This window comes from Ailuropoda melanoleuca, chromosome 9 (genome assembly GCF_002007445.2).
Source record: "Ailuropoda melanoleuca isolate Jingjing chromosome 9, ASM200744v2, whole genome shotgun sequence".
Lineage (NCBI taxonomy): Eukaryota > Metazoa > Chordata > Mammalia > Carnivora > Ursidae > Ailuropoda > Ailuropoda melanoleuca.
Genome location: NC_048226.1, coordinates 9221813 through 9292584, shown reverse-complemented (window position 1 = coordinate 9292584; position 70772 = coordinate 9221813). Strand labels below are relative to the sequence as shown.

Genomic DNA, 70772 nt, shown 5'->3' with positions numbered 1-70772 from the left:
CCTCCGGTCTGCACTTCCATGGGCTGGCCCCTCCCCCCAGCTTGCCAGCCTAGAATGTAAGGCTGAGCCCTGTCCCCTGCTCCCAAGGCTGGGCTGAAGGTCACCTTGTTGACACCCTCATTCCAAGGCTGGGGTGCTGGGAATAAGGACAGGCAGTGTGTCCTGGGGCCTAAACAGGTAGGGGCCACCCCTTGTCTGCCAACAGAGTGGAGTCTGGAGGGCAGCCCTCAGTGCCAGTGGTTTCGGGGGCAGCTCTCCCTGCTGGGAGACCCCAGTTAGATCATCCAGAGTCCTGCTCCCAGGTCCTGGGGTGGCCACTCAGCCCCCTCCCCTACAAAGCAGCTGAGCCCCAACCCCACTAGGCCCTGTAGCCCAAAGTAGGCCAGACCACTCCCCCCACCCCCACCCCAGGACCAGGGAGCCCAGGGGGCTCTCACCATCTCCCACTGGGAGTGAGAGCAGCTCCTGGGAAGGCAGGCTGGGCGGCCAAAGGCTGGGGTCTGGAAACAGACGGAAGTTCCCACCCTGGTGCCCCAGTCCTGCGTCCTGGGGCAACACGCTATCCTCTCTGAGCTACGGTGTCCATCTGGAAAATGGGGATGATGGCACCTACCCCTTCGTAAGAGACGTAATTGTCCTCTCTTCCTGCTTGGCCAAAGGGACCGAACGATGAAGGCGTGGGTCTTGAGAAACGCTGCTAGGTGCACCCTTAAGGACCCCCAGCCAGGGGTGAGCTTTTACTGCAATTTCAGGGTTCCGGAATGGTTTCAGACCATCCGGGTCAAAGAAAGCTCGTCACTGTTCCGTCTCCTCGGGATGAGCTCCCCACAGGGGGCCCGGCAGAGCAGGGTGCACTCACTGGCTAAACCCGCAGATCTCCATGATCCCACCGAACCTGGCACCCTGAAGGGGGCCTGAGTCTCCCCACTTGCGGTTGATTACTCCAAGGCTCAGGGAATCAGGAAAATAGCTCAGCGACAGCCGGCGTCAAACCCACACCTGGTGACCTGTAAACCCATGGTTTGCCCTTAGACCAGCGTTCGAAGTAGTCTTGGGGGGGTGGGGGGCGCCTGGTTGGCTCAGTCGGTTGAGCACCGACTCTTGGTTTCGGCTCATTTCACCACCTCAGGGTTGTGGGACCAACCCTCGCACAGGGCTCCTCACGTAGTGGGCAGTCTGCGTTAAAAATTCTCTCCATGGGCCGCCTGGGTGGCTCAGGGGGTTAAGCGTCTGCCTTCAGTTCAGGCTCTGATCCCAGGGGTCCTGGGAGCGAGCCCCATATCGGCCCCCTGCTCAGCGGGGAGTCTGCTTCTCCCTCTCCCCCTGCTTGTGTGCGCTCAAATAAATAAAATTTAAAAAAAATTCTCTCCCTCTGCCCCTCCCCCTGCTCACTCTCTCTAAAAATGAATAAACAAATCTTTTTTAAAAAAAAACCCAAAAGCGCAAAGTACAGTCTTTGAATCTCCTGCATTCAAATGATCTGGGCTGCTTGTTAAAACACATCTCCCTGAGCCAAACCCAGATTTAATGAGGCAGAGTCTCAAACGCATACTAAGTTCCAGGACCCCCTGCCCCCGCCCCGGGGCACCCTGCCTCCCCTGCACCTCAGAGCAGGCGGAGGGGGGGGGGCAGGAAAACCGAAGGACAAGGGCCGGAAGGAGCTCCCATATCCCACCCCCTTGGAGCAGCGAGGTCCCGTCCACTCTGCAAAGCGGGTCCCTCTCCTTCTGCAAGTAACTCTCTATGGCACTTGGGCTGTGTACCGGGAGCCTTACGAACCGTGTCGAGAGCTGCGTGGGCTCCTCCTGCGTAGCTCTGCTTTCTTCCCCCTGCGAGATGAGGGATGGGAAGCACGCCACCTTCCAGGGCTGCTGGGACCAGCCGCCCACCCCGTCCGGGAAGGGGAAGGCCAGCGCACGGGCGGGCGGGCCTGCGGCACCTGAGATCACCTGGGGAGGGGGGCGGGCGCCAGGGCCACACGTGCGGCCGAGCCCACGGGGGCCTTCGGGGCGGGCGGGTCACGGGACCGCTCAGGGCTTGCAGGTGATGCCTGTGCGCAGCTGAGGCCGAGGAGGCGCGGGCTGGACGACCCCCACGCTGGATCCGCAAGCAGCTCCGTTGTGCACGTACTGCCCCCTCCCCCGGGGTTTCCAAGCAGCCCCTGCTGCGGAGCTGCACCGAGCTGGAGCCGGTCTGCGCCCCAAGGAAGCCCCAGCGTCGCCTGGGCCTGCACCACAGCTGTCTGCTGGGGGCCCGAGGCCGCCAGGCTGTGGGGGAAACGTGAGGGCGACTGAGAGCAAGCGTGCCCACGGGAAGGAACAATCCAGGTGCTTCTAGAAGCAACGAGCGGTGGTGGGCGGAGAACGCAGGGCTCCCCCGCACACCCCGCTTGTCCCGAGCCCCACTGTGGATCCCAGGTGCTGGTGCCAGCCTGTAGCTGACTTGCCCTCAAGCTTCCCGGCCATCGTGGTCCCTGCCGTAGCTCCCCCTGCCCTCGCGCGGCCACCTCCCCCCTCCCCTCCCCCAGGCTGACGTTAGCCTCTGAGACTCAGCTTCCCTAACCCGTCCGTGGTGTCTGTTGTGTAATACTGTAATATTATTACAATTCGCACTCCCTAAGAATATATGAGGTGTTTTTTTTTTTTTTTTAAAGAGAGGGAGAGAGAGGGGCCTCCGGGTGGCTCAGTTGTTAAGTGTCTTCAGGGTCCTGGAATCTAGCCCTGCATGGGGCTCGCTGCTCAGTGGGAGGCCTGCTTCTCCCTCTCCCACTCCCCCTGCTTGTGTTCCCTCTCTTGCTGTCCCTCTGTCAGATAAATAAATAAAATATATATAAAAAAAAGTTATGCAATTTTAAAAAAGAGGCGGGGGGAGAGAATCTCAAGCAGACTCCCAGCTGAGCCTGGAGCCCTACACGGGGGCTCAATCGTGGGACCCTGGGATCATGACCTAAGCCAAAATCAACAGTCGAATCGTTAACTGACTGAGCCACCCAGGTGCCTGGGGAAGTACTGAGATTTATTTTTAAAAACTTTTTGAAACACCTATAACCCCATCACCCAGAATAAACCATCCTTTAACACTTCATTAAGATCCCCAGTGCTGGGGTGCCTGCACGGCTCAGTGGGTGAATTGTCTGCCTTCAGCTCAGGTCATGATCCCGGGTTCCTGGGATCAAGTCCCAGGTTGGGCTCCCTGCTTCTCCCTCTGCCTGCCGCTCCCTCTGCTTATGCTCTCTCTCTCTGTCATATTCATATATATATATATATGATATATAGATAGAGATATATAGAGATATATCTATATATATATCTTCAAAAAAAAAAGATCCCAAGTGTTTTCTGTGTATGTGGGGGGTTTTGTTGCTTTTGGTAAAATTAGGTCATGTTCTATATAGACACTTGTGTCCCACTTACCTCATTTCAGATTTTGGTATGAACACTGCTATGAACATTGCTTAATATTTTGTGTTACAGAGACATCATTTCAGGAACTTAGGTATTTCCAACTTTTCCCTTTTATGAGTAACACAGGGCTCTTTAATAACATCCACCTTTTCTCCTATCTCAAAGTCACTTAAGTTTATGACAGAAAAATGTTAATCAACCCAAAGTTTTCAACAGCATCTGCAAGCAAGGGGAAGCAGAGCCAGCAAGCCTGATAAGGCTTCGGGCGGTTTCTCTCTGTTTGGCAACAATAAGGTTTGACAGGTTTTTCAGGTGCCCACATGAAAGGATCCCCTTCCCCGCCGTGTTTGCCATGAGCTGGGGAGCAGCACGTTGTGCGGGGGATTATCTGGGCATCATGACGGCAGCCCCACGGGCCTTGCACCCCAAACACAGCAGCGGCTTCATTGGTGTGTTCCGCTCGCATTTATGGGGGATGGCAGTCCCCCTTCTCAGGGTAAAGCCGCTCTACCGAGGCTTTGATCCAGTCTGCCAGGCTGGCTGTTCCCTCGGGAACACTGTCCTGAGTGCCCATATTGCTCACAGCCCTGTGTGCTTGCGCCCCAGGGAGCCGTGGCTCCTGGATCAGCCCAGGCCTGCTCTCCACCCCGCAGCCTTCCCCACCGGACACTGCTCGCACGGGCTACTTCCTGCTTCAGGACGGGCTCCCAGGAGGCCAAGGAGACCAGTCCTCCCATGACACCCTCGGGTTCACCCCCTTCTCTATGACTCAGGGTCTAAGAGGTATTTTCTGTTGGCCCATGCACTTTCCCCTTGGGGGTGACTTTGCGGCCGTGGCTGAAGCTCGGACTCACTGAAGTCCCGGCTTGCTCCCGCATCTGGGCCTGACCCAGCATCCTCCCCCTTTAGGGGCAGCTGTTCCAGGTAACAAGAACCAACGGGAACGATACCTTTTCTTCTTCCAGTGCCTGAGGCATCCAGTGCCCGCCCCCCAAGATTGGATTCACCTACCAATTCCATTGGTAACTTGTCTCTAGCAGCTGGGGGCCACACGGCTGCTGCTGCTGCTGCTGCTGCATTCTAGGGGTGACCACACGGCCACCCAGGAATCCCTCCTTTCTTTCTCTTCCCAAACCACATGCTTCTGGGAGCGGGGACCCATTTAGCAAATCCCGCTTCTGAGACACCCACTAAATAAATGTTCTGAGACCAATTCCAAAGGGCCCATGTGTTTGGGAGCTTGCTTGAGAGAGAGAGAGGGAGGGAGAGGGACAGCTTGCTGCGGGGAGGGGCAGAGGGAGAGAGAGTGTGTCCCCCAACAGACTCCCCACTGAGTGCAGAGCCAACACGGGGCTCCATCTCCTGACTCTGAGATCAGGACCTGAGCTGAAACTGGGCGCCGGATGCTTAACCCACGGAGTCACCCAGGCGCCCACAGACAGATCACCAAATTTTATTTTATTTTATTTTTTTAAAAGATTTTATTTTTTTATTTGAGAGGGAGAGAGAGAGACTGAGAGAGAGAGAGAGCGCGCATACATGAGCAGGGGGAGGGAGAAGCAGACTCCCCACTGAGCAGGAAGCCAGATGTGGGGCTCGATCCCAGGACCCCGAGATCATGACCCAAGCTGAAGGCAGACACTCAACCGACTGAGCCGCCCAGGCACCCCAATCACCAAATTTTAAAGTGGGCAAAGCATCTGAAGACATTTCTCCAAAGAAAGGATATAAATGGCCCATTAACATGTGAAAAAATGCTTACATCTTTAACTCAGAGAAGGTAAATCAAAACCCCGAAAATGAGATACCAGTCATACTCACTAGGGGCTGTCACTTTAGAAAAGAAGATGACGACACACATTGGTGAAGATATAGAGAAGTTAGAACGCTCGCACACGGCTCATGGGACGTGCAAGGACGCAGCCGCTTTGGAAAACATTCTGACAGTTGCTCAGACGGTTAGACCTCAGTACCGACACGGCAGGGATGAAGCTTGGAAACCCTGCGCCAAGTCAGAGGCCGGCCACAAAGGAAGCCCATGTTATTTATGCCACAGGTACGAACTGCCAGCATCGGCAAATGCAGACAGACAGAAAGTAGATTGGTCACTGGGGAGCTGGGGTGCAGGGGTGCACAAGCACAGGGCTCCAGGGCTCCCAGGCTCCCAAACAGACCAGGTGTGGCCACTCGCCGTGGACAGAATCCAAAGGCAGAGGGACAAGTGGCGGTGACACAGGAAAGGAGTTTATCTCAGGGAGGCCAGGACGGGGAAGACTGTCCCCCAAGGGCTGAAGATACTTCCAGGTTTGTATCAGGAGGATGTGGGACAAGGGTGGCGGGTACGTGTCGGTGGGCAGTGAAGGTCAGGTCGATTGCTATCTGGGGGTCAATCACACAGGGTCTTGCTGGTGTCAGGACAGTCCTTACTCCTTGAGGGGGAGTTTCGGTCCCTATCATGGGATGCTTTGTCTACAGGGCCTTTTGCCCAAGTTAAGGGAGAAGGTAGAAAGAGCTTCATCAGAAAGTACTGGTGGATTTGGAGTCCTCTGCCATGTGCCCAGGACGGGGGCACTTGTAGGGGGTGGGGAATGACTATTAATGGGTATGGGGTTTCTTCTGGGAATGAAAAGATTCTGAAATTGATTGTGGTCCTGGTCTCATTAGCTGTGAGCACACTAAAAACCAGTGAATCGTACCCTTCCATGGGTGAATTGCATGGTACGTGAGTTCTATATCAATATATATATATAGACATATATTGACAATGTGGCATGAGGCACCTTTCCCGGGTGATGGCTATATCACCACGGTGATTGGGACCATTTCCTGGGTGCATCCGTACATCAAAATGTTTAAAACGGTATGGTCAACTAATCTTCGACAAAGCAGGAAAGAATATCCAATGGGCAAAAGACAGTCTCTTCCATAAATGGTGTTGGGGAAAAGGGACAGCAACACGCAAAAGAACGAAACTGGACCACTCTCTTAGACCACCCACACACCTCAACTCAAAATGGATTAACCACCTATACGTGAGGTCTGAAACCATAAAAATCCTAGAAGGGAGCACAGGCAGTAATCTCTCCAACGTTGGCTGTAGCAAATGTTTCTAGATAGGTCCCCTCAGGTGAGGGAAACAAAAGCAAAAATAAACTCTTGGGACTACATCAAGACGAAAAGCTTCCGCACAGCAAAGGAAACAATCAACAAAACTAAAAGGCAACATCCGAAATGGGAGAAGAGATTTGCACATGACATCCGATAAAGGGTTAGCATCCCAAATATATAAAGAACGGCTACAGCTCAACCCAAAAAACGAATAATCCAATTTAAAAAATGGGCAGAAGACCTGAATCAACATTTCTCCAAAGAAGACGAGCAGATGGCCCACAGACACATGAAAAGATGCTCAATGTCACTCATCATCAGGGAATCGCAAATCGAAACCACAGGGAGAGATCGCCTCGCACCTGTCAGAATGGCGAGAATCAAAAAGCCTAAAAATAACAAGTATTGGCAAAGATGGAGAAAAAGAAACCTTCATACACTGTTGGTGGGAAGGTAAATCAGTTCAACCACCATAGAAAACAGTATGAAGTTTCCTCAAAAAGTTAAAAATACAGGGGCGCCTGGGTGGCACAGTGGTCAGGCGTCTCCCTTTGGCTCAGGGCATGATCCCGGCTTTATGGGATCGAGCCCCACATCAGGCTCCTCTGCTATGAGCCTGCTTCTTACTCTCCCACTCCCCCTGCTTGTGTTTTCTCTCTCGCTGGCTGTCTCTATCTGTCAAATAAATAAATAAAATCTTTAAAAAAAAAAAAAAAACTACCCTATGACCCAGGAATCGCACTACTGGGTATTTACCCACAAAATACAAAAACACTAATTCAAAGGGATACCTGCACCCCTGTTTATAGCAGCAGTATCTACAGCAGCCAAATTACGGCAGCCCAAGTGTCTACCCATAGATGAATGGATAGGGAAAATGTGGTGTGTGTGTGTGTGTGTGAGTGTGCATTCCATTGCATGTGCTTGTATGTATGCATTGCCTATACAATAGAATATTATTCCACCATAAAAAAGAATGAAATCTTGGTGTTTGCAACAACATTGATGGAGTATTATGCTAAGCAAAATAAGCCAGTCCAAGAAAGAGAAATACCATATGATTTCACTCATATGCAAAATGTAAGAAACAAGAGACACGAGCAAAGGAAAAAGAGGTTGGGGGCGGGGTGCCTGGCTGGCCCAGTCAGTAGAGCGTGCGTTGATCTGGGATTGTGAGTTTGAGCCCCACATTAGGGATAGAGTCTGCATAAATAGAATAAAAGAAAGTAAAATCAAATATAAAATCAAATAAATCAAATAAAAAAGAGATAAACCAAGAAACAGACTCTTCACTATAGAGAACAAGCTGATGGTCACCAGAGGGGAGGTGAAAGAGGGATGGGGGAAGTAAGAAGTGCACTTAAAAGGTGGGGAAAAAAGAAAAAAAAACATAAAACTGTACATTCTAAATGTGTGCAGTTTAGGCCCCTGGGTGGCTCAGTCGGTTAAGTGTCTGACTCTTGGTTTCGGCTCAGGTCATGATCTCGGGGATGTGGGATCGAGTCCCGTGTCGGGCTCCAGGCTCAGCAGGGAGTCTGCTTGAGATTCTCTCTCTTCTTCCCCTGCCCCTCTCGCTCTCTCTCTCGCTCTGTCTCATAAATAAATAAATAAATAAATAAATATTTTAAATAATAAAAACAAGTATGTGCAGTTTATTATGTATTAGACCCCAATAAAGCTGTTTCTAAAACTCACCTATGGGCATCTAGAAGGGCACACCACTCACATTCTATGTCCTTCCAATCTCTTCTCTATGGACACACACACTTTATTTACAAAATGGGACAATCCTTCCTTTTTTCCACGTGGTGATAGGTTGTGAACAACTTCCCAAGTCATTAAACAGCGATGATGCTTCACGGCCACACAGAGTTTTATGCTCAGTAATGTCATTAACGTGGTCCAGACAGGGACATCTGAAGTGAGACAGCTGAGCCTTCGGGGTGCAGGGTCCCCCTTTCTACCAGAAGTGGTACAGACTTCCAGGCCTGGCCCTCCCTGGCCTGGCCTCCTCTGGAAGGAACCATCGGAAGGCCAGGCTTCTGCCTGGCAGGGAGCCCGTGGGAACCAGCCCCTGGCCAGCGCTCATTCCTGGCATTCCTGCCTCCTCTCATTGGCCCGGTTGGCACCCAGGGCCAAGGTCTTGGGGGGTGGTGTCCCCCCACCCCACCCCTCACACAGGCCCAAAGGGACATCCTAGTCCCAGCCCAGTGTCAGCCAGGCCTTGGTAGTGGTCATCAAACTTCTTGGTCATGTGTCCCCCTAAAATAAACTTCACATGCTCCGCTGTTTGGTTTTGGTTTTTAAGTAAGCTGTTCACCCAACACAGGGCTTGAACTCATGACCCCAAGATCAAGAGTCTCAGACTCCACTGACTGAGCCAGCCAGGGGTTCCCCCCCGGCCCCCCCAGAATAATTCTGAACACTCATCTCCATCTTGCATTTTTTAAAAAAGATTTTATATATTTATATCAGAGACAGAGAGAACAAGCAGGAGGGAGGGGCAGAGGGAGAGGGAGAAGCAGACTCCCCGCTAAGCAGGGAGCCCGATGTGGGGCTCGATCCCAGGACCCTGAGATCATGACCTGAGCCTAAGTCTTAATGACTGAGCCACCCACGCGCCCCTTCCTCTCACGTTTTAAGAAAGACCTTATTTTTAAGTCATCTCTGCACCAACGTGGGACTCGAATTCACAACCCTGAGATCAAGCGTCATGTGCTCCTCCAACTGCGTTTTTTTTTTTTTTGAGATTTTATTTATTTATCTGATAGAGAGAGAAACAGCCAGCCAGAGAGGGAACACAAGCAAGGGGAGTGGGAGAGGGAGAAGCAGGCTTCCTGCTGAGCAGGGAGCCCGATGCGGGGCTCCATCCCAGGACCCTGGGATCACGCCCTGAGCCAAAGGCAGATGCCCAATGACTGAGCCCCCCAGGCGCCTCTCCAACTGCATTTTTAAACTGATCTCTAAAATGGTATCACAAACTTAATACGTACAAAGTATATGATTTGGGACATATTATTTACATGCCTCGAAGAGATTTAGGGATGAGGACTTAAGTTGTTTAGTGTATAGAAAACGTCTACTGTGGAACCCAATTAGCCAAGCCAGTCCTTCCTCCATCGCCACCAAGCTGTGGAGAGAAAAACCCCTCCTCAGTGGCCTGCCCTGACCCCTGCCCAGACAGGCCAGGAGAGCCTGGCTCACACCAAGGGACAGCCTCAGTGTCCTGGGGGAAGACCTACCCCCACCCCCACCCCCCAGCGACCGGCCGGCCCCTCGATACTTGGAGTGCACTGTGCAAAGCGGTGTCAGACCAGAACACTCCTGTTCCAGCCACAGACACAGGCCTGGACCTGGAGGGGCCATCCCTGCCAACAGCTCAGGGAATCGCTCTTCCTGGATGCAGTCAGCTGCCCAGGAAGGAAAGTCTCAACATCAAGAAGGCCAAGCAACTCTCTCAAGGCTCTGTGCACTTGCCGACTGGAAGCCGAGGTCCTGTGATCGCGCTAATGATTCCCACAGCGGGCTCGTGAGCTGGACACCCCAGGGGAAGGAGGAGGAAGAGTGGGTGCCCCGAGGGGAGAGATCGTGGCCTCAGTGCTGAAATGGGCAGCGGGCCCTGGGTTTCCCGGCAGCCAGGGCTAAAAGGGAAATGTGTCTTTCTAATGGACTTTCCCGTGACTCCCCCAGGGAATCTGGCGTGCTTTGTCTTTCTCGCTAATTTTTCTTCTGACATGACACGTTACTCAGTTGCCACCTTATAGGAGCAAAGGAAATGACCGTTGTGGGAAGAAGCAATGTCTTCATCTACCGGCCTTAGTTTAAGCCCTGCAACAGCCCATGTTATCTGCCCCGCCCCCTTTGTTGCCAAGGAAGCAAAGCGACCTTCCCCAGGGAGGCTCCCCAGGTTCGGGTCCCAGGAGGGCTGGAATCTGGGCCCCAGCCGGCCTGACTCCCAGTGCATCCGCACCCCCTGCCCTGTGCACCCCGCAGGCTCAGCTAGAGGGGACCGGCGTGCTGTCCAAGGCCCTGAGCACGGCTCAGACTCACAGGCAGGGCCGGCGCTGGCCCACAGCGAGCCGCAGCGCGGGTCAGAAAAAGCCGCAGCCAGCACGCGGCCGCCCAGCTTGGTGAGCAGAAGGGAGCTGGAGCCCCGTGCCGTCCCTGCGTCAGCGCACAACCTCATAGCCCAACTCAGCAGCGTGGCCTCGGGGTATCGTCTCACCTCTCATGTCACCATCTCATTTCTTGGACAGCTGGGTGGCTCTGTCGGTGAAGCGTCTGCCTTCAGCTCAGATCATGATCCCAGGGTCATGGGATCGAGCCCTGCGTCCAGCTCCTTGCTCGGAGGGGAGTCTGCTTCTCCCTCTCCCTCTGCCGCTCCCCCTGCTTGTGCTCGCTCTCAAATAAATAAAATCTTAAAATCTCATTTCTTGGGGCACCTGGGTGGCTAGGTGAGCTGAGCACCCAACTCTTGGTTTTGGCTCAGGTCATGATCTCGGGGTTGTGGAATTAAGCCCCTCACTGGGCTCCATGCTCAGCACAGTCTCTCTCCCTCTGCTCCTCCCCCCTGCTCACTCTCTTTCTCAAATTAAAACAAACAAAACCCCCAAAAACAAACAAACAAAAAAAACCTCACTTCTTTCCCTGAGAAGCAGGGAGGTGGAGAGCAAGGGAGACCAAACCTAGTGTCCCTAGTCTGTGACAAGGCCTAGCAGGAGCTCAGGGGTGTGACACAGAGCACCAGGGTCCACTACAAAGGGGACAGAAGGCAGAGTTATCTTTTAAAGTTCTTACGCACTTGAACTGAGCTGGCCCACGGCACGAAGTCAGAGCCTGCTTTGCTCCCGGAGCTGCTGCTCTGTTGTCCCAGCAGAGCTGACCCCAGGGAACAGGGGTGACAGAGTGCCTCCTGCTGCCCCCTCCCCCTCCTCCCGGTTCCCTGCCCTGGCTCGGGGGCGGGGGGGGGGCCTGGGAGGCCGCCTCAGGTGTTCACGGGGCAGCAGGGAGGGGAAGAGAGCACGTGGGGCCCCGGCACCCACCGGGGGGATGGCAGCCACCAACGAAATCGGTGCCCCAGAAATTAGATGAAGTAACTGGCCGGGAACAGTGCAGTCCGACCCAATTCGGCTCAATGAACCAGTTATGGGGTGTCGTCCTGTGGGGGACCACCACCCGGAGAGCACCTGCAGACCATTAGCCTGTGTGACGAACCCCACGAGGGGGTGACCAGCCTTCTCGACAGATGCGAGATCCAGGCCGGGGTGCGGTCTCTGCACAAGGAAGGTCCATGGGGTGCCACCAAGGGGAAGCTCGCGGCGATGAGGCTCGCTGGGCGCTTCCTGGGGGCCAGGGTGGTCTTAGCAGCTCGTGCACTGGACACTCGCGTGCCCTTGACTTGTTCAGCTCTCCTAGAGACCCGCTGAAATGGCCAGTGATGTCCCCTCTACACACGTGGCCGCTGAAGCTCGGAGCCCCGAGAGGCCTGGCGTCAGATGGACGGGTAGCTGGAGGGGTGAGGAGTGAACTGGGTGTGCGCCAGCTTTCCCTCCTCTTCCTCCTCCCCCTCTTCCTCCAGGTTTTACAACCGTTTCTTACACAGGTAGCCAGGAAGTCCTGGCTTGGGCGTGCAGATACAGAAGGGGGATGGGCCTCAGGGGGTGCAGAACGATGCCACCTGCTGCTCTGTCCCGGCCACCAGAGGGAGGGACTTGTGGCCCCAGTGTCCCCATCATCTGGATCCAGGAAATGGGATCCTGGCCTCTGGGGACGTGCATCACAAACATGTCCCCAGCGTTCAGGGCTATGCCAGGCTCAGGCAGCCCTTCTCCGACCCGGGGCCCTCGGCTGGCCTGTCATCGGGGAGGAGGTCGGAAGTGAACCCCAGGAGCAGCTCTCCGCGGCCATCTGGGGGCTCTGCGGGGCCTCGGCTGGGGAAGACTCCGTGGGTGACCGTGGCTCTCAGAGGCCTGGGCCAGAGGGGCTGGTGCCCCAGAGCCATGTGACCCAGGCTAGGGGGCCAGATGGCAACCCCCCTGCCAGGGAGGCAGGGCCACGAGATTCCCCGGGGGAGCCCCTCCACCCCTACTCCTGCCCCATCCCATCCGCCAACCTGGAGGCTGGGTGGGCACTGCCCCTCCCCGGATCGGGACCCCGGGAAGGCACGGGGTTGCGGTGCTCAGCTCGGATGCTGGGCCGGGGGTCCCGTGCCGCCTTGCAGCATCAGGGACGCTCCACAGAGCGAGAGCCGCGGTGCCCTGTCTGCGCGGGACCCCGTGCCCCTCCGCTCCCCCTAGGTCAGGGCTTCTATCCTTTTCAGTTCTCCCGCCCCTCTGGTCAGCTGGAAGCTTGTGGACTCCCCAGGGGAGTGGTTCGATTTTATGTCCCCTCCCCTTGAGTTCAATACGTAAGCTATGACACGCCGGCTGGCAGAGGACACCCTCTGCATCCGTTGACCACAGGGCCGCCGCCGGGCTGGAACCATGGAAGCGTGTTGCCCCGCAGCCCTGGAGACAAGTCCAGGATCAAGATGTAGGCAGGATGCTGCTCTCGTCACACCAGGGACGCGTCTGTCCTGGGCCTCTCTCCCATGTCCTGATAGAGCCCTGGCCTGTGCAGCAAAGCTCCAGTCTCCACGTGCATTCCCCGGTGTGCGTGTCTGTGTCCACACTTCCCCTCTAAGGACACTGGCCGGGTTGGGTTAGGGGCCCAGCCTGCTCTGCTAGGACCTCATCTTAACTAATTATCTCTGCAAAGCGCCTGTTCCCCAAAAGGCCACATTCCGAGGCACTGGAGGTTGGTCAGGACTTCAACGTAGGAGTTGGGGACACCGTTCCTGGACACCCATCAGATATTTTAGAAACCGAATTTATAATAGGTCTCGTAACATCCACGCTTCCCTATCAGTAACACGATCTGGTGGCCAGTCTGAGAATGACTGTAATCTGGACACAACAATGAGTTTGTGATATTTCAAGACAGTGACAACTGTACCATCATGAGAACATCCAGAAACAAAGTCATGGACGCCGATGGTACCAGCGGGGTGGCTGCCTACACTCCCAGGTGAAGAAAACGCTGTCAGTTACAGGTCCTTGAAAATAAGGGTGTAATTCTTTCCCATTCAAGGGCACGGACCCCTGAATTCGATCCTGAATCCCAGGTTAAGAACGCCTGCCCAAGCCCAAGCCCAAAGTGGCCACAAAGTGATGGAGAATCTAGGACAGCTGTGCGACCCTGCTGGAAAAGGACCTCGGCCACACCTGCCTCTGGGCAGGCCCCACGCTGGCAGGTGCTGCGAGCCCCGAGGCCGGGAGCTCAGGTGGGGCCTATTCTGGCCTCGCTGCCGGAGGGGCAGGGAAGCACGGGGAGGCCGGCCACCTCCAAGGCCACCTGTGTGTTCCAGAATGCCCCCCTCCCGTAGGGGAGAGGCTGGTGGAGCCACTGGGGCTGGGACGATGCAGTTCGTTTCTTACTGGACAGAGGCCCATGGACTGATGACCCAGAACCACCAAAGGCTCTTTCTGAGCCCCCTCGTTAAAGACAATTACTTGCTGCTTACAATGCTCCTTCTCTGCCCACCAGGATTTGCAGCCTTGGGTGCTGAGCAGGGATGGTGGCCACAGGCCATTGGGGTGGATGGTCTGGGCCGGCCCCTCACCAGCTCCTGCACCGGGGAAGGGCCTCTGGACACAGGCAGACTGGCTGAGGTGCAGGGAGGAGGGACAATCGGCCCCCCTTCCTGGCCTTGGAAATGCAGGCCCCCAGGAAGCCTCATGGGTGCCGTAGGCTCAACGTGGCCCGACTGTTGGGAACTATAACCTGCAAGAGGTCAGTGGGCCACCTTGGGACAAGGCGCCCAGGGATTTCTTACCCACCGCTGCTGGGGCTCGCTTCCCAAAGCCCCATCCCAGGCACGGTCTGGCCCCTTGGGGGGCGTCCAAGAAACCTGGAATGGGGCGAGCTGGCCCGTGACTGGGTGCACTGCCCACCTCCAGCCCTGCAACGACGGCGGCCGTTCTCCTCGCGGCAAGGCTCTCCGGGGGCTCCTCAGAACCGGCCCTCATGTCCTCGTTAACCCTGCCGCCGTTGCATCAGACGCACACGCAGGGGAGCTCAGACCCGCCCCCAGCTCCTGGCCACTGCGGCCTCCTGCCTCCAGCGTGAGCCCTTGCCGGGCGGGGGGCTCTAACCTCTAGGCCTGTTTCCTCACCAGGACGAGCATGCCCCCCCCCCGGGATCACTGCGCGTGGACTGCAGGGGGGCAGTGGGGCAGAGCGCTGGTCGGCGGCCACACAGCCGGGCCTCACCGGTGCTGCCGCACACACAGGGCCAGGCTCCTGAAGAGACCTGCGGCTTTGCAATGTCCCATTCAACCAGCTCCAGAAAAGGGGAAGCAGGCCAGTGTAGACAGGCTCCTTTCAACTCCAGGTCAGGCGGGCCAGTGCAGGGGTTGCTCCTTGTCCTTCAGTTCCCACCTCCCCTTTATTCCGTGATCGTCCGGCGTTGGGGCTGGCATGTCTGGCCTCACATGGGAGTGTGAACAAGTTACACGTGCAAGTTTGGGGGCATGTCCTCTCCCCTTCCCAACGGCTGGAATGCAGACGAGATGGTAGGAACGGGGTGGCCATGTTGGGCCAGGAGATGGAAGCTGCCAGAGTAATAAGGTAGGAGGCTGGGGCCCAACCCTGGGGAGCTATTCCGCCTTGGCGTGCTTATGCTCACCCCGAGGCTGCGTAAGGACAAATACACCCCTACTTACCATCCCTGCTGCTTCTGCAGCTTACTAGGCTGCCCCCACGCCTGGTGGCCAGTGTCCAGGCCTGCGAGGAGGTGCTGCCTGCCTGTGCTCCCAGCAGCGGGGCAGGAGTGGGCAGCGGGAGGCGTTGTGCCTGGGGTTTGTGGAGGGAGCTGGGAGAGCGTCTCTGCTTGGAGACTGCGACTGTATCACACCTTCGAGATCGACCCACTCATTCAGACGATGGTCCTTCGAAGTGATGACAAAGGAGCTGTACCACCCTACTTCAGCTCTGAACCCCTTCTTCACACTGTTCCAGGCCAGTTTGCATTCTGGGGGCCTGCGCACCGCGGAGGTTCAGAGCACACGGGAGGCGGGGGCCAGGCGGGGCTGCCGGCCCCGAGCCCACGCTCCCGAATTGGGAGTTATGTTGGCTGTGGAGGGCATGACGGGACAGCAGGGGACAGGAGCGTCAGAAGCCGCAGGGTGCTAGTGCTGGCCGCTGGGGGCGGCTACACCCCCTTCCTGGCCTTCCTCCGTTCACAATGAGTGTCAGCTGGGCTCCGCACAGAGCAGCGCTCTGAACTCGGAGTTGGCCCTGCAGGGGCTTTCCAGGAAAGCAGCCTGGATTCTACGAGGGGCAAGGGGCAGTTCAAAGGCTTCACTGCTGGGACAGTCTGAGGAAAGGAAGCCATCTCATCTGGGTGCCAGGGTCCTTGGGGAGGAGGTCTCCCCGCCCCCCAACTCACCGGAGGGGCAGACGCCAGGGGGCAGACTTCGGCCCTGGTGGGGCGGAATCCAAGCCTGCCCGCGCCTTCTGTCCCAAGACTGGCCCCAGCCCCCCAGGGACGCCCGGCTTTTCTCAGCAATTTTATTACGTTAGAAACAGAAGGAAGACAACTCTTGGGGGAAGCACCACTGCAGGCCCGTGGTGCTGTGTGACAAGTGTGCCTGTCCCACCCCGGGCGTCTGGGAGCCCAGGCCTCTGGGCGAGCAGCTTCCTCTGTCCCCGCTGCCCCGGCCGAGCCATCTCTGGGGACCAGAGCCCTGGGCTTTGGGTGGCTGAGGCTGTGCTCCCAGAGCCAAGGAGGCCAGCCTCTGCTATGGAAGCTCTGTGGCCTCTAAGGGGACCTGGAGATGCACTCTCTGCTTCCAGCTTTTTCCCGAGTGGCAGCCGATGGCCTATGGCTGGTGCTCATGAGCGGGCAAACCCAGCAACGAGGACCCCCCCAAGAGACGCCCCAGGGCCAGCGGAGGCACCGAGGTCCTGCGAGGGGTCAGGGCGAAATTGCAGACAGCAACTGGTTTGTGTTGCGGCCCCATCAACCATGCAGCCCACTCAGGCGCCCCAGTCCCAAACCAGCCAAGCAGCACCGAGCAAATGGCAGGCAGCTGGCAGGCGGCCAGGGAAGCCACCAGTTTGGCCCAGACCACCCCCCCCACACCAGTAGTGCCCAGGGGGTGGCAAGGGCTGGGCTGCAAACCCTAATACTAGGTGTGAGCTGACCCCTCCAGAACCCCAGATATTGGGGATACACTGATGAGGGACCCTCTGACTTGGGAGGTGGACAAAATGAGCCACGAATTGGCAGTTCTCCTGGGGATCATTCTTCCTTTTGGAGCCCAGGAAGCAAGTGGACCAGCTGGAAGGCCCAGAGGCCAGCTGGTGCTGGTGGGGGGCCCGGGGTCATGGGCCTTGCTGCGGTCCTCCATGCTGAGGAGGCCAGGCCTGGCGGGATCTAGAGTGGGTGCCCTGTGGTAACCCTGCGGTCGCCAGCTCCTATCTGCTCCTAGGCTTGGGGGCAGGGCCACATCCTGAGGGCCAGTATGGTCCTGTTAGGAGATGGGTCACTGCCACCTCTTGGGGTGGGCTCTGAGGAGAGGCAGGCTCTGAGGAGATGGGCAGCCCCCAAGTCCTGCTGTGACGGGGCACGACGGGCCTGACTCTGGGGAGGGACCCACAAGGGTTTCCTCTTTAACGCTGGGGGTCTTGGTGTCATTTGCTAATGAAGCCTTGTGGGTGCCACTGAGGTCACCCGATGGGTTTCTGCCCCTGACACAATGTGTCCTCGATTTCCTCCTGGGCAACCTGTGCTCTCAGCGCCGGTGGACCCCGTTTCCCCGAGGCCCGGGACACCCTCTGTTGGCTGACATCACAATCACAACAGGGAGGCGGTGAGGCCAAGACTGTGCTGTTGGCACCACGTGACCCGAAGTCCGCCCAGTACCACCCACCCCAACCCACCCAGGGCTCCCCGCTGCCCGGCCTCCCGGCCTCTGAACAGGACTTGCTGAAACAGGCAATCTCAATGCTCAGCACATGTGTCTTCTCCCCGAGGCCGAGGGAGTCCTGGGGTCGGTCCATGCGCCTCTGGAATTTCCTCTCCCCTACAAACCACCGCAAAGCGGAAAAGGCCTTGGGCAGACACACTGGGCACTCGAGACAGCTTCTCTCCTCTTATCTGAAGCTCAGAACAGCCCCCGAGACTGCTGCTCCCCGAGCCGATGGGGCCGGCTTCCAGCCACCTCAAGGGCTGCTCCGGGGCCGGGCTGAGCTTCCTGCAGCGGCAGACGGGGTCAGGGCCACTCTGGGACAGTGAGGGCTGCAGCCGCAGGGGTGGGGAGAGACACGCAGAGTCTGCAAGGAAAGAGAGGGAGGGAGAGAGAGCATGAGTCGTGTCCACATGGCTCTGTCCTAACCTGGAACAAAGCGAGAAGCAGGAGGCCACACGTAAGGGGCTGGAAGCCAGGCCCCGAGAGCAGAAGGCCCGGGCCTGAGAATGCGGCTCTTCCATTGCCAGCAGCGCAGCCCCGGGCAGTTCAGTCCTGGTTACCTCACCTGGAACGTGGCAACCACCCGTCCCTTCAGCCACTCCAGCTACATGCCCTGAGCCCCCGCAACCCAGCAGGCGCTGCGCTCGGAGTGGGGGAGACAAGAGGGCAAACAGACACAGCGACCGTCCCCTGGATCATCCCCCAGTGGGAGACACGACGCTTGTTCTAGTAACTGCCTACAGTAATCACACGCTGACAGAAGTGCTACACATGAAAAATAAAAAAGTAGAAGGATCAGGACTTTTTTTTTTCGTGGAGGGTGTGGGAAGGTGGTACTATTTAACCTGAGACTGGGAGGAGGGACAGGAGTTTGTTAGAGGGGGCGATAGTGGTGCAGGCAGGGGGAATGGCATGTGCAAAGGCCAGGAGGTGGGAAGCTGGCACGTCTGAAAATCTAAAATGAGGCCGGTGTGGTGGAGACAGGGCGGACATGGACGTGGTCAGAAGCAGGGAGGCGGGCGGTCCCCCACAGATCGCTACGGGGCCCTGAGACGGGCTCTGGGGGCAGACAGTGGTGGAGAGCACAGGCCTGTGGTCACCGGGCTCACACTCCAGCCTGGCTTCTCCATCCGTGCAGCGTCGGCCCTCTCTGGGCTTCCTGATGTCCTGTGCACGATGACGGGTGGATCTCAGCCTCGCAGCAGGATGGAGTGGTCTATGCACAGGAGAGGTTCCGTGGACAATGTCCTTGAAGCAACGGAGACAACCCGGTGGGGCCAGTGTGGTCGATTTTAAAGCCTGACCCACCGTGACAGCTCAGCATAGTGCTGCCTGACTCCATGTGGAGATGTGGCTGTGGACGTGTGTCAGGGTCAGGGGGTGACACTCGTGGCTGGAGCCACGGGGACAAAGAACCGGGAGGGCGGTGTCCACTCGGTCTCCACATGGAGCTGAACCCCGGTGGGGGGGGGGAGCAGCGCTGTAAGAAGAGGTTCTCCGGAGTCCTGTGGGGAGGGGGCTGGGAGTTCGCCCAGGGGGTTGCCAGGCTCCTGGCTCGCCCACACACCCGTTCAGCGCCGGGTGGCACACTTACTCAGGCTGGCACCTAAGTGCCATGGGCTCAGCGATGGCCCTAACCCAGGAGGCAGGTGTGTGCCAAGGGACACAGAGGCGGTCATTCCAGCATGCTGAGCTGCCGGAAGGCATCTCCCGGTGGCTCTGGGGAGGCACAGAGAAGCGGGCCCTTGGCACAGACTGGCAGAGCGCTCCAGGAAACTGGCGTGTCTGCCAAGAGGCAAAGACACAAGACCATCTCTGCAGGACGTCACTGAATGATGATGCCGTTCTTGGTGTTCCCGCCTTGTTACATTTGCCCTGCGCGTCTGTGTCTGCCGTGCAAGACCTCCACACGTAAGGGCTTAGAGCTGCTTGTAGGTTTGCATGTATTTAAGTAACATTTAAAAATTCAAGCCAGCACTAGAATCTGCGGGACTTTCTTCCTTCAAGTGGGGTATGCCCCTCGCTCCCTCCCTGCCAAGGCTTCTGGAAGGTTGGCTTGAGCATGGCGGGAAGTCCCCAGGGGGTCAGCAGCTCCCAGATGCGAGGCAGGGCAGCCATATTTTCCTCACTGGGGTTGGTGAAGGCCCCTCACAATGAGAAGCTGGGTCACAAGGCCCCTAACATCCCGGGACGCTCTACGGTGGCCAACGCAAACCTCTGGGGCCCGTCTCAGCTCCACACCCTCCCACCACACTAGGCAGACGAGGGGTGCCCCCCGAGGCAAGGCCTCACCGCTGCCCCAAACCAAACCTCATAGTCACCTATGCCCGGGGTGAGGGGCTGTGGGACCCTGACCTGGGGAGTGGTCCCTCTGGGCTGTCCCGAGTCGCTGAAGAAGAGAGAGCACCTAAAGGCATCTGACGGCAGAGAAACTGGGGAGCCCACATCCTGGCTCCTGAACTCCCTCCCAGCTCACACAGCCGCCCTCAGGCTCAGCCCATAGCTGTCCTGGTTTGGGCCACCCCAGTTTTGGGCAAGTGCTTCTCTGAGGCCTAGGCTCCTCATCTGTGAGACGGGACAGCCCTCCTCCTTGCAGAGTGGTGTGGGGTCTGTGGTCACCCCACACTGCCCACGGGCAGCTGGCCCTGGCAACCCCTTCCTGCTCTCCTGGTCCTATGGGTTGTGGGTGAGGGGTCTGCCCCGTAGGACTGCAGCAAGGGAAGGCGGCCGGCACCCGATCCCAGGCCTGGCACGCGGCCAACCCTGGTGAATCCCACCGAGCACGAGACTGTGGGTGCACGGATGGATGGACGGACCTGGGGTGTTCAAGGGGACTGAACTCCCGCCCCGGTCACCTTTCTCATGACACCGGGCCCATCCATGTGGGTCTGTGCTCTGGGATTTCCTCTCGGTGGCAGTTTCTTTTAAGGCAGGAGAGAATGAGCTAAGTCGCCCCTCCTGTGTCAGTGACTGAGCCCCTTGCAGGGCCCTGCGGGGGAAAAACGGGCTCAGCCTTTCCCAGAGCTGGAATTGGAGGCCCCTCCACCCCCACACCCCAAGTGGCTGGGTCCCAACAATGACTGTGGAGAGATGAGCTCCTGGTGGCCTGGACGCTTGCCTGGCATGCTGGGGGGGGGCGGTCAGGGGAAGAGAGACGAGAGCTCTGTGTCTTTAAAGGGCTTGATGGGGGCAGGGGGACTCGTGGGAGAGAAAAAAAGAAAAGAACATTCATGGCTAGTCTACACTTTGCGGGTAACCCAGGGTAACCCACCGACCCAGCTCCAGGGGCCTCCCAGCTGCCGCTGGCTGCTGTTCCCCCAGATATGTGGGTCTGGCTGTGACACTGGGGCTCAGGGGCTGGTCTTGGAGCTCCTGCTGGCATGAAGCTTCCAACACAGTGATCAGCCCTACCTCTGGGTGGCTGCCCGTGCCGGTCCCGTGCTCGGTGCCAGGGTGCAGACGGGAGGAGACCCGGCACTGGCTTCAGACGCCTGCAGGCGTGGGGCGTGTCTGGGGCTCCAACCCTGCTCCAACCCCTCTTAGCTGTTCATGTGATGCCAATGACCTACCCACCTCAGCGGCCACCTTTGCGACAGCGGCACCAAGGGGCAACTGGTTCTGGGGGGTCAGTGCGATCACGACTAGTGCGCTCGCTGTAGACGCAGGGACCCACCAAGAGCTCAAGGCTGGGGGCCAAGGTGGGGAAACGAAGTGCTGGGGGACAACCATGGGGACGTCAGCTGGGGTGACGCTGGGGGGTGCAGAGTGCAGAAGACCTCGGCTGGCTGGCTCCTGAAGTCGGAGTCTCCCAGGCTGGACCAAGGGGCCAGGGGACGGAGGGGTGCTCCAGGCACAGAGGCAGGAAGGTCCCTGTGCCGGGCCCTACCCTGCTGCCTGCGGGAGGGTCTGGGACAGCAGGCACAGGGAGGTGAACCTGGGGATACGGATCCCATCCTCTGGCCCCGGCACGGGGCCGGGGATTCCCAGCTGGCAGTCAGCCTCCGTGGAAAGCGCCACAGTCCACTGTGGGTGCCCACGGCAGGTGGAAGGGGAGGCAGCCGGCACGCACACCTCCGCTCTTCCTGCCCTCCATCCTCGCGGAGGGTGCTTGGCCTGGGCTCCTCTTGCGCCTCGCTCGGGTGCCACGGCTCCACCCCCATACTGCTGCTGTCCCAGCCCCCCTCCCACCCCTTCCACCTGCAGCCCCCAACTCAGGGCCACTCCTCCAGCCCCCTGCAGCACTGTGGTGGCCGCCCAAGCAGCCACACAGGAGGGTTACCTGCCCGCCGCCGCAGCCCCATTTCCTGGGGAGAAAAGGGAGGGCCAGGCACACCCGGGGCACCAGCTTCCTGCCCGGTGCTGTGTCACGGGCCCATCCCCAGAGAGCCGCGTTTACACCCTGGCCTTTGAAGACATCTGGAGAACTCCAAGTCGTCCCGGGCAGGCAAAGCTGGAGGGAAGCAGGGCTGTGCAGAGCATGGGAACAACCCTGGGTCAACCTGCGGGACGGAGCCACGGGAGCAGCGGTTTCTCAGGCGGAAGGACGGCAGGGAGAAGGAAATGGCTGGGTGCAGAGCAAGAGCTGAAGGACCCTCCGTCTCTGCTGCGGACGGTGCTGGCACAGGAGCTCGGGAAACCTGCGGCCTGGGGATGTTTACACACTCACGTGCAGGCATAGCTCTGGGCCGGCAGGGCCCACGCATGGCTTTCCAGTGGGATGTGGGACTGGCTCCGTCTTGTGCAACTAGCCTCTTTGCACCTGCTTCGTCCTCCCAGAAACGGGGCTGACAACAGCACCCCCACCACAGACGGGGCCAGGCTGGAGGGACAAGGCCCTGGCAGCACTCAGATGGACATACCCCATGTGCCTCCTAACTGTGGGCAATGGACCCTTCTAGAAGGAGGGGCTGGCCCAGGGATGTGGAGAGGCCCCCACCGCCCAAAGCATCCTGAAGCCATTACCGCCACCATCCATGTCGCCAACTAGTATAAAAATGGACTCTGAACCCACCCCCTCACTTGACCTATGCAAGCACTAGGGGTAACACAGTTTTTAATCCTGTATTCGAGATAGCAACACTGAGCTTAGGGGAGTTATATAACCAGGGTCAAGCAGTGAGAGCCAGAACCAAAGAGTGATGAGTGCTTCTCCTCTCCGTCCCTGGAATGGGGGGAAATTCCTGGAAAAATACAGGGCTCACAGGGTCCACTGGCCTGCCCTCACCCCTCCCACGTGGGGTTGAACTGCTGTCCAGGGTCATGGGGAGGGGCACGCGCCAGCGGGAGGAGCCCTCAGGCCCCACAGGTGACCACCCCGAGTGCAAGAACAGGGAGGCCGTGAGGAGATGCCCTAGTCTCTTAAAGCTAGCGTCCTAGGGGACCAACAACTTAGGCTACTCAGATTTTTCTCCCAAAGAGGGAGAGAGAAGATTAAAACAAAACAGGGCAATCTCACAAGAGAACAAAGCTCCCTCCTATCTAGATTGGCCTTTAGGAGCCCAAACACCAGATGTAGGAGGGGATGAGGCCGGGGTGGCCTCCCCGTCGGGGCCTTGAAGGCCCAGCCGACCTGATCTCCTGGCCTGAGCACGTGCTTGCCTGGAGGGACAGTCCCAGGAGCCAACATGTCAGGGAGGGAATCAGGTTTTCAGCCCAGGCTGGCTCCTGAGGGGGTGTCTGTGAACTGAACTGAAGGGGGCCGGTTTCTCCGAGCTGTGGCTGGTCACCAGCCCTCCGGGGTGGGAAGGCTAGCCTGCACGGCCTCTTGTGCAGGAGACAGAGCCTGGAATCTCTAGCTCTCCATGCCCCAGCTTCTCAGAGCCCCTGGGGCGCATGCCTCCCTGCCTCCCACCCTCCCCCACCGCCCCCGGGATCCCCAGAACTCAGTCCGAAGGGCTGAGGATCTGGTGTCCCTGCCCCAGGGGTGAGGGGCCTAGGAGGAGGGCTAAGGGTTGGGACACACAGCCTGGCTTCCCCACAGCCTGACCAAGGAGGGTGGGACCAGAACACAAACCCTTCCCTGGTGCTGACGAATCCCCTACCCCTCTCCAGCCCCTCCTCCTGAGCTCCCTGCCGCGTGGCTCAGGACACCCTAATCCAATCGCAGCTCTGGTGCTGTTCCTGCCCCAGAAGGGCTGCAGGAGAGACCCCACCACACCTTTCGAAGAGGCCTGTCTGGATAAGCCGGTCTTCCCCTCCACCTGACTGCACCTGCCCTCAGGCCTTGGGCAAATTCCTCCCGTGTCTCCCCATCCCTCCATCACCCCAAAGAGCACCTGCCGGTGTCCCTTAGCTTCCTGTATCCACTGTCCCCTTCCCCTTCTGGGTAAGCACCGCACACCATAACGGCCCCAAGAACAAAGAGCAGGAGTGGTTATGTGGGCAGTCCTGCGCAGCAGTCCCTGCCCGGCTCATCAGGATGCCCGCTCTGAGGAAGGCCACTCGCCACCTTGCGGGACGGGAGCAGCACCCCGCTGCCTCCACAGGGTGCCTGCCCCACGGCTCCAGCACACCCCGCGCCCCTTGAGCACTCCCATCCATAGTCCCTGTTTCTCATGGGACCCTGGGGCCCCGTTCGCAAGCCGGATGCACAGGGCACTCACCTGGTCTGGGGTGTGGCCTTAGCCTCGGGTCGTAAAGGAAGTTTGGCCTCTGCCCTTGGCTTCTGGGAGATGATCAGTCCTACCCAACAGACCGTCCTTGTTGGGTGGGGGTAGGCACATCCGTGTGACTTAGGGGAGGGGCTCTGGGTCAGGCTGTACCAGCTGACCTGGAGTGGGAGAGGAACCGCAGGCAATCCACTGAGCCTACGTGATGGGGCCCCGGGGAAAACTCTGGACACCAGGGCGCGTGTGAGCGTCCCCGGTGGACAATATTCCGTGCGTCTGTCTCTCACTGACGGAGGCACAAGAACGCTGTCCAGACTGCACGCGCAGAGGGCTCTGTCTCCTGTACTCGGCTGATCTTAACCTGTATTCCTTCCTGTAATAGATCATGACTGTGACCGTAACGGCCTGCACGGCCCTCTGTGAGGCATTCCAGAGAATGCTCGCATCTGAGAGCAGTCTGGGGAAGCCCCAACAGGTCGGCTGCGTCCGACATGAGGGTGCTCTCGTGGGCAGACTGCTCTTAGACTCGGCCGGCTGGCCTAACGTCCACATAGTGCTGTCAGAGGACCTCAGGGACGCTGATGTGCATCTGGGATGCACCGCGCCGCTCAGGTGCTTGTTCCCAGTTAGCAGAGGCTTACCTGCTTTGCTCAAGGTCAACTGCAAGTAAGGGGCAGAGCTAGGCTTTATCTTCAGCTTGGAAAAGGGTCCGAGAGCACCCAGCCACCGGCTGCCCCCTCCAGGCCTCCCTGGAGGATAGTGACTGTGGCCAGAGTGGGAACGGGCCCGGGCTGCTGGGGACTCACCTGGCTGGGCTCTGTAGGCACTCCTCACGAGGGCAGGTGCTTCCAGGTGCTGACAAAGGCAGTGGGGATGAGCGAGTAGGGCACGGTGGTGATGCAGTTCCACGTGTCCGAAGTGGGGTCATAGCAGTCCAGGGTCTTACACCTCTGCGTCCCGAAGTAGCCCCCCACCACATAGAGCTTGTTGCCCGAGGCCAGGGCGTGGCAGGACATGCGTTTGGCGGTCATGTCCCCGATCCGCGTCCACTGGTTGGTCTCACAGTCGAAGCGGTAGGCCGAGGCGGCCGTGAACTCCGTGTCACCTCCCATGATGAAGATCTGGCTGCCCAGGACGGCGGCTGCCGTGTACCGCCAAGGCTGGGGGCACTCCGCCTTGATGGTCCACCGGTTTTCCGCGGGGTCGTAGCACTGGACTTTGGACACCATGTCTCGGTGGATGCTGGTCCCTCCGAAAACAAAGAGCTTCAGCTTGGCGCTCACCACTGCGGCATTGCTGACGCCGTCCCTCAGCGGGGCCACCATTGTCCACTTGTTAGCCCCGGGGTCGTACTTCTCCACCTGCTTCAGGGAGACAGAAGGGGAGGCGGGGAAGACGCCCGCCAGGGACGTGTGTCCCCCGACCACATAGAGGCAGTTCTCCAGCTCAGCGGAACCGTGACCAAAGCGGGCGATCAGCATGGGCGCCGCCTTGGACCACTCCTCGTGGACGGTGTCATACACCCACACGTCCTTGGAGACCCCGTTCTCGGAGCCCCGGCCCCCGGTCACGTAGACCTTGCAGCCAATTGCCGAGGCGCTAAACTCCTTCCGGGGGCTGGGCAGGTCCGCCTTGGGGATGATCTCCTTGGCCTTGTGGTCCACTTGGTAGATCTTGTCGCACATGAAGGTCTGGCCCCCCAGGATCAGCAGCGTGTGGCCTGCCTTGCGCGGCCGGGCGCAGGGGCTGGTGACCACCCCGTCGTTCTGCAGGATCTTGGTCTTGCAACGCAGCGCCTCGTCTATGATGAGCCTGGTGCGCTCGTCGGCCATGAGGAGGGCCTCGCCGGAGACGGCCTCCTTCAGGCAGTCTGCCGGCAGCAGGGCCAGCCGCACGCTCCGGAGGAGCTCGGGCAGGTGGGTCTTCCTCTGCTCCAGGTCGTGCTTCACCCACTGGAGGATGGCCTCGAAGACCACACGCTCGTCCTCCGTCTCCAGCTCGTCACTGGAGATGAGGTCCAGCAGGGTGTCCTTGGACAGGCTGTTGAAGTCCTCGCTCTGCCGCACGGTCTCGAAGTGCACCAGGCACATGCGCCAGGAGAACTCGTACAGCCGGCGGCACTGGTGCGCGTCCGACAGCAGCATCATGCCCAGGCAGTTGGAGGGGAAGAGGTTCTTCTCCAGGAACTCGGCGGCGGCGTCCCGCACGTCGTGGAACTGCAGCATGTCGCCGGCCTCCAGCAGCGACTCGGCGTTCTCCTCGTTGATGACGATGCGGGACGAGTAGGCAAAGTCCAGCAGCAGCTCCAACACCTCGGGGTGCAGGTTATCCTGGAAGTTGACCATGTCGTCCCGGCTCTCCCGCAGGCCGTGGCTGAACATGGCCTCGAAGTACCGGCTGGACGCGGCCAGCACGGCGCGGTGGCAGGGGAAGGCACGGTCGCCGGCCCAGAGCGTGACGTCCGTGAACATGCAGTGTTTGCGCAGCGTGTTGAGGTGGGCCAGCACGCAGTCGGGGTGGGAGGCTTTGTGGAAGAGGGTGATGTTCATGGAGCCCGTGCTGCTCCGTGACTTCCTGGTCTCGTGGACGCTGACCGACATGCTGAGCCAACCTGCCGGGGGACAAGGCCACAGGTGAGAGGGGCCGGGCCCTGGCTCCTGGCGTGGGTGGCCCCACGGTGGCTCACCCTTCAGCCCCGCCCCTCCTCTCTCAGCTCTGCCCCCTCAACCTCCCCACCCCCGCCACGTGTCTAGGGACCGTGGGGGGGGGTAGTAGCTGCCCTTCCGAAACTGATTCTTTTTATTTCAGACCAGCTTTGGAACCAAACGTCTTTGGCCTGGAAATGAGCCACCTCGGGGTGAGTCTGAGCTGCGGCTGCCTCCCATGGTCAAGGGAACACGTATATGGTGGCCTCGGGCCACCAGGCAGACTTCAGGTCAGAGCAGGGCTATGCAGCATGTGCTCTGGGCCACATCCCATTCTCAGGCTGTCCTCTGGAGACACTGGCCGGATTGAACAGCTGGCGAAGCCAAGGCCCAGAGAAGCAAAGTGGCTGCCCCAAAGTGCTGGAGCCGGGATTCCCACGTGGGCTGTCCAGATCCAAGCCCAGTTTCTACCCCCATGGGCCCAAGGAGACGAATTCTTTCAGGGTTTTCTGTGGCAGACTGGACACACAATGAGCCCAAGGAGCCACAGACCCCAAGCAGAGCCTCACACCCTCCCCCAGGCTCCCAGTGGGACCTGTCCTGCGCTGGGCTCCAAGCAGCACTGGGCTCCAAGCAGCACTGGCCCAAGTTCCTCACCTCCCCTGCCCTCGGAAAATGCCCAGGAGCTGCCACTATAGCCCACGGGCTCAGTGTAGATACGTTCTCCAATCCAGGGTCATCCGAGGCCTCCTGACCCAGCAGGGATGAGCAAGGGTCTGGAGGCAAAGCTGGCTGGCCAGTGAGCGCTCACCTGCAAGACACCTGCCCCGTGCTTAGGTCCCAAACAAAAGAGCCACAAGGAACTCCTGGTGACAGTAAGACATGTGGACCACTAAAGCAGTCCAGATTTCCCCAGCCAAAGCAATGGGAAAACCCGCCATCAAAGGAGCCTCCTTAGTCCCTACAGGCGACTCCAGGATCTCGGGCCACAGCAAGCACCTCACCTGCCTACCCCCGTGCCCTTCTCTGCCAGGCCAGGACTCGGGGCTCAGAGGTCTGCTCTGCTGAGCATCCTGACCCCCCAAAGCCTGCTACATTCTTCCTGGTGGTAACGAGCCCCCCTCAAAAAACCCCAAACCTCTTCCTTTTCCTTTTTAATTTTCAAAAGAGGATAACTCCCCCAACCCCCACTCCAAGTCAGTTTTCTGCTTAAGTAATAATCTGCTAAAGGAAGGAAGCGATTTCATGCTTCAGTGAGATTGTAAATTCGAGTCCAAGTGCTTTGCTGTCTCTCTCCCTCACTCCTCCCTTGGCAAAGAACCAGAGAAACCACAAACTGACGTGATCTGAGCTGCCTGGGCAAGGCCCCTGATCCCAGGCCCGGGCAGGAAAGGCACAGGGGCTGCATCTGGCCCTGCTCACCTGGCCCCCAAGCTCCAGGCAGGTGACCCGCTAGGGACACTCTGTGCACACCTGCCAATGCAGGCCACCAGGGTTATGAGGTTAGCCCACGGGGGTGGGAGGGGCAGCCGGCGCGAGGGTAAGAGAGTTGGGCCCAGGTCCAGGCTGGACCAGGTGGTCCCCGCTCAACCACCACCCTGGGGCACCTCTCCCCCAACCCCTCATTTTCTCTTCTGTGAAACAAAGTCCCTGTCCTGCTGGGACCTCAGAGTTACGCAGTGGCTGGCAGTTATTTACAGAACATGACCTCTGAGCCTGGTCCTGGGACCAGGAGGCCCAGAGATCGAGAAGCTCCAGTGGCAAAGCCCACAGAGGCTTTACTGGCAGCTCCGTACTCGCCCCAGATCCGAAATCCAGACATTGCAACACGTTTCCCCAATACTTGCTTACAGACACTTTCCCAAATGTGGCCATTCATCGAATGACTCCATCCACCCCGGCCCCGCTGTGCCTGGGCTCCAGAGGACCTATGGCCTTTGACCCATGCACCAAGCTGGGGGGATGGCTCCAAGGTCTCCGATTCAGGGAACGGGGTGGAGACTCCCTACGGAGGGGGCTAAGGGCGGGACAAAGCAGACTCAAAGAATGAGAGAGCATCAAAAAGCAGGGCAAACCCAAGCAGAGCAGGGGCGTCCACCCTGAGAATGAGGTCAAGCGGTGACCTCTCCAAGGCCAATGCTGAGTGAGCAGCCCAGGGCTCCGAGCTGACTGATGTCTTGCTCAGCACAAAGATGCCTGCCCACTGACGTAAATCCCCGGCACAGGCGAAGAGCTGTGGGCACACACACCCAAGCAGGTTCCCACCCCCAGAGAGCTGCCTGTCTGGGCACCTCCGTGCCGAGGGCAGAGGGACCTGCCTGGTTGTTTCCTCAGACTGTCCCACCTCCTTTTGGGCAATGCCTGTTCTGAGCCAATCTTCTGGTGACAGCAGCCATCAGGCATGCATGGACTTGCCCCGGCCCCTGAGGCGAGGTGATCACCTCCCAGAAGCATCATGACTCCAGGAGGTGGAGGGTCTCGTTACCCCAGTTTACAGACGAGGACGCTGAGGCCCAGACACGGGAAGGGAATCACAAGAGCTTCAGATCTCCGGCTGGGCCCACAGGTCGGGGCTGGCCGGCACAGGAGGACAGGCCTCGGAGCTGGGGGCGCCGGGTGCTACATGTCCCATGGCAGGCTCCTCACCTCAACCACAGAACATCTGGAAGCTGGTCACCTCCACCGTAACCTGTCCAGGAGAGCACGCCGCACTTTCTCTGAACCTGCTGCCCCCAGCCCAGGAAAACGGGCAAGGGCACCAACATGCGCCTTCCTCAGGCCGATCTCCAGGCCCCCGCATCCCTCCCCAGCAGCAACACCCAGCCCTCAGCAAGACCTGTGGCTGTGCCTCTTAAATGTCCAGAGCCTGACCCTCCTTGCCGCCTCTGTCCCTCCCCTGGACGAGTGGAAACCCCCCACCCGGTTCTGCTCCAGACACCAGATGGATCCAGAAGTATCACCTGGATCCCGTCACCCCCGTCACCAGGTGTCCCAGCACCCTTGGTGAAATCATGTCAAGTTGTCACCATGGCAGCCAGGCCCCACATGAGTTGACCCTTCCTCACTGGCTGCCTTTGGGCCTCACATCCTGCCAACTCCCATCCTGCTTACCCCCTCAGGCCACACTGGACCGCTTACCAGGCCTCAGGACCTTTTCACACACTGGCTCCTCTGGCTGGAAGGCTCCCTTTTCTTTCACTTTTGTTCTGCATGGCTCGTTCTGTCACCTCCTCAGAGAGCGACCTGACCACCTTGTGGAGATCACCTCCTTTCCACCCCTCACTCACTTCTGCCCTCCCCACAGCACCCACTGCTACGTAACATTATGTGTTTGTCCCGCCTCCCCAACCTGCTGAAGGTGGGGACCATGTGTGGAGCTAACCGATGTGACCCCAACATGCAGTGGGACCTGGCACAGAGCAGCCATTCGATTTGACTGAATGAAGCCACTGGTCCCTGCCTTTGCTTATGACGAAGACTGGAGACGCGTATCAGGCACGAAACTCACTCCACTTGACGTCTTCTAGAAAGTTCGTTCAGCTGCTTTGCAGACGCACAGAAGATGGAGGCCAGGATGGTGAAGGCTATCAGGGGGGCCGCAAAAGTGGACGTGTGTGGGCCACACTCACTGTCTCCCGTCAGCATGGACGCCCTGACTGCTGTCAGAACCACCCTCCTCTGCTCCAGATGGTTCGGATGCAGGACCCGAGGCTGGACATTCCGGCCTGGCTGGTCGAAGCGGCCCATCCTTGAGCCCTGGGGCTGCCTGAATGTGCCCCCAGCCTGGCCGATCGGTGTGCTGTCCTCCTAGCCACTGCGATGGGTCAAGGAGACTCTAGTCTGTGGTGTTTACTGGAACTGCAGGGAACAAAGCAGGTGCAGACAGGACTGAAGCGAGACAGGGGCCAGACTGGATGGTGGCCACGCTGCCCAAGACGGGAGCTGCACAGACCAGGCACAGCGGGGCCCCTTGTCCCTGCGGAGCTTGAAGCCGGGCTGCTTCTCCCCTTCCTTTTTGTCTGACAGGGGTTTCTGCCACTGGCCACCTAGAGTCCCCATCAGGACAAGTGCTCACTGAACATCAATCAGTTCCCTGGATCAGTGACCAGGGGCTGGGCTCCTTGCTCAGAGGTCTTCACCATGTGGGTCCCTCTGCCCTTTCTACCTGCAGGGAGGCCACCCCAGACACCAAGCACGGATTTTAGGGAATGATTTTCCGTGTTCACACCAGCAGTTACACGCGCAGCGCTACGCAGGGTGGGGGATACACAGAGTGTGGGACACAGGCTCCCGGTCCAGTGGCAGGAGGGGCAGGTGTTCGAGAGTGTGTGTTCAAGGGCCGTCTCCCCGGCTCCCTGCCTTGGGGGCCAAGATACATCAGACGCTCTCATGCTGCGTGTATCTCAGAACTATTCTGATTACCTAAGCATCCTCCCGGGCTTTGATGGATTGAAGGCACATGAAGTAAGAGCCATGCTCCCGACTGGGGATCTGTCATCCTGCTGAGAGGTATCAATTCACCTCCGACAACACCTCCGCTCCTGCACACAGGCAGTGAAAGTGCACCGACGACAATGTGCCCAGCTCACTTCTCCCAGCGCCCTTGGAAAGGTAACTACATGCACAGGAAATACAGTCGCCAAGGGGGTAAGACCTCCAGAAGAAACTCGCCATGCGCTCTGAAGATCCCAGCCCTGGAAAGCTAAAGGTCTCCGTTCTCAGAGAAAAACTCCGCCACAGATGATCAAAGCTGCTGTCGGGGGGGTGGGCGGGGGCGGGCGCACCCAGGTGGCTCAGTTGGTTAAGTATCCAACTCTTTATTTTGGCTCAGGTCATGATCTCAGGGTCGTGAGATGGAGATCTGTGTCGGACTCTGTGTCTGCTGGAGATTCTCTCTCCCTCTGCCCCTCCCGCCACGCTCTCTCTTTAAAATATATAAATAAATATTTAAAAAAAAACAAAAACAAAAAAACCCCCCTGCTGTCGGTGCCACTGTCCAGAGGGCCTGACTGCATTTGGCCATAGCACTAACCCCTCCCCGCCTCCCTTCACCAGCCAGGAGTCCGGCTCCTCAAAATGAGGTTGTCAACTCTGATCTTCACTGGAGGCCGGAGGGAGCAGGAAAGCCCAGGGCCCGGATGGTGGGTTGCAAGTCATGTGGCTCCAACTCACTCATCAACCATACTTCCTGAGCAATTCCCACGTGCCGTACCGGGTGTGGGAGGAGGTGATGGACAGGGACAGGGTGCTGCCCCCAGGGGCTGCACTCTGGGATCCCGTGGGGGGGACAGAACAGCGGTGAGGAGACAGGTCAGTGAGTGAGGAAAATAAAGCAGCAGTGGGCCACGGTGACAAGACGGTGGGGTCACTTAGGCCCCTGTGAAGAGGGGACATGTGAGCTGAAGCTTCAACGATGAGCTGGGGCCAGGGTGTGACGACAGGGTAAGGAAGGTTCTAGGTTCCTAGTTCTAGGAACTGCAAACACAAAGGCTAGGCAGAAACAAGGCTGGCCCCCACTCAGGGAAGACAAAGGCCAGGGGCACAGTCACATGGGGCTATAGGAGGACCAAAGATGCCCACCAACTATGACACAGCTCCCACTGACAGGCGGGGTCCACGTCCCCTCCCATTGTGTCTGAGCGGGTTCTGTGGCTGCACTGTGACTGACCAAATGGAGCCAGAGAGACCCTGGGCCCACTGCTGGGCCCAGACCTTCAGAGATCAGCGGCTTCCACCCCGTCTCTTGCGGTGCTCACTCGAAGGGAAGCCAGATAACGTGAGCCCACCACACCGTGATGAGGCGCCAGCCTGCCATGTGGGAGAGAGAGAGGCCGGCCATTCCCCATCCATCCGGCCATCTGAGCCCAGGTGCCAGACCTGTGAGTGAGGAATTCACCTTGCACAGCCCAGCTGCAGCAGGTGGGCCCCGGTCAGCAAGTCCACACTGGGGCGCCAGACACAGGACCCCGGTGACTGCAAAGGTCATACATCACCCAACCTCAAAACCCAAGACAGGGGCACCTGGGTGGCACAGCGGTTAAGCGTCTGCCTTCGGCTCAGGGCGTGATCCCAGCGTTGTGGGATCGAGCCCCATGTCAGGCTCCTCCGCTGGGAGCCTGCTTCTTCCTCTCCCACTGCCCCTGCTTGTGTTCCCTCTCTCGCTGGCTGTCTCTTATCTCTGTCGAATAAATAAATAAAATCTTAAAAAAAAAAAAAAAACCCAAGACAAATCCTGACTGAGCACCTGCTGGATACCAGGCGATGCTGAAGGCCAAAAAACCAAGATGGCAACGTCTTAGCTCTTGGGCTGCACAACACACTCATCGCACAAAGGCTCACGTGCGAGCAGGATGGGAGAGGGCCAGGAGCAGGGAGAGGCGGCAAGTGCTCTGCAGACGCTCCTTGGCGGTGCTCTGCCCCAGCTACGTGCACAACCATGACAAAGCGGAGGGGACGTCACAGATCCTCAAGGCCACTGGTTAGAACAGGGCTACTGAGGGCCAGGCAGCCATTACTGTGTGCCGTTGGGAAAGTTAATTCGTCTTGCTGGGTCCGTTTTTTTCAACCACAGAGTGACAAGAAAAACAACTGAGAAACAAATGGGACAGTAAATGATGGGCACTTCGAGTGGCCTGGTCATGCTCCCTCCGTGGGCTGTTTAATATTGTTGCCCCATGACCCGTGTCCCCAACAAAGAACAGAACAGACACCCCTGAGCCTTACTCCATCCCTACCCCGGCTTTGGGTTTTTTTGCTTTTTTTTTTAAGTAAGCTCCACACCCAACATGGGACTTGAACTCACGACCCGGAGATCAAGAGTCGAATGCTCCGCCTACAGAGCCAGCCGGGCGCCCCGTCCTCTGCTCTGACTGACGCAATTTTCACTGTCTATTCTAGTCATTTATAAGTTGTTTGATTTTTAATGATTATGTAATATTTCTGTGATCAGAAAAAACACCCAAGGTGAGAGTCAGGCCGGCTGGACCTGGGTGTCTCCTGGAACTGTAAAAATGAAGGAGTTAAATGCTATTAACACCACATATGCGCTGAGCTGTGTGATGCAACACGCTTCCCAGGCGGGGAATCTCGGGGTGGCCATGTGACACGGCAGCTCAAGTGCCTGCCCTGCCCCACCCCCACATCTGGGGATCCAAGCCCCTCAGGGAGCCTGCAGGGTGCAGGGGTATCCGTTCTACCTTTTCAAGTGGAAAGCAAACTAAGCCCCCTTACAAAGCACACAAATCTAATTGTTAATTGAAAGCAAAATCACTATGACCACAGTAACTGGATCAGAGGCACAGATCATTCTAGATACAAGTGCGTCATCAGACAAAGGGTCCTTTCCCTAAATGCCTCTGCCTTTCAACAGTCCTTTCTTTAAAAAACTAAAACTTTATATACATTCAAAAAATTGTAGGTACTGTTTTTAATTTAAAACGCAAAAGATTAGAACTATTTCTATTTTTTTGCTGTGTCTATTTTGATTTTGTTTCCCATCTCTGTTTTGAAAGATCTCAAACCTGCAGTAAAGTCATGAGAATTGTGTAACACACACCTTCCGCTCAATGTGGTTACTCGGCTGGATGCAACCTTGCCCCACCCCAGCCCACAGCCTCACCCCATCCCTCCTGCAGGGGAATGGCTTGGCTACAGGGACGGTTTAGAACAGAGCATGGCTTGGGGAAGGGGTGAGGGTGTTGCTTCATACAGCGCTGGGTTACAAACGAGGTCCCTCTTTAGGCGGTAACCAGCATGACCCTGCATCAGCTGGCTCCCCCAGGAAGGGAGACAGCAGGCCAGCCTGCCCCTGAACTCATCTCCCCACAGGGCAGAATCCCAGCCACCTCGAGATCTCTGGCAGACCACACTGTGGGACAATCTGGTTCTCTTGCCAGTGGCTCTGAGGTCATGATCACCAGTGCACTGTACCCTCTCAGATGTGCCCGGCTCCCCCCACAGTGTGTCCCCTGGTGGGCAGTGAGTCCTAAGGCTTCCCTACACATGGCCCACTGTCCACCTGCAGCCTAAGCCTGGAAGGGGAAGGGAGGTCCGGGGAGACCCAGAGGGGTGGGCAAAGGCTTCAGTGCCTTCTCCACGTGTTCCAGCCCTTTCCCTTAATGCCCCCAAAAGTGACGCACACTTGAGGAAGGCCAGCCTCTTTGGCTTCCATGATTGATAGCCAAGTTGCAGGCTGCTGCAGCCTCTGCGGCCGGGAAGCCGGGGCGCTATTATTACTGGGGAAGGGCTTGGGGGTGGCGCTGTGCTGGCTTCCCCAGGGCAACAGGCTCTGCCTTCCCAGAGGAAGCAGAGGACAGGAGGTAAGGGGTCAAGGTTGTGCAACCCTGCTGGGAAATGAAGCCACACTTGTTGCAAAGCCTCGGCAGGGAATTCTGGCCAGGAGGGGAGCCAGACCAAACGCATGGCTACTGTGGGCCTCTGCTGTGTTGCATCTCACACAGAAGGTGAGGTCCCCATTAGCAAGCCCCACGTGGTCGATTGGGACCGTCCGCTTTAATCAGGATGGGCTAGGTTACGCTGCATCAACACCCCCGAATGTCAGGGGCTTCAGAGGACGGCGGTCTCTCTCTGGCTCATACTACACGCGTCATGGTTCGGTGGCGGCGGCGAGGGGAGTGTGGGAGTGTTCTTGTCATCACCGGCAGCACCATGTCATCAGTCACTCTGCCAATGGGAAAAGGGAGAGCGCTCTGGAACGTGCAGCACCGCAACCCAGTGCTTGGCCTGGAAGACATACAGTACTTGTGTTCCCATCTCATTGGCCAAAACCAGGCCCACGGCTTCACTCACCCATGACTGCCAGTACAGCCCCACCATACACGCCAAGATTTCTGTCATCTGGACGTGAGAACACGAGCTCTGGGATTAAGGGCGGGAGCAGTACTACGTACTGAATTGCGGTTATCGAGTACTCGCTGCATCGTAGGCACTGTTCTGGGCACTCTCTGTGCTAACTCACCCACTTCCTGCAGCCTGAGGCACAACCACCACCTGTATGTCCCCGGCTGGACGCTGGGCGATGAGCTCCCACCACTGTACTGTGTGCCCAATGTCACAAGGCTGCTCGCGGTGCAGATCCCTTCCACACCCCAAAGGGACAGAAGAGAGCTGGGGGCCGCAGCCTGGGGTTCCAGCCACCGGACACTCTCTTCTGTCTACCCCTTGGAGTCACCCTTGTCAACCAGCTTCCGTGCACCCAGGGCAGTGCCTTCTCGAGGAGAATGAAGCCCCCAAGCCCCAGGATGTCCGATGTGGGTAATGCACTACCTTTTCTTCCGTGCATTTCTCCCTCCCTGCAAAGGGTCCTAGTAAGAAAGCAGCCTCTAGGGTCATTCTGTGTGTCCTGCTCAGGTGAGGACACCCAGCTGAGCGAGGCTGCCTCAAGGAAAGGATCTAACAGTCTCCCATGCCTCATCCAGCTGCTCAAAGACAATGGAAGGATTTTGCCAGCTCCGCTCCGGCAAGGTTTTGTGTTCTGGGAGAAGCCATCTTGCTCAGGAGAGGAGACCCTCAGGAGGGTCCGTCTGGGCGACAAGTCCAGCCCACAGCAGCTACAGCCTTGGGCAGTCAGCACCCTGTGCTCTGCCCAGAGCCCTGTCTTCCCGCAGCACGAGCTCCAAGGTCCAAGCGAGACAGGCTGAGGCACACCCAGGAGCTCAGTCATTTTTACCGAAAAGACAATGTAAGAGTGAAGCCAAAGATATGAAAGATGTAAATCCCTCAGAATTACAACCCTGAACAAAGGCGTTTTCCTGAGGGTGAGGGGACAGGGAGGTTGTGGCTGGGGACACTGCCCTAAGGGGCCAAAATTGGTTTGGGGGGCGGGGATGAAAGTCGTTTGTGTGTGTGTGTGTGTGTGTGTGTTTTAAGATTTTATTTATATGAGACACAGAGAGAGAGAGCACAAGCAGAGGGAGGGGCAGAGGGAGAAGCAGGCTCCCTACTGAGTAGGCAGCTGGACATGGGGCTCTATCTCAGGACCCCAGGATCATGACCTGAGCCAAAGACGCTCAACCGATGGAGCCACCCAGGCGCCCCTCTTGTTCTTTTTATACACAAAGCACAGATACACACACAGTACATCGACTTACAGTATATCTGGTATTAACATTTATGGAAGGGGTAAGCACAGGGGGTAAAAAGATCTAAAAAGGTTTTGGGGGAAAGCGATAAGGTTAAGAAACACTGAGAACAGAGTAACTATTTTCACTTTGGCTTCTTTTCTCCTTTTATCCCCAGTTTACATTGTTGCAGTAAAAATAGGATTATTTTACATTGTTTTTACTCAATTACATAGTTTCCAAATTCCTATCCGTCATTCACCATTGAACAAGGTTACTGGAGTGCCTGCTGTCTACAGGCGCTGGGATCCACAGTCTCCTGGCTCCCTCCTCAAACAGCCCAGTGTCTCTGTGGTTGCCAAATGTAACTTTCAGTGTCTGTGAAATATACAACCACCATCTAGGTCACTCATCCACAGTTTAAAAAAAAATTTTTTTTAAATATTTTATTTATTTATTTAACAGAGATAGAGACAGCCAGCGAGAGAGGGAACACAAGCAAGGGAAGTGGGAGAGGAAGAAGCAGGCTCATAGCGGAGGAGCCTGATATGGGGCTCGATCCCATAACGCCGGGATCACGCCCTGAGCTAAAGGCAGACACTTAACGACTGCGCCACCCAGGCGCCCCTAAAAATTTTTATCCAACGATAACTGTGTTGCTTATGTTGAATTACTGTATTCTCTAGGGATGAAATCTATGGAGAACAATCACAGATGTTCGATGTTCTATTGTCCTAAAAGTTCTGTTTACCGTGCTTAAACTGCCCCTGCAACAAAGCGCCTTCTTACAGCTAAGCGGGGTGGTGGTGTAGACAGGACCAAGTTCATCAGGGCAGGACGGACAGAAGGTACCACATCCTGCTCCCCTCAGCTCAGTGGAGGACCGTCTCTGGCCCCCAAAGCTGGGAGTCTGCAAGGCCGGCTGCTGCTCCAGCTGGGAGCAGGGCCAACAACAATGGACACCACGGCTCTAATCAGAGAGGCAACGGAGAACTCAGCACTTGGGCTAACCCATCTGTTGAAATAACTCATTTCCTTTCAATTATCCAGAGTGCGGCAGAGGGAAACAAAGGGGGCAGAGAGAAAAGTCCCCTCCAAAGCAAACATTGCATCATGGTCTTGGGCTCCTCCCTCTTCAGAAGGACTGGCCTGGCCCTTGGCAAACAGAGGGGGGCTGGGGACCCAGAGGGAGGCTGTCTCTTTTCCTGTCTGGTCCCTTAAAAGATTCTCAGGGCCCCACAGATGGAGCCATTAAAAACACTCTGGCCTAGATATCACTTTCAATGAGCCACCTGGAGCAACAGTCTAGGAGGAAAATGAATATGCAGAATAGAACAGGGGGGAAAAAACCAACAAAAACACCAAGAGTAAAGCACTGGCCATTTCCTGGTAGTGGGTCTTTCTCCCCGTTCATTCTTCTCTAGGCTGTCAGCATGGGTGTCGAACTGGAGTCAGAATGCTCCTCAATTCCTAAAGCCTGAGATAGAAGCTGTCTTTTCTCTTCCCGTTGTGGGCCGAGAGCAAGGAAGTGTAGCTGGAGAGCAATTCGGAGTCTTTCAAGATGACAAATGCCCTCTGCCCCGGCATTTCCACGCCTGGGAACCTTGCCCTCAGTCCCATTTGTACATGAGGTTTGGGTGCAAGCAAAAGGCTGGAAAACAACCTCAACATTCATAAATAAGAGTCCTAGTCAAATAAACCTTGGTTCATTCATAAAGTGCAATACTATGCAGCCAAATATATATATATAAAGCAGGTGGCTTTCCACGCTACTGTAAGCGCTGCGGATTGGAGGCTGTCTTTTACGTCTGCTAGAAACCAGACTACCTATGCACACGCAGACACGACACACACCCATGGGTATGTGACAGACTACCTCTGGGAGGCTGGGTAAGAAACTGGTTGACAGCAGTGCCACTGGTGAGAACAGGGGAGACCCCCACCCCTCTGAACTGAATTCTGTGCCAGATACAGTATCACTTTTTAAAAACCCTGCCGTACATGAACCTTTGTGCCAGGGGCTTTTAAATGCATTTTTGCACTTAACCCTTAAGACACCTCTTCAAGGTGCCACTTGTACAGATGGGTAAACTGAGGCTCAGAGAAAATTTTAAAACTGCACACATCCTAGTATTTAAAGCTGTTTTTCGGGGCGCCTGGGTGGTGCAGTCATTAAGCATCTGCCTTCGGCTCAGGGCTTGATTCCAGCATTCTGGGATCGAGCCCCACATCAGGCTCCTCCGCTGGGAGCCTGCTTCTTCCTCTCCCACTCCCCCTGCTTGTGTTCCCTCTCTCTCTCTGGCTGTCTCTCTCTGTCAAATTAATAAATAAAATCTTTAAAAAAAATAAAAATAAAAATAAAGCTGTTTTTCTCCCAAGTCCCTGCTCAAATAGCATGATGAGGGCTGCTTATGAAGACAAGGAACTTTCCTGGCCACAAACGCTGTGTGCAGCTGAACAGGAGATGGTATTTTAAATGAAAACCCTTGATTTCTCAAGCACCCCCGCCGTTCCACTTAGCAAACCTGCATCTTCCCTCCTGGGCTTCAGGAAAGGAGGAAGCAGGTGTGTGTCCCTGCCAGGCTTAGTACCGCCAGGAAGGGTGCCTGCTGCAGAGCACAGCGGATGACCTGGGGACAGACCAGACCTGTGATACAGGCTTCCTGTGAGGCACCTGCCTTCCCTCCTGCCCAGAGAACAGCCACCATCACCTGGGACCTCCCCTCTTGCTGCTAATGCCTCATCCGTGATATGAGACCTGTGCCGGCATTCAAATGCTCGGTGCCCTTGTTTCCACATTTGTCAAATGGGCATGAAAATCATCGCACCCACCTCACCGGACTGCTGAGGGACTAAAGGGGGGAAATTCACGTAGAGAGCTGGGCTCAGGGCCTGGTAGCTGGTTCCTGGTTCCCAGGTGCTCTGGGCACTCAAAATGTTTCTTGTAAAATGTTTTCATTGAAGAACGTGAAGAAAATCCAGCCTCATAGGGATGGGTTGTTGGAAAAGGAAGGAAACTGTAAGAGACTTCTCAGATAATTTCGGATATTCTTATTTGATATCACACCAAGACTGGACGAGCAGTAGTCTCTTAAAGATTAACTGCAGTGTGGAACCTGAGCGTGAGTCCGTGAGCTCTTGTACTCTGTGACATTCCGATCTCCTGGGCTATCTTGCACCCTGAATGGATTTTCCACTCATGCACGGTGTGGACTGGAGGTCATTTGGTCATTTGGAAAACATCAGCTCACTAAGCCATGCACTCAGGGAGATTAGTGAAAGAGGCAAATAACACCTTGGTATTTCCATGAAAACAGTTTTGACCTTGGGGACCCCTAAAAGACTCTCAGGGGTCCTCCTAAACACACTTTTGAGAACACCGGGTTAGCAGCACTCACTTACCTTCCACATTAGCTGTGTTTGTGCTAAGAACTCAGAGGAAAACTTCTATGGAAAGCTCGGGGTGGGTGACGGCAGGATCACCCGCCCCTCTGAGTCTCAGCCCCCTCCCCAGCATGCATGGAGCTGCGGTCACAGGGGCCAGCACCTTCTACCCTATGGCTGGCTGGCCTCCCCACCTGCCCCAGAGCCTCCCTTCTTCCGACCTGCCCTGCCCCTCCCCTCATTACCAGCCACTTTCTTCTTACCACAGGACCCCCTCATTCTCCCCCAAAATAACAGATCTGGGTACTTTGTACTGGGCAGGGCCTCAGACAGCAAACTACAGGGGCCATGCATGGGCTGCTGCCTTTGGGCTTTGCAGCTGATAATTCTTGGTCTCTTGAAATTACATATGTGTGTATATTTATAGCCAAATACATGGGTGCCCAGAAGTTGCGACTCATTCATATATACATTTTTAGCACACTGCGTGGCCACCAATTCCATTAAATCTTCCTTCCTGGGTTCCTTGTGTCACCAGTCCTATGCTGGAGACAAGGTGAGGCCTTCCCCACTGCACACTGGGCTGTGAGGGGCCCCTGTCCCCAATGTGTCCCCCCTCCCCGCAATCTGAGGCCAAATGCTTTGCTCCTGACCATCAGTCTCTCCTGCTCAGAAGGTCTCAATGAGGCTTGGACATCCAAGCCTTGTTCAGTCTGTCCCCCCTCCAGCTTCATCGCCCACCCGAGCCCCTCTCCCTGCCACCAAGCACACAGACACAGGCTGGCCTTTCCAGCTCTCCCCTCCACCCTTTCTGCCCTCAAGTCTCACCTCCACATCACACCCTCTCTGGACTTGGCAGCTAGTGTGCACGCTCTGCACACGCAAGATGCTCCAAAAACCACCCGGATAAGGAATCTGAGCACCTACTATGTGCAGGGCTCTGTGCTGTGTACCAGGAACGTGGCAGTGAGTAAATACACATTTTTGTCTTGTTTCCTGCAGTGAAGGTTCTGATACCCATTGAGTCTTTGCGATAGCACTGTGGTGTTTTTTGTCTGGGACATTTTATTCCTTCAGGTCATTGTACATTGTGCCCTTATTTTAATCTCCGACTCCTAGAGACAGTATTCTGTGGCATTTCTCTTGCCTAGAGTACATGCAAAGCTAGTAAACATGGCTGAAGGGGTAGTGGATTAACCACAAGAGCCACTGCAGTAAGCATCAGAAAGATCTAGACATCTGTCAACCCCACGTGACAGGCTCCTGGTGTCTGCTGTATTAACTTGCAATATGACTGACATGTTTCATATTTAAGTATTTTAAGTGCCAGATGGGAAAGAATAACCCTCAACCCTGCCCCGGACAGTGTTCCATAAATCGCAGGGATCAACGTGGAAACGCCAACTAACGAGGTGGCTAGGCTCTACGCCCCTGCTTCCAAATCCCAGTACTGCTGCTTGCGCCTGTGTGACTGGTCCCAGATACGTACATTCCCCGAGCCTTAGTCTTCTCATCTGGAAAATGGGGGTGAAAATAACTGTCCCCACATCAAAGTACTACCCTGGGAATTAAAGGAGAGAATCCAGGGAGAGAGCTTAGCAGCACGAGGCACACAAAACTCACTCCGTTAGTGAGAGCTGCTGCCCTTCGTACTGTGGCTGCAGCCCCTGGTGGCGTGAGCCCTGTGGTGGGCACGTGCAAAGATGGCCAGTCCCCTGATCTCCACCCTGGCCTTACTCCTGTGACCTACATGGCGTGCTTGCCACATTACCCACATGGCAAAGGAATCTGCAGATATAATTAGTGATGTTGCTAACTTATCAGGCGACCTAGAAACAGAGAGGTTATCCGGGTGGGCCTGACCTAATCACAGGAGCCCTTTACAGCAGAGTTTCCTCCAGCGGATCACAGAAGTGGATGCCAAAGATTTGCAACAGGAGAGGATTTGATATCCCCATTTCGGGTCTGGAGGTGGCAGGGAACGCTTGGCACAAACTGTGGCAGCTTCTAGGACCTGAGATCAGCATCCAGATGACAACCAGAGAGGACAGGGGGACCTGAGTCCTACAACCACCAGGAACTTGACTGTGCCAACAACATGAATGGCTAGGAAGCAGACTCTCCCCCAGGGCCTCAGGGTGAGAGTCCAGTCAATACCTTGACCATGGACTTCTGGTCCAAAACCCTAAGCAGAGAAAGTCCAGCCAGCTCAGGCTTCTGCCCTACAGCACTATGAGCTGATCAATAGGTACAGCTTAAGCCACTAAGTTTGTGCTGATTTGTTATGAAGCAACAGGAGCTAATATCAGCCCTGCTGGCCTCAGACCATACTGCATATAGAGGAAAAGCATACCAGGTGCTTGTCCGAAGGGTCTGGGGACCATTCACACCTCCTGTATCCTTAATCGCTGCACAGGTGATGCTTGAGAGCCGGGACTGTCTTACTCATGTCTACTCCTAGCACTTAGCAGTGCAGGTATCATACAGAAGGCTCTCAGTAATTTCACTGAAAATAATGTCAACTTCCGGGGCACTAGGGAACGGAATGGCTTAGCTGGTTAGCTTCAGTCCCATGACCAGCCAGTTATAAGGTGTTCAGGTGTAATTATCCGGGCAAAACCCAGCGCAGGCCTCTTTTTGGCCTAGTGGAGAACTCCAGACCCTGCAAGTGGTCAGAGGAAGCCACTCAGCAACCAGGGGAGGTACGTGTCCACATGCAAAGTGTCTTGCTTTACACACCACCCAACGTGCCATGGCCCCTGCCTTAGCCTGTGGCAGCCTCCTGGGGCTTGGCTGGACAACCAAACCCTGACATTTTGCTTGTAATTGTACCTTCCAGTAAAAAGTCCTCGTTGGAGTGGTAAAAATAGCAGCTGTGACTTCCTGCAGCACAGATACACCAGTCCATCTGCGGGCCTGAAAGGAAACCTGGCGATCTGGTCTCACGCTAGCTCCGGGAAACACCCGTGAGCTGGGCTCAGGCTGGCAGCAGGTGGCACTCAGCCAGGGCAGCCCACTCGGGCCTCTGCCCCCCATGGACCACCCCCAAATCAGCTCCCAAGATGCTCCCCTCACTCCCTTCCTGAAAATTCCAACCCTCGACATCAGGGGATGTCTGAGAAACATACAAACTTGCCAGCAGGGGCGCCTGGGTGGCGCAGTCGTTAAGCGCCTGCCTTTGGCTCAGTCTGCCTTTGGCTCAAGGCGTGATCCCAGCGTTATGGGATCGAGCCCCACATCAGGCTCCTCCGCTGGAAGCCTGCTTCTTCCTCTCCCACTCCCCTGCTTGTGTTCCCTCTCTCTCTGGCTGTCTATCTCTGTCAAATAAATAAATAAAATCTTTAAAAAGAAAAAAAACAAAACTTGCCAGCAGCCAGGCTCCCCACCCTCTTCTCTTCCTGCTCACTAGCTGCAGAGTACAGAGAGGGGAGGCCCCCTACCAAAGCCCTTTGGGGGTTCCACGGTCCCCTTGTGCATCTGCTCTTTATTACTCTCTCCCACGTCTGTCTACCTCCCTCTCTCTGGCCTCCTGTCCCCTGCAGCTGTCCTAACCAGGTCGGGTACTGGGGGAAATAGCAGATGGGCTTACATGTGGGTCATGCCCAGGGCAGCAGGGCTCAGGCCAGCCTGGATGCCGCCCCTCGAGCAGAGGAGGTGAGCTGTTAGAGCCCACTCGGGGAATGACAGGAGAGCCTGGCTACAGTGTCCCCGGGCATGGGAATCCCAGCAGTCATGAATTCCTCTAGGGGCCCAGGACACAGGGCTGCCTGCCTCCCGGGTTCCCCATCTTAGGACCTGATGCCACCCAGGAACCACATGGGAGTGGTTCCCCCTGGCCCCAGACTCCTTTCCTTCTCTACCAGAGCTTCCCCATCCTTCTGTCCCCAAAACAAGTACAAGGGCCCTTTTGTCTATCTTTTCTTGTTTTAAAGCCTCCTGTTACAGGAAAACAGACGAGGACCCCCAAAGTAAGAAACATGGGAATCCATAAAGTTCTAAGGGCCCAAGGCTTTGGTCTAACCAGCAGCTAAACAGGGGGATCAGCCTGTGGTGACCAATGCCCCTTTCAGAGCCTTTTTAGGGATGGGCTAGAGCTCTTTCTCTACCCTCCTGGCTCATTCCTTCATTCCTGCAGGTGAGACAGGGAGGAACACACCTACTAGCTAGCCCTCTGACTTCCCTCTCAGGCCACGTGAGGGATGCCAGGCAGACGTCCCACCTAAAGCCACCCCAGCCCCTCCCCTAGACTGGCTGTTTAGAAACACTCAGAGTCACTCACATGTTCTGGGCTTCAAATATCTGGCTCTCACTAGTAAAACCCATGATGTTTGCAGAACTTTTCAGCGTAAAATGAACTTTCAGGAATGTTTTCCCATGCACCACAGGCAACGCACAGCAGCCTGGCAGGGGGCAGGGCAGGGATTAAAAGGGCCTCATTTCACAGATGAAGCTTCACTGGAGGTCAGGAGACCAGTCAGAGGCAGAACCAGCAATTACTAAACCTCGATATTCTGGAAAAAACAAAGATGGATGAAAACAAAAAAAGGAAGCCTAGATAAACTGGATCACTTTTTTTTGGTTTGCTTGTTTTAAAGGAATAATGAGATCCCCCCCCGCCCCCTCGTGAAAATGTGGATAATACCAAGTATTATAAAGTATGGGTGAGGATGTGGGCAAATGGGCTCCCAGACACCATCGATGGGTGAATGACCTGCCTGTTTTGGGGAAAGGCATTCAGCTTTGACAATGAACATTTAAAAATCAGAAAGAGCTTGGGTGGCTCGGTTGGTTAAACGGCTGCCTTTGTCTCAGGTCATGATCTTGGGGTCCTGGGATGGAGCCCCACGTCGGGCTCCCTGCTCAGCGGGGAGTCTGCTTCTCCCTCTCCCTCTGCTGCTCCCCCCTGCTTGTGCTCTCTTGCTTGCTTGCTCTCTCTCTCTCAAATAAATAAATAAAATCTTTAAAATAAATTAAAAAAAATAAAAATAAAAATCAAAGCTGCACGATCCAGGACACACACGACTTCATGGATTGTATGAAGGGGGGCAAAAAAATCAGACAGGACCTAACCATCTCCCCCGAGAGGGTGAGATGAACACCGGTGACTGGGGCACACAGGAGTGTTGTGTAGCTGTAAGATGGGCAGAAGTGCGACCACACACTGGGCCACAGAAGCTGTGGGCAGAAACACAAAATCTGTACAGAAAAAGGGTGGCCAGAAGGGTATGCATCAAACCAGTGACAGATACCAAGGACGAGGGGGACTTCCAGGCCATGCTGCATTTTCTCTCACGTTGTCCATTTATAACTGATGTGTTACCGAAGTTAAAGGAAACAATTAAACAGTTTAAAGGAACATGTTTTTCTTGGCCTCCCTAGGAATCAGAAGATTATAGCGGGTGATGCCTGCCACCTATCTCTGGCTGGATCCCCCTCTGCGGCCCATGCTGTTCCGGCCTGTACTCTCGCTTGCTCCCTGCCCCACATGCCTTTCCTCAGTTCTTCCCATAGGTGCCTCAGTCCAGCCCTGCAGGTCTCCGCCCAAAGGTCACCAGCCCAGAGTCGCCTTCTTTAGGCCCCCTCGGTCCCCACCTTGACCTTTTCCTCCCCATCCACGTCCCACAGCCCTAACGGCAGCTGTATTCATTTTGTCTATCTGGCCCCAGTTGAATAGGGGCTCCAGGATGGTGGGGATCTTGCCTTGTTTTCTTCTGCACCCCAGAGCCTGGTAGAGAACAGATGGCAAAGATTATTCATTGTACCCATTTGCAATGGAGATGCTAGAAACAGTCTACTTCTTCACCTCTCCAGTGGGGAAACTGAGGCAGACTCTTGCCATGCCACTCACTCTTCAGCAGTGTGTCACAAACACTTGACTACCTGTCTGCCTCACCTATCAGAGGCCAAACTTCCAAGAAAGGACTCTCTTCGAACCTGACTTTTCCCCCCAGTTTCTAGTTCAGGATGAGCCATTCAGAAGGTGCTAAATAAAAGCTTGCTACATGAATGGAGCTGTACAGCTCTCTCCCTTGGATTTTCAAAGCTGTGGACAACAGAGGCATTCACAGGTTAAGGGACTTGCTGCCCAGGGTCTCACAACCCTGGCTAGCATGCAGCAGAACTTGAACTCTGGATGCTGGATGTAATGGCTTTCTAGAAAAAGAGCTCCCATGTCTCTTGGCCTTCGCTCCTGCCCAGACAAATCTGGTCTGGCCAACGGCAAACCTGGCAGGCAGCTCATCCTGGAATTGAGTGAGCAAACCTCCTCTTATCGTAATTAGGAAATTAATTCCATTCACCCTAGATTGATCTGTGGTCAGCCTCTCTCCTTGGGGGCCCAACGAGAACAGGTAGAAAATAAACAAGGCTTTCTGTTTCCATCCTATCCCTGCATCCTACTCTGAAGGATCGGCTGACAGTAGAAGGTATCTTCTTGGCAAGCAGAGGTGAGTGGGAAGTGACACCCAAGGCCAGTGTGGTTCTCCCTCTGGCAACAGAGACGTGGTTCTCCCACGGCCCTGCTCAGCCCCCCCTTCTTGCAGGAGGAGCGATCCAACTGGTCTTGCAGGCACCTCCTTAGCAAAGTCTGGTTATAGGAGCCTCGTGTCCTCCTCCTGTCCCCCCGGGCTCCCTCACGATCCCTACCAATCTTGGGAGATCTGTGCCCATCTCTCTTCTTGAAGGTGGCCCTGGGGACTAGGGCTAGGTCCCACCCCATCCATATTGGGATTGGAGAAGGGGTGTCGGCCTAAGTGCTCCCACACCTGCCACCCAGGTCCCTGCCTGGGACCAGCCCGAGCAACCTTGGGAAGTAAGTCATCCACCTGCCACCTTCCTTTGGGCCCAGCTTTGTTCTTCTTTGACCCAGTCCTCTGGCATCACTAGCCCCTCATCCACGGGCACCAGTGCCTGTAGGCCCTAAATTTACACCTGGGCTCTGGACTCCAAGGCAGTGGGCAGAGGCAGGGAGCCAAGGGAGGCCTGAGAAACTGGTAAAGTCTGACTCAGTTTCCACTCAAGAAAGGAAAGAAAACTGGGAGCCTGCCTACTGCATACCTTTCTTGTTCTACAGGAGGAAAAATTAAGGCCCAGAGAGGGAAAGCAACTTACCCAGAGCCCCACAGCACACATCAGAGGCAGAGTTGGAAGTCTAGACTCCTAACTTCTAATTTGCCCCTCTACACTCCACTGGCTGCTCTCTCTGTCTTCCTGCCCAAGAGGGCTAGGCAAAGAACTCAAGCCTATAAAATTACATGACATCAGAGGCTGTAAGAACTTCTGGGGTTTTACGGCAAAACATCTAATAGCAGCATCATACAGAAGACCATCCACACATGTTAGAGAAGAGCAAGTTGGGGCTCATAAAGGGGACCTACATGAAATCACACAGCCAGGGAGCGGCACATCAGGACTTCCCGACCCCCACTTAAGCGCTCTTTCTGCCAACACGTTCCAGGTGTGAGCGTTCCAACTGTCAGAGGATGGTGAAGAGGTGGCGTTGGCCTTGGGCCTCAGTCACATTGCAACAAGCTGTGGCCCAGAGAGCCTGGTGCAGACTCTGTATACATCCCGGGGCGCAGGAGACGGTGAGGAAATACGGTGAAATTCCCCAACTACACTGGATTTCTCAGATCACAGAGCCAGCGCTCTGAAGAACAAGTCAATGACCCATATGTGCCTACCTTTGCTCCTCCAAAAGGCATGGACCCGGCTTAGAAGGAAAGGTTCAGCAGTGAGAAAGAACAGAGTCTCCTGGCACCAGAGGGAGGTGAAAACGGTGGGTGGAGGTGGCTGGGGCACAGGAGATCACATGAGCGGCATCCGAATCCAGGTCTGGCTCCTGAGCCCGTGCTCTTTCCCCCTATCTGATCTTATGCTTGAAGAGACTTAACAGGAAGCCCTCCCATCTTTGAGCTCTCTCTCTGCTCCCAGTATCCCCATCCTCACAGCCTAGGGACCTGGAGTCAGTCTGGCAAGGCAAGTGCCTGCAGGTGACAGGTATCAGCTTTTGCGACCTTTCCACTGGGACGGGGCAGTGATGCTCAGGGGCCAGGTGGTCCAGGAACGAGGCTGGAACCTGTTGTGGAGACTGGGCTGAACTCCATCACCCGGGGACAGACCCAGATTACTAAGAGGAAAGCTCTACTGCGCTGAGGTGAGTAAAAGTTGTGGGTGCACACATGCCCCCACCCCCAGCTGTCCAACTAAGTGTTTTCTGGCTGGGAAAACGCTTCAATAGCTCTGGCTGCCTGAGGCAATTCAATTATGAAATTTACCACATTAGATGAAAACCAGCATCTCGATCAGCCAATTCATTTGTGTCTGGCCACTCTGTTTCCTCCTGCCAGCTCTGTCCGCCCCTCCCTGGCCAGGCCACAGCCACACTGCAGGCTGGTCCGGACGGATGAGGGCTTGGACGATGGGGTGGTCTTTGGGGTTGGTGGGGTGGCTCTTCCCAGGACCCCTGAGCAGAGAGACTGCAGCCAGAAGCCATCCATCTTCCTGGAGACTCCCAGGACTGCTGACTCCACAGTCTCAGATGAACCCTTCTATCAACTCCCGTCTGCGTTCTCCCAGATCTCAACCTGTACCTACCTTGGGGCTGCGAGGAATCGGCTTCTGGGAGAAGTGTGGGTGGGTGGTGGGAGAAGGCTGCTGCCTAGGGCCTGGAATCAGGGCTCCACCATGCCATTCTCATCTTTGTCGAGGCATCATCTCTCCAGAAAGCCTTTGCCATCCCTTCCCCTCAGCTCCCCCTGCTGCCTTTATCACTGGGGTACTATGCACACACCTGTGTATCTGTGTGGCAGGGCCCAATCCGTGTGCCAGCACACCCTTGTCTAGGAGCTCCCCGATGACAGGGCCCCCATCAAGACCCTTCTGACAAAGACTCAATTAGTCAATTGACAAAGGCATGAACAAACCACTCACCCAGTAACACTCCCTCCCCCAGCTCCCTAGCGCATCAGAGTGGCAGAAGTGAAGAAGTGAGCTGCTTTCGCTGCAGACCGCGAAGTCCCAGGCCTGGCTAATCTTCCCCTTCTTCCTGCTCTTCTCTGCCCACACTGGGTGCCCAGAGGTTTTGAGCGGCTTTTAAGGAGCATCAGGCTGCAGAAGCTGCCTCCGATGCTGGGTGTGCAGCTCACCCACAGCTCCTCTCTCTGCACCACAAACATAAATCCAGCTGCAGCCCCAGCCCCAGGATGAAGGTTTCTACCATTTCTCTCTACCTTCCTTTTAACAATCTCCCTGGAGTCACTTCCGGACAAACGGAATGACTCCAGACCAAGAGAGCTGCTAGGCCCAGAAGACTGACTCCATCACCCTCCTCAGGCATAGCTTGGGGACCCCAGGACCCCTGGTCTCAGAAGGATACCAAATCTGCCCCCCCGGGGGGGGTGGACCTTGTGTCCTACTCCCCACCTGCCCCCAGCCCCCAAATGCCAGTCTTTATCAACAGCCCCTAGGAATCCTAACAGCACACCTGGGCCCAGTGAGCATCAGTCCCACCTATGAAGGGGGAGACAGAGGTCCAGGGTCCCAAAGGGCCTGACCCCACATCACCGTCACCATAGCTGGTCCACGATAAGAACGTGGGGTTCCTGCCTCCTCCCCCAGTTCCACTGGCAACTTCACTCTTCACATGGCCAGAGTGAAACCAGAAGGCCCAGACACCTGGTGCTCTGCCCTGACTCACTGGGGAGGGCCAAAGCTCAGGGAGTCTTTCCTCTGCTCAAACCAAGCTGGCAGGACCAAAGAGTGCCCAGATTAAACCTGCAGGGGCCTGGCTCCGCCTCCACGCCAATCCCTTTGATCGGGTCTCTATAAAGACTTTTCTTTGCACAAAGAGAGTGATAAGCACCTTGGGGACTTCGAAGCAGCAGCACAAAAAAATGTACGGTTCCCCTGGGGGTACAGTCTCTCAAAGGAAAAGCTTCACAAGCAACTAGAGGAGGAAAAGTAGGGGGGCGTACCCAAATGCGGTCCAGGAGCCAGGGCAGGATGTGGGGAAGAGGACCGCGGGGCTGGAGAAGGCTCGCTCTGGACCTGCTAGGGTGGCGCCACCTCGGTGGGCAGGTGGGTGGGACTTAACAGCGTGTGACCACTGCTCCGCTGATGCACAGCTCTCTAAACAGAGACAAGGGGCCCCGTCAGGCAGGACGTGGACGGCCGCGGGTACCGGGACGCCGGACGCGGGCCGGGCTCGCGGGGACGACACTGCCCTGGTTAACCCCCCGGCCCTCGCTCCGCACGAGGCAGACGGCCATCTGGCCCTCGGCGTCAAGTGCGCGGGGACTTCGCCCAGCCCGGGCGCAGAGCCCGGCCGCTCACATCCTCAAACACAAGCAACCTCCTCTTTCCAGGATCGATAGTAATTTTTTAAAAAGAGAGTCTGCGGACTCAGTGAATCAACCACTCCCAAGGGAAAGAGTTGTAGCTCCCGCGCGCAACATCCATTTACAAAACAATTCATTCCCTCGCTCGGAGCTCTCTGCAAATACCCTCGCCGGGTCCCCAGGCACGCGCGGGGCGGGAGCAGTCGCGGGGACTGGAGAGGAGGCGGCCGACTCCAGCCCCCTCCCTCCCCACCATTGTCCCCGACTCCAGCCTCCGAGACCCCGCGGCGGTCGGGGCGGTCCGGGGCCCCGAGCACCGCGGCGCTGCTCCCGGAGCAAGCGGCGCGCGGGGACTCTCTCGGCCGGGGGCTCCCACGGCGGGGCGCGCAGCTCCCCGCACTCCCGGTCCCCACCTGGGGGGGGGCCCCGGGCCGCCGCCGCCGCCGCTCCCCTCCCCGGCTCGCCACAGCCGGAGCGCGCTGTCGCTGCGAAACAGCCCGGCCGCCGCCAACAAACTAGTTTCTCAGGCCTTCCCGCCCCGCCTCCCGGCGCGAAGCCAATCAGAAGCGGCGTCTCTGTGACGGATGGGCCGTCGAACCCGTAGTTCAGCCCGCAGGGGGAGAAAAGGGTGGGCGCCCGGGCCTCGCCGGCACCTCGAGGGGGCGGGGCGGGGAGAGGAAAAAGACTTTGACCAGATTCTTAAAGGGACAGGCGCCAGCCCGCCCCCGCGGCCGAAGTTTAGGAACAAAACCCTTCGGTGTCTAGAGCTTTCCGAAGAAGGGAACTTTGTAGATTGCAAATGCCTCTTCTAAACCGGGTGTGCGGAGCCACACTTTTAGTTGTGAAAGTGTTAGGGAAACCCTTTCGTTTTACTTATTTCAATGTTTGGGATTTTCTGCAGCCACTAAATCCCATTAAGTACTTGGAATATGTATTTTTCAGGGTACTTCAGATCTCTGACCCACACCATTTCTCACTAAGTTCTTCACGTAAGCCAGTCTTCAAATATTCATTCGTTCATTCATCCATCCATTCATTCATTCCACAAACGTTTGCTGGACGCCTGTACGGTGTGCTAGTTTCCGAACGGGAGAAATGATCTATAATTTCTATTTCTTCTTCTTGTTTTGCATTTCATTCCATGCCTTCAGGTTGTTGTGTGTCCAATTTCTTCATCTGTAATGCGGCGGGTTAAAAGTCCTATTTCCGGAATTAAAGGACACGAACTCCTATGACAAGGTAAGTGTGCAGTAAATGTCTTTTCTCTCTTCTACTGAAATTTGGTAATAAGATAGGTTACTTAAGGATACGAAAAGCCCCGGGAAAGTATAGAAAAGTCCCAAATGCTGTAGGAGCCCATTATGGGGCCGGGAGAATTCCCAGGAAGCAGAAGTCACACCGATGGGAGGTCTGAGAAAGATTTATCGAGGGGGAGGGGAGCACACACGGAAGATTTGGAAGAGGGATGGGATTTTGACTGGTGGAAGCTGTGAAGGAGAACCCCTGCCTAGAGAGCTGTTTGGACAAAAGAGATTTCGAGGTGTGAGGTGGCCCCAGGGAAGACATCTGGGGAAAACTGTATGGTGCAGAGAGAGAGGACAGCAGAGGAAACCTGATCTGAATTTGGATCCTGGCTCTACCCTCAGGAGTGGAGACGCCTGGAGGCCGATTGCTGGTGAAAGGAAGATTCTAGAACTTATGGCAAGGTCACTGTAAAGATTAAATAAGAAAGCATATGTAATGGGCCTGGCACCTAGTAAGTGCTCAATGTAGTTTTGGGTCTCTGTTTGGCCTAGATCTGGAGACAGTTAAGGCAGGAGAGTTCTGGTATTTAAGGGCAGTGTTGGTCAGAGGTAAGAAGTTGGCCAAGCGTGCTGTTAAGGTGCCCCCAAGGAGAAAAGGAGCCATCAAAATAATTGGCCCATTAGAGAAATGACACAGATCACATTTGTAGTTTTAGCATCCCGCCAATTTGCTAGAGCTGGAGTATTTATATAATTGTTGGTTGGAAGAAGATCCACGTATAAAATGGATTCCTAGCCAGCTCATAACCATTGTTTATTATTCCATTCAGGTTCTCTGAGAGATTATAAGTGCCAAGCATCTAAAATCGAGTCTGCAGTACCATTTCTCCCCCCCCTCAACTCCACGGCTTAAATTAGGTACTGGAATATATTAAAATCAAATGCCAGCAATGCAACAAAATCAGACCAAGAACACGTGTTGAGTTATTGAATTTAGATATGATTTGAGAGGAAAAGAGGAGGTGAAGCTTGCTTTGCCATCTGTCTCAGTCCTCACTCTAGACCCAGGAGCATAACCACCATCACAGCCCCTACCCCAGTGTTGTAATGACCCGCTTATGACCTCTTAGTCCACCCCACTGCACAGGGAGTTCTGGGAGGGCGAGGATTATGACATGTCTGAATCCTTGCTTCCTCTCAGAAGTTGTCAACACAATTTCGAAATCCTATGAACAAATCTCATATCAGTTAGAATTAGCTTTTGCTACATGTGACAGAAAACCCGAAATAACTGTGAATTTTAAAAAGACAGAAGTTTGTTTCTTGCTCATGCAAAATTAATCTGAAGCTAAGTAATCCAGAACTGGTTGGCAACTCCACAGTTATCAAGTGCATGAGCTATATTTCCACCCCACCACCCTTACTGCTTCATTTCCCAGTTGCCTCATGTTCCAAGATGGCTGCTGGAACTCCAGCCATAACATCCACATTTCAGAGGCAGGAAGGGATAGAGTAGAAGAGCAGATGTGTGCCTTCCAGCTGTGTTAGCTCCATTTAAGCAGAAGTCCCCCACATACTTCCATGTACATTTACGAATGTACTGCCTCCCCAAACAGAGTCAGGGGTTTTTTACCAAGAAAGAAAAGAGGGAATAGGCTCTTCATGTCAATGGACATTTCCACCAGATACCTTTCTCTTATTCTCCTGTTGTTGTCATCTGTCCAGTCTTCTGGGGGCTCAGAATCTAAAGTCTTAGAAATTCTGGGATGATGTACAGAATGCAATGCAAACTTCTTAATAGATGATTAAACTCTTGGTTCTTCTGTCTTTGGAATGTTCCTTTTCAGTTTCATTTGCTGACTCCCCCTCACTTCCCAGATGACCAGGTATTGGAGTCACCTCCAGAAGATAAGACCTCTTCTCTACCTACATTCACACTCCAGGTGAATGTAGGCCCATGCCTTATGTTCGTGTAAACTCTGGCAACTTCCAAATCCGTACTCCCACCCCAACTTCTCCTTAACTCCTGGCCCAGAGGTACAACTGCTTACTCGATGTCTCTGCTTGGATGTCCAGAGGCACCTCGCCCTAACATGCCCCCACTGAGCTCCCGATACAATACCCTGCAAAACATATCCTGCGCCTCCTGTCAATTTCTAGTGTTATGGTTGGGATGGCCCTTGTGACTCTGATGATGGCAAGATACCCTTCAGCACGACCATTAGGAAACTTTGAAAACGTAAGTTTATACTTGCAAAACGTGAAAATTACACAGCACCCTTGCGGCCACACAGCGAGACTGCAGGTAGAGAAAGGGAGTGCAAGCAAGCATGGACCTGGGGTTCTGTGTTTATTGGGGTTCAGGGTGGGGGCCTGGGGTTCCATGGGCTCACTCTTTACTGGTAAGTTCCAAACATAAAAGCTGGAATTTAAAGAGCAGGAAGAGGGGCGCCTGGGTGGCACAGCGGTTAAGCGTCTGCCTTCGGCTCAGGGCGTGATCCTGGCGTTATGGGATAGCCCCACATCAGGCTCCTCTGCTATGAGCCTGCTTCTTCCTCTCCCACTCCCCCTGCTTGTGTTCCCTCTCTCGCTGGCTGTCTCTATCTCTGTCAAAATAAATAAATAAAATCTTTAAAAAAAAAATAAAGAGCAGGAAGAGAAAAAAATAAGTGGCCCAAGTGGTCAGTTACTGAAACCAACCAAGATCTCCAAAACAAAGGAGCTTTGGTGGGGGTGGCGGGGGGGGGTTGTTGGGGGGGTGGCCTGGCTCTGATCTCCAGCCAGTGTGTGACTGCCAATGTATTTATTCCCAGTAGCCGTCTTTGAAGTGAAGGCCTCTGCCTTCAAAGCAGAAAAAAGAGAAAACCCAACTGTCAGGGCTGACACTACAGCAACTCAATCTTTTGCTCAAATAAAAAGTCTTGGCACCGTCCTCCCTTACCCACCTCTCCTTTTCTAGTATGAGCCAGCTGGTCTCACCACGTTCACGGCCACACCAGGCTGCCCCAAACTACTGTCATCTCTTCCCTGGGTCATCAGAGCAGTTCCCCCCACCCCCACCTGCCCTTCTCACCCCTGGCTCATCTCCCTGCTTCCCCTCTGGCCCCCTAGAGTCTGTTCTCAACACAGCAGCCAGAGGGAGCTTAATGACAGGAAGTGTTGCGGCTTCCCTCACCTGGAAATCCTCCCATCTCAGAGTGAAGGCCAGAGTCCTTAAGTTGGCCTGACCTGATCTGGCCTGGATCACCTCTCCCAGTCATCTTCACCTCCCTCTCCTCACTCGCTCTGCCTGGTAACCCCTGACCCCGTTGACAGGCCTCAGACAAGCCAAATCCATTCCCACTGTGGAGCCCCTGCCTTTGCTGGCTCTCCCTGGAAAGCTCTCCCCCTCCCACCCTGATGTCCACAGTTCACCCCCTTGCTTCTTTAGGTCTCTGCTCAGATGTTACCCGACCACATAGGCCTCCCCGACCGTCTCTATCAAGTCACCACATTCCCTACCCTGGGAATCCCCGGCCTTACTCCCTAGCACTTATTTCTACCTGAGAGTTTATTTATATATGTATATATTTTGAAGAGTAGGGGAAAAGCAGGAAGCTGACCCTGCAGGTAAAGTTGGACCTGTTGAACGTAAAGAATTTCAAGGAACATCGGCATCAGACAAGGCCACTCTTGACCATGACGGGTCAAGACAAAAGCAAGACCACTCCATCATCACATCTGAACTCAGCAAATAATAAGCATGTCCAAGTCACAAAATACCAACCACCCACCTCTCCTGGTTACTATGAGTGCTGTTTATTAATTACAGCTTTGGCCTTGATCTGGTCTCCTCTATGAGGAGATACCTATCATAACATACTCATCCCTGCTTTCTCCAGCACCCGACCTAGAGCCAGCCCCCACTTGCTTGGGCCGTTTCCCAAACCACCCACCCAAAGGCCAAATCCTGTGCCAGTTCTTCTAACACCCTTGTACCGTATTGTGTGTTGTCTGTCCTTACGGCAAATAAGCAAACCCAAGGTGTTCCTGGTTGACAATCCAAACCCACACGCACTGACAGTACAAATACACCCACACATCCATTTTTTTTGGCGTGGCGATTGGCTGTCTGCTCTCCCAGAGTGCAAGTCCCATGCGCGCGAGGGCCTTGGCTTGCTGTGCTGTTTATAGACTGAGAAGAGCGTCTGGCACATGGTGGGCTCTCCACAAATATTCATTCCATGAATTCAGAATCAATTGCATGTAGCTTCAGGCGCAGTGTCAGGCACCATTCAGTCTCTGTTTTCTGATCTCAGTGTTGGATACGCTCAACCAGGTATTCCATTCTGGGTCAAGCTCCCTACAGATGGGACTCCTGGTCCGATGGGGCTGCCTGGTGCAGGGCTGTGGCAAGGGATGGCTTCGTCAGCTTCAGCTCCCAAGGGAGGGGCCGGGTGTCAGTGATCGCCCTTCTGGGGGAGCAGCTGGGATCAAGGTCACCGATGAGTCACCGCTTCGGCTCCGGGTGCAGAAAGGAGCAGGGCAGGGCTGGGTCTGGGTGGGACAGAGGCTGTCGTCACCTGGTGGCAGTGTGGGGACTCTATGAGGAAGAAGTCCTTCTGAGCTGGCTGCTCTTTCCACCCCAAGAACCGGGATTCACTGGGTGGCAGCCTCCCTTCAGCAGTGCCCGTGAAGCCCCTTCCCCCAAGTGAACTCTCCCCGTATGATCAGAGAGGCCAACATTTAGACCTCCACGTGCTATCAAAAGCATACTCACCCTTCTGTGCCTTACAGGGCACACTGGTGCTATGGGAAGGCCAACGGGGTGACCATGTCCGTCGGTGGGTCAGGGGCACCTGCAGAGACACTAGGGCGGATGGAGATGTCCAGGGCCCAGTCTGTGATGCTAACCCCAGCGGAGGAGCTGGACGGAGGAGGTGGGAGTGAGCTGCAGGAAGGAAGATAAGAGAACATCACGGAACAAACGCCTCCTTTTAGAAATGTAGGCTGGGGCCTGTCCCACTCCCTTCCTTCCCAGAGACCAGAAGGCAAAACACAGTATGGAACAATGCTTGGTAAACAACCGTTGATACGCAAAGCAGTGTGGACCGTGGGCTATCTTTGGAGCCCCAAGTGGGAAAAAATCAGAAAGGACGCTTCTAAAAGCATGTATGTCGATGAAGACACTGTGTGAGGACATTCAGAAAAGGGACCGGGGTCCTCCCGGGGCGGTGGTGGGGGCTGGGGGACAGGTGGCAGGGCGCGTGAGGGACAGAGGTGGAGACGGCGCTGGATAGTTGGACGGGTTGATTTCTGAGCTGTGGAAATCTCCTGCTTCACCAAAAAAGAATTGGAAAACAAAGTCAGAAGCTTAAAAAATGAAATTCTGTGCAGATTACAGTGGGAGACGGGGAAGGGTAAAGGAGATTTGTACTCTGTCGATGTGATCTGGGGTTTTAGAAAAATACGATCAGGTTTTCTCTGTATAATTAAAAATGCTGTTTAATAAAGGAAGGGTGTCAGGGAGGGAGGAGGGAATGGCATTTGGAGACAGCCAGAACAACCCGGGTCTGTAGTCTGGCTCTGCCCCTTACTGTGTGACTATGAGCAGGTTATTCTGCCTCTCTGAGCCTCAGTTTCTCCATCAGTAAAATAGGAATGATAATAAGAGTAATATCATAGTTTCTATTTTATAGGATTCTTTTTTTTTTTTTTAAAGATTTTATTTATTTTTTTGACAGAGATAGAGACAGCCAGCGAGAGGGGGAACACAAGCAGGGGGAGNATTTTATAGGATTCTTTTTTTTTTTTTTAAAGATTTTATTTATTTTTTTGACAGAGATAGAGACAGCCAGCGAGAGGGGGAACACAAGCAGGGGGAGTGGGAGAGGAAGAAGCAGGCCCACAGCGGAGGAGCCTGATGTGGGGCTCGATCCGACAACGCCGGATCACGCCCTGAGCAGAAGGCAGATGCTTAACCGCTGTGCCACCCAGGCGCCCCTACTTTATAGGATTCTTGAGAAGGTTAAATAAGAAAAAATAATGTGTATAGAGCACTTAGCCCAGAGCCTGAAAATAAACCCTGAAAATATTAGCAGTAGCNGGCAGGCCCACAGCGGAGGAGCCTGATGTGGGGCTCGATCCAACAACGCCGGATCACGCCCTGAGCGGAAGGCAGATGCTTAACCGCTGTGCCACCCAGGCGCCCCTACTTTATAGGATTCTTGAGAAGGTTAAATTAAGAAAAAATAATGTGTATAGAGCACTTAGCCCAGAGCCTGAAAATAAACCCTGAAAATATTAGCAGTAGCAGCAGCTACAACTAGATGTCTGTAAAGTGCCAGGGAATGTCCCTGGGTTACTTAGCATAAGTGTTCAATTAATTATAGTCATTATTTGGGAATATCATCTTAATTTTGGAGGTGTGCTCCGGTAACTCCCCAGCTGGGGAGAAGGAGTCTTGTACCTCTCACTTGCCAGCCCTGAAAATCTGTCCCATTAGGGGTCTGATTCCTCCAGTTCGTTGTGAGGGTAGGGGTGGCCTCCAGCCCTGAGGCGCTGTCCCTGGCATCCATGAAAGCTATGAGGAACGTAGCCAGGATGGGACTGCAGAATTCCTGGGCCCGGCTCCAGAAGAGCTTCTCCAGGGAAATGGACATTGTGCCCCGTGCAATTTTGTTGCATGCTCAAATGGGTCCATGCAGAGCTGGGTGGGAGTGACACCCAGGAGTTGTGTAAAGGCCAGAGGCTTTGTTCATTGATGTGTTGATTTCAAAATGTTTATCAGATGCTCAGCATATTCCAGGCACAATGCAGCCTGATGAGCAGTTCCTGCGGGAAATGGGGCCCAGAGGTGAATAAATTATCATCCTATCCTTTAAAAGAAAACAAATCATGCCCAATGGGGCAGAAGATACATGAACTGCAAAATAAACTTAAGAATGCTGTAGAGATTCAGATATGATGCTGGGACAGAGCAGGGGAAAATGAGTTTTGGAGGCCTTTGCTCTGGGCCCTGCTGGGTGAGTCCAGTTTAACAGGGGCAGAGACAGCATTCCAAGGCAAAAACAAAGAACTGGCATGGGACCATCACAGGGATAGCTTCCAGAAAAAGAGAAAGGGGAGAAAAGAAGAGANAATTCAGATATGATGCTGGGACCGAGCAGGGGAAAATGAGTTTTGGAGGCCTTTGCTCTGGGCCCTGCTGGGTAAGTCCAGTTTAACAGGGGCAGAGACAGCATTCCAAGGCAAAAACAAAGAACTGGCATGGGACCATCACAGGGATAGCTTCCAGAAAAAGAGAAAGGGGAGAAAAGAAGAGAAGCCCCTGGGAGGACTATGGGGGTATGGAGGGTGGGGGGTGAGGGCTGCTGGGAGAGGTGAGAAGACTAAAAAGAAGTGACTGACTCCTGGTTATTGTCCTGCTACAGACCCAACAAGGCCCATAATATACCAGTCCTTCCCATCACATGAAGACGCGCTTGCGCAGATAAACTCTTCATGTTTATTCACACAAAGGGTTACAGCCCAGCAATGAGGTATCTTTACGTGTTAACATGGACACATCTTGAGAACAGAGGTGTTGAGTGAGAAAAGCAATTTGTAGGGGCACCTGGGTGGCGCAGTCCTTAAGCGTCTACCTTCGGCTCAGGGCGTGATCCCAGCGTTCTGGGATCGAGCCCCACGTCAGGCTCTTCCGCTGGGAGCCTGCNTTTGTAGGGGCACCTGGGTGGCGCAGTCCTTAAGCGTCTGCCTTCGGCTCAGGGCGTGATCCCAGCGTTCTGGGATCGAGCCCCACGTCAGGCTCTTCCGCTGGGAGCCTGCTTCTTCCTCTCCCATTCCCCCTGCTGTGTTCCCTCTCTCGCTGGCTGTCTCTGTCAAATAAATAAATAAAATCTTTAAAAAAAAAAAAAGAAAAGCAATTTGTAAATGGATACGAAGAGTACCATCACATTTACGGATATCATGATATCTTACAAAGCAATGCTATGAAGTACGTGCTGGGTTGCAGATCGTTGTCTGTCTTGTATAAATGTGAAAACACAATGTATGCATACACTCACGAGATGCTGCAGTGTAACCGGGTATTTCGGGAACCTCCATGATATTGAAGATTTTCTGGGAAAATACAGGTTGTCAAAGTTACCTCAAAGATATGTGAAACATGGGAAGGGCTCAATGACACTAGGAGGGATTTTACAAGTTATTGATAAAAGGGTCAATCCACCAGGATTTAGAATCATGATTCTAAATATGAGTGCACCAAACAAAAAAGCCTCAAAATACATGACGGAAAAAACCAAGAGATCTGAAAGGAGAAATGCATACATCTACCAATCTTCGTCAGGGACCTCAACACTCCCCTCTCCGAGAGAGCAACTGAAAGAACTGTCAGACGCGAAGTCAGAGAAGATGGGGAAAATCCGAAAGGCACAATGCCCCAAGAGGCTCTCATTCACATTTATAAAACACTGCATCTGACAACAGAATAGATACTCTCTTTCGGGTGTCCATGAGACATTCACTAGCATGGATAATATCTTGGACCATGCAACAAGCGTCAGCTAAAAGAGAAATTGAAATCCTATAGAGTGTGTTCTCTGACCATAATGGAATCAAAGTAGAAATCGATAACAGAAAGACAAATAAATTCTCTAAACATGTAGGAATTAAACAACACACTTTTAAATAATCCATGGGTCGAGAGGGAAGCCCCAAAAGAAATTGAAAGAAACAAAACAACACAACACAATCTCCACAAGACATCTGTCAAGCCGATACGATATTAAAAGCCACCGAGGTCCAATTTCCTGTAAAACCTGTTGTAAACAGAGAAACCAAGGTCTTCACAAGATGCTGTTCAGCATACGTAAAATGGGACTGATTTGTAATGTCATGTTCCTACACACCCTTCTTCCAACATCATTTCTTACTGAGTTTCCTCCACGATTGGCAGGATGTCCGAGCATAATGTCTACCTGAGTTTGAGAACATTTCTCTGTGTTTACTTTTTTCCTTTTTTTACACAGGACGTGGTTGAGAACCATCTGTTCACGGAAGTTGCTCATCACTTGTCTAAGAGTGGGTCATGGGCAATGAGTCATGTACATTTCTGATATTAAAAATGACACAGTACTGAATGTCAACAAAAAGACAACATATCCCAGTCTGTGGGATGCAGCGAGAGGAGAGCTGAGGGGGAGACTGGTAGCACTAAGCGCTGACATTCAACACGAGAGAGAGTCTCAAGTTAATAACCCAAGCTCCTTCCTGAAGGGACTAAGAGAAGAAGGGCAGAAAAAACCCACAGCCAGGAGAAGGAAGGAAGGAATACAGACAAGAGGAGAAATCAATAAAATGGAAAATAGGGAAACAATAGAGTAAATTGGTGGAACAGAAATCTGATTCATGAAAAAAAATCAATAAAATTGATAAGCCTCTAGTAAGACTGACAAAGAGAAGGAGAGAAGACACGAACTATCAATAGCAAGAATGAAATCAGGGATATCGCTACAGATTCTGTTGATCTTTTAACTTACAAAAAGTAAAAAACTCATTTTTTTTCTCTTTTCTTTTTTTAAATAACAAAGATCAGTGTGGCATGTTCCAGAAATAATGAAAGGAAGGAAATAGTAATCACAGAATTATAATGCCTGTTTGAGGCTCCAGGATTATAATTTTTTAAAAAATCACTGATACTGTGGTTATAGGGTACACACCTGGATGTGTCCTGTGAATACAAATTAAAAAACATTTTTTAAAGATACTATGTTTAATTAACCTCTACACCCAATGTGGGACATGAACTTAGAACCCTGAGATCAAGAGTTGCATGCTTGCCTGACTGAGCCAGCCAGGTGCCCCTACAAATTTTAATTTTTTTTAAAGAGGGTTTTATTTATTTATTTGAGAGAGAGAGAGAGAGAGCAGAGGGAGAAGGAGAGAGAGAAACTTAAGCAGACTCCCTGTTGAGCATGCAGCCTGATGTGGGGCTCCATCCCAGGACCCCAAGATTAGGACCTGAGCTGAAACCAAGAGTTGGATGCCTAACTGACTGAGCCACCCAGGCGCCCTACAAGTTTTAATTTTTCATATTAAACAACTCCAAAATAAAAACAAATTTGAATTACGGCAGTGCCATATAATACAAGGCATTTGTTGACTACATTTAAACTGTATTCCATGGGGCACCTGGGTGGCTCAGTAGGTTAAGTATCTGCCTTCAGATCAGGTCATGATCCTAGGGTCTTGGGATTGAGCCCTGCATTGGGGTCCCTGCTCTGCAGAGAGTCTGCTTTTCCCTCTCCCCCTCCCCCACCCCCGCGTGTGCTCTCTCTCAAATAAATAAATAAAATCTTTTTAAAAACCCTGCATAGAACCAGTCTATGGTTCTTTGGTAACACACAATAGAGTAACAAAATCTTTTTCTTTCTGAAAAATTAGGGGAGCTGTAGATCTTTTACTACAAAGATAATAGGGGTATACTATTACGAACAACTATACAGTGATAAATTTGACGACTTAGAAGAAATGGACCATTTCCTCAAATACCACAAACTACCAAACACAACCAAGATGAAATAGTCAATCCTACTTGTCCTATAACCACGAGAGAAACTGAATTAGTAATTTAAAAAACTCTCAGAAAGAAAAAAAATCTCTAGGCTCAGATAGTTTCACTGGAGAATTCTACCAAACATTTAAAGAAGAATGAATGCCAATTCCACATAATTTCTTCAGAAAATAGAAGAGAAGGGACCACTTCCCAATTTATTTTATGAAGTTATTATTACCCTGATGCCAAAAGCAGTACAAAAAAAAAAAAAAAGAAACTGTAGACCAATATCTCTCATGAACTCAGAAACAAAACTCTCCAACAAAATATTAGCAACTAGAATTTAGCAACATATACAAAGAATTAATTACATACCATGACCAAGCAGGATTTATTCCAGGTATGCAAGACTTGTTCAACATTCAACAATCAATCAATGAAATTTACCATATCAATAACCTAAAAAACAGGGGCGCCTGGGTGGCACAGCGCTTAAGTGTCTGCCTTCGGCTCAGGGCATGATCGGCNCGTTATGGGATCGAGCCCCACATCAGGCTCCTCTGCTATGAGCTATGAGCTATGAGCCTGCTTCTTCCTCTCCCACTCCCCCTGCTTGTGTTCCCTCTCTCGCTGGCTGTCTCTATCTCTGTCGAATAAATAAATAAAATCTTAAAAAAAAATAACCTAAAAAACAAAAATCATATAATGATATCAATTGATACATAAAAACTATTTGACAAAATCCAACACCCATTTATAATCAAAACTTTCAGCAAGTGTGCAATCAAGGAGAACTACTACAATTTGATAAAGAGCATCTACAAAAATCCTACACTTCACATTAAACTTAATGGTGAAAGACTGATTGCTTTCCCTCTCAAATCAGGAAAGAGGAAAGATGTCCATTCTCATCACTCTTACTCAGCATAGTACTGGGAGGTCTAGCCACTGCACAAATGTAAGAAAAAATAAATTAAAGACATATAGGTTAAGAAAGAAGAAATAAAACTATCTTTATCTGTGGACGACATGATTGTTTACATAGAAAATTCCAAAGAATCCACACAAAAAACCCTCCAAGACTAATAAATACATTTTGCAAGGTTACAGGATACAGGACCAACACATAACAATCAACTGCATTTCTATACAATAACAATGAACATGCAAAAAGGGAAACTAGAAGACATAACAAAACAGGTATTGGATCTGTATGTGGAAAATTGCAAAATGCTGATGAACGATATCAAAGAAGAGCTACATAAAAGAAGAGATATATTGTGTTTTTAGATTGGAAGCCTCAACATAGTAAAGATGTCAATTCTCCCCACATTGATGGATACGTTTAATACAATTCTTATCAGGGGCGCCTGGGTGGCACAGCGGTTAAGCATCTGCCTTCGGCTCAGGGCATGATCCTGGCGTTATGGGATCAAGCCCCACGTCAGGCTCCTCTGCTATGAGCCTGCTTCTTCCTCTCCCACTCCACCTGCTTGTGTTCCCTCTCTCACTGGCTGTCTCTGTCTCTGTCGAATAAATAAATAAAATCTTTAAAAAAAAATACAGGGGCGCCTGGGTGGCATAGCGGTTAAGCGTCTGCCTTCGGCTCAGGGNATTCTTATCAATGCATCAGCAAGGTTCTTAAAGACATAACAAGCGTAGACTAAAATTCATATGGAAAGGCAAAGTAACTAGATAGCTAATATAATTTTGAAAAAGAAGGATAAAGTGGGAAAAATCAGTCTACCTGATTTCAAAACTAACGTAACTACAGTATTCAAGACTGTGTCGGGGCACCTGGGTGGCTCAGTTAGTTAGGTGTCGGCCTTAGGCTCAGGTCCTGATCCCAGGGTCCTGGGATTGAGCCCCACGTCAGGCTCCAGGGAGCCTGCTTCTCCCTCTCCTCCACACTCGTGCTCTCTCGCTATCTCTGTTACTATCTCCATCTCTCTCAAATAAATAAATAAAATCTTAAAAAAAAAAGACTGTGTTAATGGCAGGGGAATAGACATACAGATTGTAGGGAATGTAAATATAGACCCACCCAAATATGCTCAACTATTTTTTGACAGAGGTGTAAAAGCAATTTAATGGAGGGAGGACAGACAGGCTTTACCACAAATGGTGCTGAAGCAATTGGACATAGGCACACAAAAAATGACAGAGAGAGAGAATCTTGATCTAAATCTCACACCTTTTATAGAAGTTAACTCAAAATGAACTATACATTTAAACGTAAGCATAGACCTGTAATCTTTTATTTTTTAAGATTTTATGTATTTTATTTATTTATTTATTTTTAAGATTTTATGTTTTAAGTCATGTCTACACCCAACATGAAGCTCAAACTCACGATCCTGAGATCAAGAGTGCCATGCTCTACTACCAAGCTAGCCAGGCGCCCCAAACCTGTAATCTTTGTGAAAAATAGGCAAAAAAATCTGCAAAATTCAGGATGATCCAAAGATTTCTTAGACTTGACAGCTTCAAGAATGAACCATAAAAGGAAAAAGTGATAAACTGGATCTCATCAAAACCAAAAACTTTGGTTTTGTGGAAGTCCACATGAACGGAATGAAAAGACAAGTTACACACCGGGGAAAACACACTTGCAAACCCACATCCAACAAAGCACTAGTTTCTGGAACATATAAAGATGTCTCTACATTCAACAGTTAAAGCAACAGCAAATAATCCATTTAGAAAACAGGCAAAAGACATGAATATTGGATTTTATTGAAAAAAAAATGACAAATAGACATAGGGAAAGATGTTCAACATTATTAGTCAATTAAACATTATTAGTAAATTAAAACCACAGTGAACTCCTGAAATTTAATATAATGTCATCTGTCCATTATATCTCAAAAAACCCCACAAAAAACAAAAACCCACCCCACAATGAGCCATCACTACCTACCTATCACAATGGCTAACATCAAAAATAGCGACAACACCAAATGCTGGCGAGGAAACAAAGGAACTGGATCACTCATACATTTACTGGTGGGGATGTACAATGGTATCCCCTACTCTGGAAAAGAGTTTGGCAGTTTCGTATAAAACTGAATATGCGCTTACATAACCCGGCAATTGAGTACTTATCCCAGAGAAATGAGAACTTATGTTCTTACAAACACCTATATGCAGATGTTCATAGTGTTTTCATTTGTCATAGCCCCAAACTGAAAATGATCCAATGTCCTTCAGCAGGTGAATGGTTAGACAAACCATGGAACATGAGCATACACCATGAAATAATACTCAGCAATAAAAAGGGATCAAACTGTTGGTTCATGCAGCAACTTGGATGAATAACCAGGGACTTCTTTCTTTTTTTAAAGATTTTCTTTTCTTTTCTTTTCTTTTCTTTTTTTTTTTTTTGAGAGACGGGGGTGGGGGGCAGAGGGAGAGGGAGAGGGAGAGAGAGAATCTTAAGCAGGCTCCATGCCCAGCACAGAGCCTGGTGCAGGGCTGATCTCAGAAGCCTGAGATCATGACCTAAGCCAAAATCAAGAGTTAGACACATAAGCAGCTGAGCCACCAAGGTGCCTCAAGATTTTATTATTTTTTTAAAAATATTTTATTTATTTATTTGAGAGAGAGAGAACACAAGTGAGAGAGAGAGAGCACAAGCTGGGTGAGGGGCAGAGGGAGAAGCAGACTCCCCACTGAGCAGGGAGCCCGATGTGGGACCCTAAGATCATGACCAGAGCCAAAGGCAGACGCCCAACCGACTGAGCCACCCAGGTGCCCCAAGATTTTATTTTTTTTAAAGTAATCTCTGTACCCAACGTGGGGCTTGAATTTAGAACCCCAAGATCGAGAGTTGTATGTTCCACTGACTGAGCCAGCCAGGCGCCCCGCTAGGGACTTAGGCTGAGTGAAAAAAGCCAATCCCAGAAGGTCACACACTGTATGGTTCCATTCATATAACATTTTTAATATGAAAAAATTTAGAAATGGAGTACACAGTAGTAATTTTCAGGGATGAGAAATGGGTAGAGGGAAGGTGTGCCAGAGGGGTGTGGGTCTGGCTGTAGAAGGGCCGCGTGAATGATCCCTGTGGTTTAGGGACTGTTGAGTGTTGACTAGCTTGACTGCGGTCACCAAAACCTGAACCCACGCAAGTGTTAAACTGTATAGACTAACACACACACACACACACACGTACAAGTACAACTGGGGAAATCCAAATAAGCCCGATAAGTTATATCAATGTCAATACCCTGGTTCTGACATTATACCATAGTTCGAAAATGTTAGCACTGGGGACAATTGGGCAAAGTGTATAAGGAATCTCTCTGTATTATTTCTTACAATTGCACGTGCATCTACAATGATCTCAAATAAATTTCAATTTAAAAGGTTTTTAAAGTTACTGATCGTCTTACTATACCCCCCGCCCATTAAAAGGATCCAAGGCCAAATGACTTCAAGGAACAGATCTTTTTCCATGCTATTTAAAGTGTTTCAGCATATATGAAGAGATGGAAAACCATCCAATTCATTTTATTCAAAGAATGTGAATATAAAGCCACACGTGGAACCCCCACATGTAAAAGAGATTTGAAAAAATGAAGCATCTCTGGTGGAGGCAGAACAGAGAGGATGGAGTGACTTGCTGGCTCTCACTACCCTCCCCCATGCCCTCCTCCTGCCCCCAGCTACTCTTAGGGCCTCCATGGAAACTAAGGGCCATGCAGCTCACTGTTGGAAAATCACTGCCTTGCAAACCTCTAATTATTGGAAATCATAGCTGTAAAAATCCCAAACAAAACACTAGCAAACTGAAGTCATTGGAAACAATTATCTGCTATCACAAGGAATAGCGTTTATCTCAGGAGGGTTAAAATGGCATAAAAATAGAAAATATATTGCTATGATACAGCATGTCAGTAGATCCAATAAGAATTCACATGCTGAGTTTAAGAGATGCAAAAAAAGAAATTCAGTAAAATTAATACTTCTTGTTAAAAAAAAAAAACAAACCCAATTTGCTAATAATAGAAGGAAATGTCCTTAACCTGATAGACTAACAGGTAGGGAAATAGCCCTGGCTCTTAATGACATATTCTGCAGGGTAGGAAGCCTCATCTTTTGGAGTGTATGTGGATGGAGGCTCCAGGTGGGGAGACCAAGCAGATCCCAGTTGGGCAGTCCGGGCAAAAGGCTAACGGGTTGGAGCAGCAATGCTTGCCAGGTAGAGACGGTTCACTGATGAGGCACCTGACATTGGCTGGAACGATGAAGGTAAAAGAGAGATCCAAAGTGGCTCTAAGGTTCAGAGGGTGAATCAAGGGGCAAGGTCAGCTTCAGAAACGGAGCAGAGGAGGAGGAACAAGTTTGGTGGGCAGCGAATAAAATCCCTATTTCTGTCCGGACTTCCGTAACTCCACAGAAGGGGAAATACCACCTCCTCCAAGAACACCCATTGCTTCTTCCTGACTCAAGGTCTTCTAACAGTCCAGGGAAATCTTTGTTGTTTTTTTTTTTAATCATCAGCAAAACTTTGATTAGTCACATTATTCTCTAATAAACTCTAGAGATTATGAATATGGATTCTAAAGTCCAATATGGATTCTAAAGGCTGGAAAAATCCCAGGCATAAAATGTGGCCTTGTGTTGCTTTAAAACAGCTCTGCTGCTCATGGCTGCATTATCAGCAGACCGAAGTAAGTTCGGTCAATAATTAGTATCATGATTGTCATTACCATCCTCAGCCCAGATATTAACAGTAGTGAGAGTATCCCGCTTTGGGTGAAAGGAGCTTTCGAACTAAAAAGATTGGGAGGAAGACAGAAAAATCCCTTTTTCTTCAATCATGGAGAACACTGAAAGCTAAATATTCCAGGACTATTTTAGGGAGCATAGGGGGGAAGGGTTCCAGTGGGACAGATGACAATGGAGGGGAGGGCATTGACCCTTAATCAATCGCTCCTACTCTAGGCAAGTAGTGTAATACCACGTGTGAGTCTTAGAAAAATCAAGTTTCCATGGGGCGCAAGAGATGACAGAAAATTTTCCCTTGCTTGAGTTTTGTCTGGACCCTGGTGGCAGATTTAGAGTGGGATTGGTGAGCAGAGAAACCAGAGTAGGAGGTGGGGGTGGACGTGTCTCTAGGGAACCGTGACTTGTTCTCTGGTAGTGAAAAAGGAGAGGATAAAGAATGACAGAAGAGGTCCTCAAAGAACCTTAAAAATTTTATTGGCAAAGAACACATACTTGTTCTTTTTTTTTTTTTTTTAAAGATTTTATTTATTTATTCGACAGAGATAGAGACAGCCAGTGAGAGAGGGAACACAAGCAGGGGGAGCGGGAGAGGAAGAAGCAGGCTTATAGTGGAGGAGCCTGATGTGGGGCTCGATCCCACAACACCAGGATCACGCCCTGAGCTGAAGGCAGACGCCTAGCCACTGTGCCACCCAGGCGGCCCCATACTTGTTCTTTTGTACTTTAATTTCTATGGTCTCATTTAATCATCCCTCTGTGAAACTCTCAAAAGGTGTCCTAATCTGCAGGCCCATGCTGGGAATTCTGGAGGGCCATAGAAGACTTCAGAAGGGCATGAGTGCTCCTTATTTTAGAGACCGCACCACCCCAAAACACACATTGAAATGCACCCACAAGCCATCCTGAATGTAATTCATACAAAACCAAGGACGGATAGTTGCAATTGATTAGTTGCCTAGTGTTACATTTTATGGACGTTTAAATATGTATTTATATTGATTTTTTTTTATATTTAGAGTCCACATGTTTCTCTGGTTTGTAACATCACAGTAGATCCCTTAAAAGCTTGTCAACTTTAGTCACCGACACCAAAGTGCCTTGTGGGCAAAAGACCCTGGAGTTTAACAAGCCAACCAAGCAAGACAGTCTTCTGAAGTCCCAAAGAATGTCCTGGCAGAGCGTGAGAAAAATGTACGATGTATAGTTGGAATACCAAACTGAGAAGACTTATTTTTATTTATTTTTTTTAAAGATTTTATCTCTTTATTTGAGACAGAGAGAGAGAGGGGGAGGGAGGGAGAGAGGGAAGGAGGAAGGGGGGATGGGCAGTGGGAGAGGGAGAGGCAGACTACCACTGAGCAGGGAGCCCGATGTGGGGTTCGATCCCAGGATCCTGAGATCATGACCAGAGCTGAAGGCAGATGCTTAACCAGCTGAGCCACCCCAGCACCCAGAGAAGACTTATTTTAGACAAACACAGTGGGGAAGTTGGCAAAATGAGTGGAGGGTGGGAGGTAAGGTGCTGGGTCTTTGGGTATGATGGTGGGTGATGGTATTCAAATAGCTTCCAACCAAGCCCTCTGGGGAAGTTCTTCCAAATTCTTTGGAAGATGCACAGCTTTCTTCTCCCGAAGGTGAGAAAAAGTCTTCTCCCTTTTGACCTCAAAGCTGTAGAGCAGATTTGATTACCACCAACTCGACATTGAAGGAAAGGGGAACCAGAGACTCTCAGTCTCTGCTCCACATTCTGTTTGTCAAATCTGTTAACCGTTCTTTCAGATTCTGGCTTCCATGTGCAGTGTGTCCAATCCCACTCACGGAGCTCGCTTGGCTTTTCCCCAAGAGGTCTTCAGAAGCAGTCTTGTGGCATTATTTCTACCATTAATTATTTTTCTTTCCATGGACAGGACAGGTCTTATCATCTTTGTGATCACACCTCCCAGGGAGAGACACTAACATCTGGACCTGGATGGGGGAGAAATTTACAACAGGAACAAAGTGAAAAAGAAATGGAAATTCACAGCTCCAGAGCCTTGAGTATTTCTGTTTTGTTTTGGCTTTTTAAAATAATCATCCTTGAGGGGCACCTGGGTGGCACAGCGGTTAAGCGTCTGCCTTCGGCTCAGGGCGTGATCCCGGTGTTGTGGGATCGAGCCCCACGTCAGGCTCCTCTGCTATGAGTCTGGTTCTTCCTCTCCCTCTCCCCCTGCTTGTGTTCCCTCTCTCGCTGGCTGTCTCTATCACTGTCAAATAAATAATAAAATCCTTAAAAAAAAATAATCATCCTTGAGTTGTTTATCATATATCCATGGGCTTTGGAACCCAGCAATGTTTGATGATTTTGATGCTGTAATAAATGGCATTTATTTTAAGATTTCATTTTTTGTCAATGTGTTGCTCCTCTGTGGAAATACAATTGATTTTTAAACTGAATTTTTTTCTCATGGTTCCCAATAAATTCATTTATTAATTCTTTTTTTATAAAGATTTTATTTATTTATTTGACAGAGATAGAGACAGCCAGCGAGAGAGGGAACACAAGCAGGGGGAATGGGAGAGGAAGAAGCAGGCNCTTAATCAATCGCTCCTACTCTAGGCAAGTAGTGTAATACCACGTGTGAGTCTTAGAAAAATCAAGTTTCCATGGGGCGCAAGAGATGACAGAAAATTTTCCCTTGCTTG

The 70772-nt window shown here is 53.2% G+C and overlaps 1 protein-coding gene across 8 annotated transcripts; it reads right to left on the bottom strand.

The window, feature by feature from the left end:
- Positions 1-16104: 16104 nt before the first annotated feature.
- Positions 16105-50417, bottom strand: KLHL25 (kelch like family member 25). 8 transcript variants are annotated; one of them, XR_004627691.1, is made up of 5 exons: positions 24938-26777; positions 24293-24504; positions 24126-24204; positions 21803-22167; positions 16105-17887 (listed from the first exon to the last, which is right to left on the bottom strand). XR_004627691.1 is itself a non-coding variant. In XM_034667896.1 (3 exons), the coding sequence occupies exon 2, from the start codon at positions 26729-26731 to the stop codon at positions 24962-24964; it is 1770 nt and encodes a 589-aa protein (XP_034523787.1). In that variant the 5' UTR covers positions 26732-26742; positions 50214-50417; the 3' UTR covers positions 16105-17887; positions 24938-24961. The 8 variants fall into 8 exon arrangements, 3 of the variants coding, with proteins under 3 accessions (XP_034523787.1, XP_034523786.1, XP_034523788.1); XR_004627690.1 differs by lacking the exon at positions 21803-22167; XR_004627688.1 differs by lacking the exon at positions 24293-24504 and having other exon boundaries at positions 24126-24292.
- Positions 50418-70772: the final 20355 nt, after the last annotated feature.

Bases quoted from the DNA above. Each gene is read 5' to 3' on its own strand.
- KLHL25 (XM_034667896.1), bottom strand. From the start codon at position 26,731: ATGTCGGTCAGCGTCCACGAGACCAGGAAGTCACGGAGCAGCACGGGC.